Source organism: Coregonus clupeaformis, chromosome 35 (genome assembly GCF_020615455.1).
Source record: "Coregonus clupeaformis isolate EN_2021a chromosome 35, ASM2061545v1, whole genome shotgun sequence".
Classification (NCBI taxonomy): Eukaryota; Metazoa; Chordata; class Actinopteri; order Salmoniformes; family Salmonidae; genus Coregonus; species Coregonus clupeaformis.
In genome coordinates this window covers 29663397-29735485 of record NC_059226.1, presented here as the reverse complement: position 1 = coordinate 29735485, position 72089 = coordinate 29663397, and the positions used below count along the sequence as shown (strand labels likewise).

At 42.3% G+C, this 72089-nt stretch overlaps 2 pseudogenes; one reads left to right on the top strand and one right to left on the bottom strand.

The window, feature by feature from the left end:
- Positions 1 to 42134: 42134 nt before the first annotated feature.
- On the bottom strand, positions 42135 to 51120 carry LOC123482567 (annotated as a pseudogene).
- Positions 51121 to 61479: 10359 nt separating this feature from the next.
- Positions 61480 to 67653, top strand: LOC123482534 (annotated as a pseudogene).
- Positions 67654 to 72089: the final 4436 nt, after the last annotated feature.

Here is a 72089-nt window from a genome sequence, read left to right as displayed (position 1 = left end):
CGAGATTCTAAAATGCAGATGTACGTTCAGCCAGTGTAAAAGGTGATCGACCTTAGTGTTGCTGTCCACTAAGGCAGCACTAACCCAGGGCAGACATCAGACAGAGGATGACAGGCATCTTTGTGTTGTGTGCTGCCTGCCTGTGGCTCGCTGGGCCCACAGAGAGAATAATGGTGTTGTTGTGCCGGAGCAGCCTTAATGGCTTGTGATTAAGAGACACACCAGGTTGTGTTGCTAATGACAGGGTTCACTGACGACATCAGCCCTGCCCTGCCACTCAAACGGACCCACTATGAATGCCATCATTGTTCTTACTCAGACTCAGAGAGCAAAAGTTGCCATTGTGTGGTTTTCTAGGTCACAGGATACATATTTATGTGACTGAACATTTTTGTAAGAGAGCTGAGACAAAAAACAACTATAATTTACTCATTGTCTATTCTAGGGTTTTTATTTTGTCAGTGTGTTAGTTCTGCATTGATAAACTGACGCACAATGGGATCCCCCTTCCCTCAGTAGCCAATTATTTCATTATCAGTAGTAAAAGATGCTAGCTACTCATGCAAGCCACATTGTTGTATATTAATCATCACTTCCTTGTCATGTTAGACTGTTAGTTTCCACCCCACAACCTGCTGTTCATTATCCCAAGCTTTCACAATGGCATTTTTAATCAATTAATCAAATCTCCCTCATGGGATCTTGTTTTAACAAGTTACAGATGTACATTTACTATGCTACATCTAGTCTATGAGACCAGGCTGGTCAAACATAGCTACACTATGTGTCAACAGTGTGTGGCCAAAGCCTGGCCAGAGTTGTCATCTTCTATCCTGATCTTGTTTTCAGCGATGTAGTGCATGCGCACAGCCGTATGAAAAGGCAAAAGCGATACATACAGTGAAATCGGTAGCGTGAAGAAGAAGACATGAAGAAGACTCTGCAGGTGTTCTGAGCTCCCTAATTCCCACACCTGTGAGGGGCACATGGGCAGGGACACCCTACCCACCTTTTCACCAACACCTGTCAGCAGGCTGGGCTTTTCAAAAGGAACCTTCTATCCTCCCCACCGCCCTCCCAACGCCCCAACAACTGCCATTGTTACCACAGCCCACCTATTGAAAGCAGGGCGGGAGAGCCCATCATTAATAAAAGCTGCTGTCAGTGGCTGTGAGGCTCCGAGGTTCAGCTCTCTGTTTGCACCCCACAATCGCCTGACCACATCTCTTTCAGGTCCAGAGGAAGTAAGGGATAGGAGGCCATAAAGGAATTCAAACGATATTGACATTTTTACACAATGTCTTGTGAGCGGGGGCACAGATGGTCGGGGAGGGAGGGAGAAGCGGTGGTGAATATCCCGCCAGCGCGCTGAGGATGTGTTATAATTTTCCTAAAGCCCTGCTTGAATATGAGGCAACATGTTGCGCTCAGCAGGATGCCATGTCCGCGAGAAGCAATTTCATTTCCTCCCTATGCAGGACAGAAGCAGCAGCGGCATGACTGCGCTACCTTTTGTGTGAGCGGAGAGGAGTGCCACACTAAGCTACGCCCCTAAGTGCCACAATTCTCTGAATTCTCAATTTCTCCAAACGGCAAAGCCTGTCAAAAACCTACCATTTGGCATAAACTTCGCCCGTATTTGGAATTTGACTACAGGCCAAAGGAAGGGAAGGAGTGCTATGTTGTGCTGTGCTGTGAGAGCCTGTCTCTGCCTGTGCCTGTGTGCCATAATCAGATTCTGTTTATTGCCCGAAAGGTCAAGGAGATGAGATTTGGGGTTTACTGCTGCTTGAGTGCGTCAAGTTGTTCACTGCTGATGGTAATAGGAGCCCAGCAGGGGACCACCCAATGACGCGTGTTTGTTGGGCAACTGTCCTCAGTGCTGTAGGAGTGCATTAAAATGATGACCCAAAGAGCAAACAGACAATCAGCGGGCTATGCAGTGCATTCATTCTGCTCCCAGGAATACCGCTCTGGTCATGCAATGCTCTCCCTTTCACAGCATTCTATATATCGTCCGTATTTCAGCCAGAGTGGAGGACACTATGGGTTGCAATGGTGTACACTACACAGCTCTCCACACATTTCTGTAGTTTATGCCACTGGGCAAAAACGGTTGAATCAACGCTGTTTCCACATCATTTCGACCAAATAAATCTATGTGATGACGTTGAGTCATTTGCAAAGGTCATCAACGTAAGGGAATTTCATCTTTTTTTTCACCCAACTTTTAACCGCAATCCAATGATGGTGATATTTGTTGTGGATTTCACGCCGAATTCACGTTAGTTGACAACTGAACCAAATCTAAATCAAAACCAGACGTTGAAATGATGTCTGTGCCCAGTGGGATTGTTTAGAAAAATGTGTGCGTGTGTACATGTACAGTACATGTTGATTTTCTTCGCTATCCACACCATAGATAAGGCGCTTAGAGAGGTTGTTTGAGGTCACTGTCCTCAGACGGCCTCGCTTCTGGGCTCTCTGCTCTCTGCTTAGACTCAGAGTGTTCAGTAACTGCTCAGTAAGCACAGCAGTTGGTAGCTTGGTCCCATCCCATCCTCTTTGGCATCACTTCACCACATCATCCCTGAATTTACTCACAGCCACTCAGACAGTAGAACTGCTTTGTCACAGGAATGGCTTTCTGACTGGAAGCATCTTTTTTTACATTAGCTCTTTTTTTTGTGAGCTGGCTTCATATCTCTTTATCATTGGCCATCTGATAATCAGATTACGTATTAGAAATGTATTTGAATAGTGAGTGGTTCATGGTGATGGCCCTTTTCTTTTATCTGAAAAGTAAAATTGCTCTCTTTAGATGATGTTGAAAGAAGAAGTGAGCCCAATGGGAGCTTTAAACACACCTGCTCTCTCTCTCTCTCTCTCTCTCTCTCTTCTTCTCTCTCTTCTTCTCTCTCTCTCTCTCTCTCTCTTTCACTCACACACACACACTAGGCATGGCTTGATCATCCCTCCTGCCAAATCCCCCTCTTTCTCACTCTCACAGAACTGTCACCCCTGAGCCAATTTTCTGTAATAAATCGGCAGATAATAGGCCTGTCCAGTGGCCGTTGTTTTGTCGGGGTAAAGTGTTTAAAATGAATTTAACCGGTGAGGCTGAAGAATACATTTCTGATTACGCATGTCAGTGATGTACAACGGCCCATTAGCAAAAAAATGTATTGGGTATGATGCCAAACTCTGTAATCAAGGCCTCTCGCAGAGCCTGTGTGCCAGACAAAAGACTGCACACAATCCCAAGCGTTAGCTATGCATGCTTTTCAGTTGCCGTGGCTAAGGGGGGTGTGCCACGCAGGAACAACATGCATGCGCACTTTGTTTTATTGCTCCTCCACAGATGCTTTTTTGTTCACATTTTCAAGCTTTGTCAATTCTGCTCTTCTCTCTCTGAGCTGACTGCCTCCCAAAAACCAGAGAACGCACAGAGAGATGCCCTTCAAAAAAAGCTCTGTTAAACACAATTGTGACTTACTTTGGGGTTAGAGGAGAAGGAGAAGGTTGGCGAAAGAGCTGGCTGAGCTGTAGACCTGAACGGGTGAATATACTGTGGAAAATAGAATGTAAATAGGCAGCTGGTCAGTTGGCACTAAGGCCTTCTGTCCTTCTTGGGGCAACCTATGACCTCGGTGCACTGCCACGACAAGACACACACAGGGCTGGTTTCCTTGACCCAGATTAATCCTAGTCCTATATTTTACTCAGATGTTTTCCCTCTAAAATAAATCAGAGTTGTAGTATGTATGGTTTTGGCAGGTGCTATGTTGCTATTTGTTCTAGTAGGTTCAAGGCCAGAGGTTTGGGTCAGTGAGTTTGTTGCACATAGTGGCTCATCTATTTGCAACAGCTTTAAATGATTTGTAGTCACACTTATTTTGATCTGTGTGTGTGAAGTACAGATGTAGGATCTTAATTTGATTACTCTTTTGTTGTGAGACTTTTCCTCCACAGCAGGAAATGCAAACTTGTAGTTTATTCTAGGTTTAAAAAGGCTTAAAAGTTAGGAATTTCCACTTTAAAATGTCCGACTTGATTTGCTCTAACGAAAAATGTATCAACCCCCCACAAAAAACTCATTTAATTGTAATCTACATAAAAATTCACATTTCCTGTTACTGCAGGATTATTTTCCTGCTGTAGCAAACTGGCTCAAATTAAGATCCTACATCTGTAGCCATAGTATATGATAATGATGAGGTAATGCTGAATGGATAGAACAATACAGCTAATAATGTGTTAAATACTGAGGTCGTGGGAAAAGCGCAGTCTTGCCAATTAGTGGGATAGTGCTGATTAACCCTCCCTATGCCACATTGTGTAGACTCCTGGCCCTCTATAAGGGTTGGGATTCAACAGGCCACACAGACACCCTCAACACAAAAACAAACCTCTAGCTCATCTTTAGGGACGTGCGTGTGTGTTTGTGTGTTTGTGTGTGTTCGGAGGGAACTTACTCAGGCTGTATTGAGGTTAAGCTTTCAGTTATTATCGCAAGCCTTAACCAACTCTACAGCTAACTAGTATATTTATATGAATGTCGGGCACATTCATGAGAGACTACATATGAGTTGGTTAGAAGTTAGGTATAAAACATTACGAATTTCAAACAAGTTCAACCTAGCACATAAATGTCCTCTGAGTGTCTCAGAGGACAGGTGTCAGCCGGACGAGGGTCCTATAGAAGAGAGATGGATGATGTATTCAACGCTCCTCTATGTGTCTGGTGTTTGATTGGCCACATGAAAGCAGAGTCATCAACATGACTCATTATAATTCCAGAACCCCAACAATTAATGTTTGATGTTCTGTTTCCAGATCATTGGTTTCTGCACTACATTTAAACTTGGATGTGTTCTTGTCAAACGCTCTTGTAAAATGCAATAGTGCATATCTGTTTTATAGCAGGAAATGCACAGATTGTTTAGATTCAAATTGTCTGTTTAAAAATGTCGATTTTCATGCACTTCACGCTTAGTGGGATCTCACGCGGCATATTCCAGTTTGGACAAGAGAATAGATTATGTTGTTTTTACGTTGTTGTTGCGACTACAGTACAGAGATACCTGTATCTGTGTGTAACCTCAAGAGATTGAATTGGCCATCTGCAAATGTGTTTTGTCTTTCTGTCTATTTCTAATGCTCCGAATATTATTGTTTTTCAGAGCTGTACAAAGATAGGTTAATACGAACAACACATCACTGCAATTCTAGAGACATATATCTTTGTTAACCCTGACAACCTTTTCCTGAACATTGTGCTGCATTGTGTATCAGACTGAAGATATGACTAGGTCTATTCCCATGGGAAAGAGCACTTTAAATGGCCTTCTGTCGATTGATGTGTCTGAGAGTCAGTGTCAACAATATTGCTGAAATGCAGTTATTCACAGCTCCTACAGTGGGGAAAAAAAGTATTTAGTCAGCCACCAATTGTGCAAGTTCTCCCACTTAAAAAGATGAGAGAGGCCTGTAATTTTCATCATAGGTACACGTCAACTATGACAGACAAATTAAGAAAAAAACATCCAGAAAATCACATTGTAGGAGTTTTTATGAATTTATTTGCAAATTATGGTGGAAAATAAGTATTTGGTCACCTACAAACAAGCAAGATTTCTGGCTCTCACAGACCTGTAACTTCTTCTTTAAGAGGCTCCTCTGTCCTCCACTGCTACCTGTATTAATGGCACCTGTTTGAACTTGTTATCAGTATAAAAGACACCTGTCCACAACCTCAAACAGTCACACTCCAAACTCCACTATGGCCAAGACCAAAGAGCTGTCAAAGGACACCAGAAACAAAATTGTAGACCTGCACCAGGCTGGGAAGACTGAATCTGCAATAGGTACGCAGCTTAGTTTGAAGAAATCAACTGTGGGAACAATTATTAGGAAATGGAAGACATACAAGACCACTGATAATCTCCCTTGATCTGGGGCTCCACGCAAGATCTCACCCCGTGGGGTCAAAATGATCACAAGAACGGTGAGCAAAAATCCCAGAACCACACGGGGGGACCTAGTGAATGACCTGCAGAGAGCTGGGACCAAAGTAACAAAGCCTACCATCAGTAACACACTATGCCGCCAGGGACTCAAATCCTGCAGTGCCAGACGTGTCCCCCTGCTTAAGCCAGTACATGTCCAGGCCCGCCTGAAGTTTGCTAGAGTGCATTTGGATGATCCAGAAGAGGATTGGGAGAATGTCATATGGTCAGATGAAACCAAAATATAACTTTTTGGTAAAAACTCAACTCGTCGTGTTTGGAGGACAAAGAATGCTGAGTTGCATCCAAAGAACACCATACCTACTGTGAAGCATGGGGGGTGGAAACATCATGCTTTGGGGCTGTTTTTTCTGCAAAGGGACCAGGACGCTGATCTGTGTAAAGGTAAGAATGAATGGGGCCATGTATCGTGGAGATTTTGAGTGAAAACCTCCTTCCATCAGCAAGGGCATTGAAGATGAAACGTGGCTGGGTCTTCCAGCATGACAATGATCCCAAACACACCGCCCGGGCAACGAAGGAGTGGCTTCGAAGAAGCATTTCAAGGTCCTGGAGTGGCCTAGCCAGTCTCCAGATCTCAATCCCATAGAAAATCTTTGGAGGGAGTTGAAAGTCCGTGTTGCCCAGCGACAGCCCCAAAACATCACTGCTCTAGAGATCTGCATGGAGGAATGGGCCAAAATACCAGCAACAGTGTGTGAAAACCTTGTGAAGACTTACAGAAAACGCTTGACCTGTGTCATTGCTAACAAAGGGTACATAACAAAGTATTGAGAAACTTTTGTTATTGACCAAATACTTATTTTCCACCACAATTTGCAAATAAATTCATTAAAAATCCTACAATGTGATTTTCTGGAGAAAAAAATTCTCATTTTGTCTATCATAGTTGACGGGTACCTATGATGAAAATTACAGGCCTCTCTCATCTTTTTTAAGTGGGAGAACTTGCACAATTGGTGGCTGACTAAATACTTTTTTTTCCCCACTGTATAAAAAGAGATAGAGCTTTGAAAGTGTGAGGACTCAGCTGTCTCCTGCTCCCTACCATGACTGAAAGATCCCACTGGGCACACACTGGTTGAATCAACGCTGCTTCCACGTCATTTCAAAGAAATTACGCTGAACCAGTGTGGAACAGACGCTGAATTGACGCCTGTACCCAGTGGGATGCTTTTCCACTACAGAAAGAAGCGCAGTATTTGCACTATAAGTGTTCAGTGAGGGGACACAGAGACTTCAAAGCTACTCCGACGTGTAGAATACTTTGTAAATGTTTTGTAAATCATCCCCAAGTCTAGATAACTGCTGAGGATTTGGGTGAGAAGTTTGTTTTATAGTAAGGATGCCCATTGTCTGGAACCCCTTTACTGTGGCAATCCTTTTATCGTCTGTGAAGAGAGTACAAATAATTATTGCTCTAAGACAGCCTGGTCCCAACATACTGTAACAAGTGTGAACCTCATATAGCAGAACAATGAGAGCAAATCCCAACGCTTTCTGGAAGATTGCATGCATACATTGAACCCATTGCCACAAGTCACAGATGTGGTTCTATATAAGCTCTCTTGAGCCTGGGTAGATTTTCAGTCTGTAATGGTTTTGGACTCCATTGAGATCCAAGGGTTAAGCTGAAGGCCTAACGCCTTAGTGCTAGGGTCAATATTTCTTGACAAATGGTTGGAAGAGTACTTGAAACGCAAAGGTTGGGTCACAACCTTTTTGACCTTTCAACCAGTGGCCCTTAATACGTTTTACCTCTAGAGCGCCAACAGAATGGCCAAACATATGTCAAGGATAATTCAAGGTCAAATGGACCTGACCTGATAATCTACTTTGAAAGAGTCCAACTCCAGTCATTTACTGTGTTTAACCAGGCCTATATCTTCTGGAGGATCTTCTGCTGGTCAAAGGACTTTATTGGACCTTTTAAATAGTGAGCAAACTGTGAACCAAGAGCCAGAAAAGATCTGCAAATATGTCCAAATCAACAGGCCCCTAGTTACTGGTTCAACAAACATGCAAGAAAATATTGTCCACTTTAAACTTGACATAATGTTTCCTTCGCCTCTGAATTGATTGAAAATCCAATTGAATGCAATTCTTTGGGACAAAGGCACACAATAGAGAATTAATGCCTAACAAAAGGCCTTAGACTATATTTTAAAAAACATCGTAAATTGACCTTGTCGGCCTGTGCACCTACCCCCACACTATTCTGTACCTCCCACCCTCCCTACTCACAAGGTCGTCCCCCACTTGATGTCCAGAGCCAATGGGGACAGACCTCCTTTATATGTTCTTTAACGGTCCACTAAATGGGTTTGAGGTCAAGCGATTAGTGTCTCAGGTCAACCCTGGCACCTGCATGCTAACACTGATTACACAATAAGGGCAGTCTGTAAGGAGGCTGCACTTGCTAAGTGTAAATAGCTGTAGGAGATGAATTGATAGATTTGAGAAACAATCCTTGTTCTTAAAAGCTCCATTCAGCACTTCGATAAAAGGTTTTTGTGTAGAACCTTCCGTAAAAGGAGGGAGAGGCTATCAGATTCTTGAGGTCAGCCACCATGGCTGAAGAGAAGTGAAGTTATTTCAAAAGCCTCCTTATCCATGGTCTCTGTTTCGTCCCCTGTGAGAGAGAAACCACACAGCCTGACTGGGAGATGGCTTTTAACAGCCGAGATTACAGTAGAGTAGCGCAGGAAGAATACACATCCTTTTATTCTCGCTTGTCTCCGCTTCAATTGCATACAACTGCCTCCCTTCTCACCATGCTGAGCCCTTCATGCATGAGCTTGTCCGCATTTCAATAGCCTTTGTGTTAGTCGGGATTCAAACAAGATAGGTTGCCTGCCTTTGACTCCTCTGCTGTCTCTCCTAGGATAAATATTTCACCTGTCACACAAAGAAGAATGTTTGGGATGACTTGCTACTGTAAAAATCCACTTTGGGATTTAAATTGAGTGAATGATTTAAAAAAGTCTCATCCAAAAAGGCTGACGTTGGCTTTCATCAGGCGATGTATATTTGTTGATGCCGTGATTTGCATAGTCTTTCAGGGAGTTCGGGAGAGTGAAACCTTTGGCACTCACAGTAGGCTATTGTAAACCCATTGTCAACTTTAAACAGTGCTACAGTACACACAAAGCTGCCTTGAGAAGTACAGTCGCTTCCCTCATGTGTGGTGGAATTAGAATGTATTAGATTTATGATAGCTAAAACCTTATCATCATTATTTAGAAGGATGATAGGTCGCCAATTATCTGGAAGCATAGATAATTAGTGTGATGTGAACCGCCAAATAATAATGGACATTACATCATCACTGTGAGACATCTCTCTACAGGATACAACTCAAGGCACAGCCAAGATCTAGTACCCCTTGACTATGATTGATGAAACTGTATATTTACCGAGTCCATTCCCAAGCCTCCTGTACTGAGGATCCTTTCTCCTCTTTAGTCTTAAGGCAGAGGCCTGGGACGGAGGGGACTGTGTCCCTCTGGGTCCTGAGACCTAATTAATAATGTTTGTTAGACCCATTGTGAAGCGGGATAGTAAGGTCACTAACTCGAACAGCAAAAGGAGTTTTAAAAGCCTTGGAAATGCATAAATTATGTAAATATGTCTATTGCCTTTAATACGTATTGTTCCCCTCATTCAGAGGAATCTGTGAGAAACGAAGCACCCAGATCTCTATTGACTCCGCCTAATGGTATTAGCTGAAAACCATGAGCACCATACAGAAATGTTCTTATAGGCTATGTGGTACCGCATATTATATGTTAATTAATCTGTATATGGACTCAATTCTTGACATTATTCTTTGAACATAAAACTTAGGTGCATGCAGACAGTCATCCAACCACTACATAAAACTGTCTATAGTCATTTTGATATTCATGGCCATTTCGGATTTATAAGTAATGGAGAATAAAGCCAAAGCGGACATGTTTGTCCCCTCCTTGATCAGTGTTGTATGTATTGTTCCTGCTGGCTGGTTGGTTGGCAGGCCAGGCAGATATGGCAGTAGATCCATGGATTAATAAGGACCAGACTGCTGCGGGAAGCCAGGCCCGGGGCCCACCACACATGAAGTGAGGCCTCAGTCCCCCCTTACATACACAACCCCACCACAACAAAGCACCAGGCCATCTTATGGTTCACTACAACGCTCAAGAGAGGATTTTGGACCAGTAAGCACCAAAAACGAAAGAGGGGATTGAAAGGGGGGCGAGGGGGCGAGGAGCTGGAGGGTGTCCTGTGAGTTGTGATCTTTGTTCAGTTCCGAGGGGCTTATGTCCTGGGCTTCTCTCCTAACAACCGAGAGGGAGCGGCCTTCTACAAGCAGGGCCTCCCTCATCTCTCTGTCCACTCTCAAAGTTTCACCTCGTTCTGGGAAGAATGGCCGCCATTGTAGATAAAGCACCTCTTATAGATCCTGTACCAACCTATGAGCTTGTAATGGACTAAACTGGGCCTCCTCTCCCTTGGGAGTGAGGGAAATCCCAGAGGTTTAATTAAATGACTAGTTAATTGATTCCCCGTATTGATGTTCTTGTTAGGAGGTGAAAGTGAATACACAATGACGTGGCAACAGTCAGTTACAAAATGGAACAGAGAGGATGGTTGTCCCAATAAAACAAAGCACTAGGAAAGTCAACAATCAAAATATTTGCATTGACTGTAATTAGCTAAAACCGAATGTCAGTGATTTGGATTTTACACTACAAGTAGTTATAACAAATGCCAGGGAATCATTTTCATTTCAGACCGGTTAGACACTTTCTTGGACAAAGATCACATTTGTTCCACGTGTTTCCCTGAATTGAACCCAAATTTATTTGTAACTGCTAATTGTTGTGCTACGATGGGGCTACTACAGTAGGTTTTAGTTTCATTGGATTGTTGTTACTGTTTTTTTTATTATTATTACAGAGTGAGGCTAGCTTCAAAGCCAGTGTTCAATTACCAAGAAAACAGAGTGTTGTTTGTTATGACTAGCAGCTTTCATATTATCATTATTTATATATTTTCACAATTTCTAATTAGTTCTGCCTTCTTTATCAAACACATTCTCAAAGTTATGTGAAAACTTCTCAGGGTGCATTTCTTCTCTGTTTAGATCAGGTTTTCAACCCTGTTCCTGGAGAGCTACCCTCCTGTAGGTATTTGCTACAACCACAGCTTTAACTAACCTGTTCAGCTTATGAACCAGCTAATTATTATAATCAGGTGCGTTAGATTAGGGTTGGAGGGAAAAACCATACAGGGCGGTAGCTCTCCAGGAAACAGGGTTGGAGAGCCCAAGTTTAAATTACAGTCTGCCATGTTTTAACTATCGCCTGTTATTTCATAATTTTTGTTTGGATTTCATAGGGAGGGACACATCAATGACGAGTGCCTTTCGCCTCCTTGGGAAACCACAAGTGGAATTCAGAACTCAGTGGAATTTGACTCATTCTTTGATAGAAAAGATGAGTAGCTACATTATCACTGTTATTTCCCAGCCATTGTTAACTATTTCACCGAATGATTATTATTGAGTAATCTGATAAAAAAATCTCACCATTAGGGTTTCAAAATTTCCGGTAACCCCCCCCACACCTTGTTGACCTTGACTTTTCCAACCATCAAAAGTAAAACATTTCACTAAGAGCTCCCACCCCAAGGTCATTTACAAAGAGCTCCCACCTCAAGGTTATTTCATTAAGAGCTCCCACCCCAAGATCATTTCACAAAGAGCTCCCACCTCAAGGTCATTTCACAAAGAGCTCCCACCCGAAGGTCATTTCACCAAGAGCTCCCACCTCAAGGTAATTTCACAAAGAGCTCCCACCCGAAGGTCATTTCACTAAGAGCTCCCACCCCAAAGCTCGCTTCACTAAAATGGTGGATTGGTCGCTTTACTTGAGTTTTACTTCACCATATTTAAAAAGAAATGTTTTTGAGGTGTGGATGGGACCTCTTTTTGCTGAGACCACCACTTCTAATTTCACATTGACGTTTATTAAGAGTCACGTCGATGTTCATACACAAATGTGTAAATGAATAGCTTAGAAAAATCTATTCCTTTTGTTTATCTCCTCATAAGTTCAGAAGATCCACTCATTCAGCCGCTGAGAAGATAAGCTTGTCAATCGTAAACACGAGGGTTGAAAGAAAGAAACTCCCATTGAAAGACAGTGTTTACGCTCTGCAGTGTACCAAATCAATGGAAAGACAGGATCAAAGACATTCTTGACTTCCTGCACTAAGCTATGGCCTGTATTATTGCATGGGTCACCTGTGTAATAAAAGTATTGCATCTCAAATTGCACCCTATTCCCAATAGTGCACTACTTTGACCAGGGCTCATAGGGCTCTGTGCATAAGTAGTGTACTATTTAGGGAATAGGGTGCACTTTTTCGGACGCATTCAGTTAAGTGTGAGGGCCTTCCCTTTCCTCCTTCTGCCCTTCTATGAGCTGAGCTGTGCTGGGCATGCCATGCATGTGAACCCCAATGATCAAATATGGTCTTGTCAACACCCCAGGGCTTATAAATGGGAACTGGACCAGAAAGGCAAAAACATGGGGAGGGTAGAGTGGATTGCGGTGGGGAGGGGGCGTGTGTGGGGGTGGGTAGTTTGGGGAGGGGTTAGGGGGGGCTACTGGATGAACCCACCCAGGGATAATACAAGGATATAAAGGCACTCTGTTCCAAATACAGCACTGTGGGGAACACTCATGTTTTTGAGTTTAAAGGAACCAAAGGAGACTTTGTAACCTTGTCTACCTATTACAGAAATGATGTATGGAACCAGTTTTTTTTATCTGCAATACAAGGAATAGGACTTGACACAACATCATCTAATGATTTGTACCAATGCAGACCTTGCTGTCAGAAGTCCCAGAGAATATCAACCTCCATGGGGTGAACTCCCCCTCATTTCCAGGCTGGAAATATGTCAGCCAGACAGCATCTCTTACGCCTGGCAGTATAGTAGTTAACGTGGAACAGCCAGCCTAACCCAGAATGTGTATATGTGTTTTGGTACCGCAGCAGATGAGCGTTGTCGGAACAGAAGCATTAGCTAACAGGCGTGGAGAATGCATCTGATGTGTCCAGTCACATCCAGTCCCTTTCCTCTCTGCCCATCAGTCCAGTTGTGGTTAGTGGGACAGAGTGGGATTGACACAGATTGACTTGACATGGCAGGAGCCTGTGGCGAGGCTCGCCGCCGCCGACCCCCTGGGCAGCTCCTTAATCTGGGGACAGAGCCAGGGACAGGCACCAAGTGGCGATGTGTGTAAAGATCCTTCAGGGCCTGTCACCCTGCCCAAACCTCTTTCGCAGTGTACACATACACACACACACACACACACCACACACACACACACACACACACATACAATGCACGCACGCACACATGCGCGCACACAACCCCACCCTCATCCTTCTGGCACACTAGGGTCCTTGTCGTGTCCCATCACTCTCCACCATAGAGGAAGGTTCTAGAACTATTTATCAAATTAATTGAAATTCTATGCTCTCCACTGGCCTGCCCTGCTGCAGTGTGGAATGCAGAATGGTCATAAATCCTTATTTAGCCCCATTCAACCTTAGAATGGGACAAGAGGTGGACAGCACTGCAGATCTTCTCATTCACTAGTTTTCAGTGTATGCATGGGCCTGTCTGGTATGCATCAGTTCTCTTTCTGTTGATTTTCCCACCAGAATGATGCATTACCTTTTGATTAGACCACCTCTACCTGTCAACATCTTACACTACCGTCTACTCTTTACTAAACTGTAGAAATGAAACAAAATGGAAAAAATGAAACAAATGGCAAATTATCTTTGAAGAATTTGAGAGGTGGAGCTGGGTGGTATCTGTTCATTTATCTTAGTAGAGTCCTTCTTTTGTCTTGATGGCAGGTCCGTCTTATCCTACTGTCAGAGAGGCAGTAAAGCGAGAGATGCCGGCTGGGACAACCCATGCTAAGCTGAGCTGTGCTTTTGAAACACCCCATTAATGTGGGGTCTTTAGAAACGTGTTGTGATTTATGCTGGACATGCACTGTAGCACATTAATGCCTGATTGGTAAGTGTTTAATGGACAATTTGCGCTCACCACTGCGCCACTGGGGACCTTTGTAAAGGGATACCCTTTTACGTACTTTCACGACTTCCTCCGAAGCTGCCTCCTCCCTGTTCGGCAGGCTTCGGCGCTCGCCGCCACCGCCTTCTAGCCACTGCCGCTTCCTCTTTTCATCATTCGACTTGTTTTGTCTTGTTTTTCACACACACCTGGTTCATATCCCCTCATCAGTCTGTATAAGTATTCCCTCTGCTCCCATGTCTTTGTGTGTTATTGTTTCCATGTGGAGGTGTCGCAGCTCGGCTGAGCATTATGTACTTTTATCGCCGGGATATTCACCCGTGTTTTTTGTTTCCCAGTACGCATTGAAGGCGCACTATATTTTGTTTACGCATTGCTGCTAACTGCTGTATTGGACGAAAAAAACATATTCTGTGATTCACACCTCCTGCGCCTGACTCCCTAATCACCTGCTACAGAATCACACACCCAACAGAATGGAGTCAGCAGGAGTGAAGAGTATGCCTGGAGTTTTGAGCGGGTCCGGGAGCATTCCAACATGTTAGCCAGCTTGGGCGAGCGATGGATTGTCCAGCACCTGAAGAGGAGAGGACCCGACCCTGCGGAACCAGCTGAGCGACATATTCTTGAGTCCCCTGATTTCCCTGTTGTGTTGGGCCTTTGGCTTGCACTACACGACCCCACCTTTTCGTGGCTGCAGACGTTCTACGGGGTGGTCGCGAGACTGTCAGGGTAGGTGTCTAGCTGTTTCAGTGAATACTCGATTTGGCGCCCGCTTTTCCAAAACGCAGGCGACCAAATTACCACCCCCATCGGGCGGGGGATTGTGCGATAAACCTCCGGTTAGACGCGGCCCTAGGAGTCATGTATATCCCCTGTTGCAGGCTGGAAATGGAGGCTATGGAGACATACGCTCTCGAGTCCCCGCGTCAGGGGTTCATACGTCCCCTCCACTTCACCCGCCTTGAGTAAATTTTTTCGTGAAGAAGAAAGACAGGGGTCTGCGCCTTGCATTGATTACCGTGCACAAACTACCATTCGCTATAGTTACCCTCTACCCTCATTTCCTCTGTGATTGAATCAATGTATGGATCTCAGGAATGCGCACAACCTGGTGCGTGTCCGGGAGGGGGACGAATGGAAGACAGCATTTAGCACAACCACGGGGCATTAGAATACCCGGTGATGCCGCACGGGCTGATGAATGCTCCATCAGTCTTCCAGTCCTTTGTGAACGAGGTGTTTCGGGACATGCTTGGTCGCGTTGGTGGTCTCACATCGACGACATCCTGGGTGTATTGCGCCACGCGCGCCGAGCATGTGTCCCTGGTTCGCAGAGTGCTTGGCCAACTGTTGGAGCAGGACCTGTTTACCAAGGCAGAAAAATGTCTGTTCTTCCAACAATCCGCCTCCTTCCTCGGATACCACATCACCACCTCAGGTGTGGAGATGGAGGGAGACCGCATTTCAGCCGTGGCGTAATTGGCCGACTCCAACCACGGTAAAGGAGGTGCAGCGCTCATTGGCTTTGCCAATTACTATCTGGAGGTTTATCCGGTTCTTTGGCAAGGTCGCAGCCCCCATCACCTCTCTGTTGAAGGGTGGGCCGCCCTGGCTCCGCTGGTCTGCTGAGGCTGACAGGGCTTTCAGTAACCTGAGGGCTCTGTTCACCTCAGCCCCGGTATGGCCCATCCCGATCCATTGTGCGCTCATAGCAGAGGTGGACGCGTCCGGGGTAGGGTAGGCGCTGTCCTATCGCAATGCTCGGCACACCACCACTCCGCCCCTGTGCCTTCTCTCTAAGAAGCCCAGCCCAGCCGGAGCAGAACCATGACGTTGGTAATCGGGAGCTGCTGGCTGCTGCCAGAGCCCTGACAGCGTGGGAGGCACTGGCTCAAGGGGGGCTAAACACCCTTTCCTCGCCTGGACTGACCACTGTAACCTGGAGTACATCTGGGCAGCGAGGAGGCTGAACCGCAAGGCCAGGTGGGCCTTGTTCTTTACCCGGTTTGATTTCAAGCTGTCCTATATACCAGGTACTAAGAACGTGAAGGCAGACGCACTGTCACGGTTGCATGACACAGAGGAGAGGCCCATTGACAACACCCCCCATACTCCCGGCCTCCTGCATTGTGGCGCTCGGTGGTGTGGGCGGGGACGCGGGACACAGAGCGGGGCATTACGCACAGAGCCATCTCCACCTCAGCGCCCAGCTGGGCTTCAGCACAAGCCATCTAGTGTCCGTGATCGCCTTATCTATTGGGCACACACGTCCCCCTCCTCTGGTCACCCAGGCATCGGCCTTACAGTGCGCTGCCTGACCGGGAAGTACTGGTGGCCTACCTTGGCTAAGGACGTGAGGGTGTATGTCTCCTCCTGCTCAGTGTGCGCCCAGAGTAAGGCACCTAGGCGGGTAAGTTACATCCCTCACCAGTTCCACAGTGGCCATGGTCCCACTTATCGATCGATTTTCTAACTGATCTTCCCCTCTCTCAGGGTAACACCACCATCTGGTCATTGTGGACCGCTTTCAAAGCCTCCGCCTCCTCCCCCCCCCCTGCAAACGCGGAAGCCCTGTTTACTCACGCCTTCCCGCACCACGGGGTGCCAGAGGATCGAGTGACTGACCAGGGTCCCCGGTTTACGCCTAGGGTCTGGAACTCTCATGGAACGCCTGGGGGGTCTCGGCCAGCCTTACCTCTGGGTTTAACCCCGAATCTAATGGGCAGGTGGAATGGGTGAATCAGGATGTGGGTAGGTTCCGGCGGTCCTACTGCCAGGACCGGCCGGGGGAGTGATCAGGCCACTGGTTCCCAGGTAGAACCCTTTTGGTTCCACGGAACCCTCTGTGGAAAGGGTTCTACATTGAACCCAAAAGGGTTCTACCTGGAACCAAAAGGGTTGTACCTGGAACCAAAAAAGGTTATTCAAAGGGTTCTCCTATGGGGACAGCCGAAGAACCCTTTTAGGTTCTAGATAGCACTTTTTTTTCTAAGAGTGTAGGCTACACTATGATTTGTCCTTAATGTGATGACCCATCCATTGTCTGCATGGTTCGGGATGTGCCGCGAGGAATAAAGGGTTGAATTTGTTTCTGGTACTTTCCCTGTCATGTCCTCACAGAGCTCAGATAGTTGAAAGTAATCTCTTGCACCATTCCCAATGAATGGGAATTGATTCCCGGGGGTCTTAGCAATGACTTCTAAATTATTGTCCTGCCTAATTTGTTTGAATTGGGCTTTTATTATGAAAAGTACCAATATCTATGGGGTCAGAACAGAATAGCTGCATAGCTCAATAAAGAACCCTAGATTTAACATTTAACCCACTTAGTCATAGTGAGAAGTTTTCATGGTTTAACCTGATTCTGAGCTGATGGTTATAATAGAAAACTATTTTGGGGAGGAGTGTTGCTGCTTTTATTTTGGACTCCTGGTGGCCCTCCTGCCTGCCTGTTCAGCCTGAGGTGTCCAATAACCCAATTTGAGTTGACTTTGCTTGTCCAGGGAGAGAGGCGGCCTGGGGTTATGGAATGGGATAACTCAAGGAACACAATGAAGTCAAACATAGAGCGCACACTCACACCGAGCGCGCGCACATCCATGCACACACACAAACATGCACGCACACACGTACACACACACAAATGCACGCACGAACACACACTCACATGCAATGCTTGAGTGAGCTCATTTGGTTCATTTTAGGGGCTGCACTGCGATCACAATATCTATAGTAGTTCATGATCAATATGGAATGTATCTCTACCCCATTTCCCTCTACCTATATTTACATTCTCTCGTTGAATTTAGGCTATTATCTCAATACAGCTTCATAATATTCATTATTAAGAAAACTCTCATCTTAAATGAAAACCCTCAGAATATTTTCTGTGAAGTTTGAATACTTAACCTGAATAGTAAAGTGTAGTTGAGCATAGAACTACACTTTACTATTCAGTTTAATTATTCAACTTGAGCCTTGGTAATGTATGAGTCATTCTTCACTTATGGATAGAGCTCTTTGTTGACTATGAATCAGAGTATGGATAAAATGACAAATTAATTAAACCAGCTCCCCGCTGACTCCTGATTATCAGACCAAATGGTGCGTTAATTGCATTATGTTTGTTTAAACAGGGCAATTAGTGAAAACAGAGTGATGAGAAATGTATTCATCCCCCGCTCACAGCAAATTGAAACCCATTTCTTCACAGATCAACTAGTTTTTATGAAATAAACAAAACATGCTCAAACGAGTGAGAATGTTCAGAGGCTTGATGTATATTATATTGTGTCATTTCCCATCAAATGTTATGAACAATGATATTATTCATAAAAGTTGCATGAAAGAAATGACTAATGTCAGGAGTACCCTTTTACACCTGACGTGATTCATAAACTGAAAAAAAATCAAAGATCCACTTTAATACTACATTACAGCTATTCCACGCTCCATCCCTAAGTGATTTCGCCCCTATATATTTTTTGTCAATATTGATTGATATCTTCATTAATTGCCAGGCGAGGCGTCGGACCAGGTGCTGAGTGTGTGGAGCTCGGGGATACAGTGTGCTGTGAACGTCATGCCTTATTAAGAGCCGGGCCGACGGCCTCGGAGCGAGCCGTAAGCCATTGTTGGACTTGGCAACAGCTTATAGCTCCCTGGGGTTTGTACCATAAAAGGGCTTTCTGTTAGTGGCCCGAGTGCTTATTGTAGAAAAAATTGTCCCTCAAAATAATTAGCATAGAAGAATGCAAAATGCATAATGTTAGGCAATTGACAGCTGCTTAGCTGAAACAAAGGGCTGTAAAATGGCTTTTGGTTTGAGCAGCACTTCTCATGGAAATGAACCATTGCCTGCCTTTTGGGGGCAAAGGGATATATCTGTGTGGTTATGCTAATTGTGTATTCATTCATATATTTGATTAATTATTAGTGTATTTAGTTACGTATTCATTTGTATTCAAATTGGATGGGTAGGCTAGATTGTCCTCTCTCTCTTTGTCTCTTTCTCTTTGTCTCTCTCTCTCTCTCTCTCTCTCTCTCTCTCTCTCTCTCTCTCTCTCCCTCTTTGTTTCTCTCTCTATCTCTCTCCATCTCTCTCTTTATATCTCTCTCCGTCTTGTGTCAAGTGAATGTCATTAAGGGTGAAACTTTCAAAAATGTCACACAGAAAACTACTGTTTTATTTAAGAAAAGGTTTCAATCATTTATGATTATTTTAGGATCCACAAGATTCCTGGTGTCTACGCAGCAGGCTGGCAACTCACATCCCAGCGTAACCTTTGCAGAATAACATCCTCCAAAATAACTCCCTTGTTGAGATAACTAGAAACAAGTTATCACTTTCTTGCCTGAATACTTCTGGAATGGGGGTTGGTTGAGTCCTAGTGGTCCTCAAAAAGTTTGGAGTTGTGGGATAGAGCACATATTTAAGTAATGTAAAGTGCTAACAGCATGTGTTCATAGAGGGAGGATTCCAGAATGTTGTGTGATTCCTGAATGATGTAGGCTATGAAAAGGACTGACATTATCTCCAACATTCCAGACAGGGCCTGTGCCCTGTGTTTAGTATGCTAACGCTCCCTCTAATTCAGCTTTGGGCGCAGAAATAGAAAAGTGAGCAGTGCCAGAGGCATCATGCCCATAGGGGGCAAAAGCGGCACGTGCCCCCTCAGATTTGTCCCTTTTTTATGTATATAATAAAACAATTTAAAAAATGTTTCTCTGTAATACTACTAGCCGGTTAGGAATTTTATGACGTTGGCTTTAGCTAGCCCAGATAGGTACCTAATCTCCACACCTCATAACTAGGTACCAAGAAGCCATTTCAGGCTATCAATCAAGTTAGAGTAGCTAGCTCGTTTAACTATCTTAGCTGGCATGCCCGCTGGCAAGGTTGGTAGACTTTAGAAAAACAAGCAATTCCTAAATGTATTGAATAAGACTAACATTCCTTTCAATCTTTTACCCAGATTTTAGCAGAGAAGCATATTTAGTTTCTTTAAAAAATAACCACCAGTCAGGAGGATACAGACAGCTCAAGAGGTATGCTTAGATATGCAGAAAAATATACATATTTTTGACATAGAATCAAGCATTATGATTATGTCTCTAGATTGCAGGAAAAAGCTGTTTCAGGTGTTTGAAAAATGCACAATTCTACAACTTCCACCCCCCAGCCATCCTCATGTATTTTGTGCCCCCTCAGATTTTCAGGGTGCATGATGCCTCTGAGCAGTGCAGCTGTGATTGTGAGGAGATCAGGTTTCAGCGGCTGTATAGGGCTAGTTACTGGCAGATGAATCATCACAGAGGACACGTGGACTAACTGACTGACTGACCAACTGGCTGGCTGGCTGACTTGCTCACTGACTGACTGACTAGCTGACTGACGGACGTATGGACGGACTGATTGTCTGTCTGTCTGACTGGCTGATTGGCTGACTGACAGATTGACTGACTGACTAGCTGACTGACTGACTTACTGGTTGGCTGATTGGCTGACTGACTAGCTGACTGACTGACTGACTGGCTGGTTGACTGTCTTACTTACTGGCTGGCTGACTAACTGACTGGCTGACTAGCTGACTGACTGACTGACTGACTGACTGACTGACTGACTGACTGGCTGACTGGCAGGCTGACTGGCCGAGGTCAGAGGATAAAACATGGCCGAACTCAAAGCTGTCAACATGAGCTATCTTCAAGAAGACAGGTCCCACCTTCCCTTCCCTCCCCCTGGGGCTGTAGTGCTCTTTCCAGGTTCATATGTTTTAGTTTGGTTTCGAAAGTCACCAACTTGCAGAAGCATGTCAGAGAGATCCTATAAATTACACCTCTGGATTCTATATGTAATTCAATGGAAGCATGTACTGTATATAATACGATGCTTCATACTGTCTGCTTCTACATCATTTAGACGTGGTATGTAAAGCATAACTATACCCTGGGAAAGTGATTGTGTCATATGAAGTTCATAAAGGTTTGGAGAAATGACTGAGATTTACAGAAATAGATCTTATACGTTACTCCAGACCTTAACATGTATGGATGGCACTGTAGCCTCTAATTCCAGTCATACTGATGGCCTAAATAACCACATTGGAACCAATGCCGCATTTGGTGAGGAGACATACTGCTATCTCTCTTATCTTAAACAAATTCACATTAAACACTAACTTCCTAAAAATCATTATCTTTCAAATCCCAGTATGGTCTTCAATCATGGAAAATCACTGTTAATATTGAGCCAACATAGTAATTTCCATCACAATATCTCTTTCTGTGTACACTTCAGAGATGTCCGTCAGAGGGCTGTAGAGATGGGCAGCAGTGATTTCCTGCTCTCTGCTTCACGCTCTTGAAAGTTGAGCTGACGCAGCAGCAGCACGCCCATTCTCCCATTGTTCCCATTGCAGAGAGACCAGGCGCTTGGTATTCCCAGCACAGGCCGACCTCTCCAAACTTCAGCCTGGAGGAGGATAGTCAGTGCATTAGGAATCCAGCCTACTGCCACTCTGGTTCTCTCACTGAGCTTTCCAACTCAATCTTGGTCTGTTGTGTATGCCGTCCCTTCCTCCTTCCTCCTTCCCCTCCTTCCTCCTTCCTCCTTCCTCCTTCTTCCTCCCCAGCCCATTCCTTTGGACTATCATGTACATCATCACTAGAGGAGTATAGCTTGTTTTAGTTATTTTTGAGTTATGGCTGTGTAACTTATTTACTTATATTATTTCAACTGTTGTCCCTGTGTATACTGCAAGTCCACTCCACAGCAACAGGAAACCAGAAAGTATGTGTGTTGCAATGGCGACTCGATTCAGACTTCTTTTTGCCTCTGCCTCCTAAAACACTTGAATTATGGGCCGCGCAATGTAATATTTCATCCACTGTCACAGGACAGGAAAATAGTAAAACCATTTCTATTTTGTTTAGAAGTCACCCTGAATCATCAAAGACTTGAGAGAGGCCTCTCACCTGTTTTCTCATGAAATGATCCCTTTCATATCAGCAGTCCAGCTGGTTTCTGTACTCTCCTGGCTTGATTAGAAGGCATGAGAGAGAGAGAGCGAGAGAGCGAGAGACCGAGAGACCCAGACCCATTCTGATGGTGATTTATTTTCTTAACATGACATCTGTCTATAGTGTTTCTTGAGTCACTTCTGTACCCTTACCGACCAACCTCTCTCAGTTGTGCTTCATATGTTGAACTTCATGCTATTTGAAGGGGAATAAAGTCCTAATGTTGAATCAAAATACACCATTCCTCTTGTTTGTTTAATGTTGAAGGGATGGCCAGTGTCATTCAACGTTGTTCTTTCTCTTGGGCTTTTTTCCATGCTGGGCTGGTGGTAGTGTGATGGACATTATTTGGCTACACTAGCTTTAGTTTGATAGACAGTGTTTGGCTCCACTTGTGGTGCTACGGTAGTGAATGATGGACAGGGTCATAGTGGGGACAGTGGCTCAGTGTGCTGGGTCCTGCCCTTGGAGCACACAGACTGCAGACACTCTGTTCTGGCCCCATGGGGGTTGCGGGGCTCTAAGCCCTTACAAATCTCTCAATTGTGCTCCTCAACACACACACAACAGACACACACGCACTCACACACACACATACATACACAGGCCCCACAGATTGTTATCAGGCCTCTCTCACTAATAACACACACCCACCTTAAATCACCATCCATTTATTACATTCACCCACCATACACACACCATACATTCACCATACATCCAATAGATTTGACTCTGATGATCACATCTTAACGGTGGAATCCATCCAATATCTAATATGAGAAGTGTGAGTAGGAGAAGTAGGCGCTGGAGAGAAAAGCCCTGCTTGCGAACGGAAGAGACGTGTCCACCCTCAGTTCCTAGAGGCTCATTGCCAATATTTGTTCATGTTCCCTCAACTGAGATCTCAGCCCGGCTGAAATTTGTATGAACACAAGCTGCAGTGATGTCATTCATTGAGCCGGGGACCCGGGGTTTGAATCCCAGTAATGAATCGTGAATGGGAACAGATTAGTTGGAGGCAGTAACTCCTAGCTCCCTAGCGCCATAGCTGGCTTCTTGAACGGTTGCCATCTCTCCTGGGAATGGTGTGTGGAGCCGAGTGCTCTTTATTCTACACATGTTAGCACGTGCACGTTACCAGGTCAGTCAGCAGTCAGTCGGGCTGGTAACAAGGAAGGTTAATGAGTCCATGAGATGTTGGCTGAACTGTTTTGGGAGTCAAAACCACCATTGTGAGCGATTTAGTTGTGCAAATACATATAGGATAAGGCAGCTATGTGCTATTATCAGGTTAGATGTATTGCAAAAGCAATACATTCTGTACATTGTATTTAGATCTCGTCTATAATATGTGCATGTTTCTTCTGATCACAAGAAAGCTACTGTTTTAATGGCAAGCATTGTGTAATTTTCAAATATTTTCAAAATGGTCTGTTTCTGTCGAAGTGTTCTCTGAAGTTTCTGTACAAATAACTACTGAAAGTCAAGAATATACCTGTACATCTTTGATGCTTTATATGGTAAAAAAAACTACCTGATTTACACTGAGCATATAAAACATGCTCTTTCCCATGACATGGACTGACCAGGTGAATCCAGGTGAAAGCAATGATCCCTTATTAATGTCAGTTATTAGATCCACTTCAATCAGTGTAGATGAAGGGGAGGATACAGGTTAAAGAAGGATTTTTAAGCCTTGAGAGAATTTAGACATGGATTGTGTATGTGTGCCATTCAGAAGGTGAATGGGCAAGACAAAATATGCAAGTGCCTTTGAACGGGGTATGGTAGTAGGTGCCAGGCACAACACTGCTGGGTTTTTCATGCTCAACAATTTCCCGTGTGTATCAAGAATGGTCCACCACCCAAAGGACATCCAGCCAACTTGACACAATTGTGGAAGCATTGCGAGTCAACATGGGCCAGAATCCCTGTGTGGGGGTGCAACTCGTTATTAGGAAGGTGTTCTTAATGTTTTGTGTACTCAGTGTATAATTACAAGCAACATTTGATGTGTCTTTGATCTTTAAAGATGCACTGCAGAAATCGCTCCGCCACTTCCTGGTTGCTAAAATTCTAATAGTTCGCTAATTTCAGTTTATGTGAAGTGTAGAGAATCATTGTACCATCTAAACCGCTTTGAAATATCTTTACCATAACCAAAAATATTGTATTTTCAGCTGTTTGAAGCTGGTGTACAAAACCGAAAATAAAAGATGAAACTTAAGATAGGGAAGCACAGAAATAGCACACATAGAACAGATATACCGCAGACTTGCTTTCAATGAGAATGGCAGATCCACAACACACATTTCTATATGAATTTGGTCGTGTCGCCCAAAATGCAGCTTTAAGTCATTGTAGTAAACAATTTAGTGACTCAACTTAAAGAAATAAGGCATACTAAGTCTTCTTTCTTAAGGAACAAAAAGTGTGGCTTAGAAGCAAACATTCCAACATGAAATCCACCTAAGACCATAATAGCATTTTGGTATTCCCACACAAGTTTATTTAAGCCCCATTAATCATGCGCGTTGTACAATCTTTTTGGTGACAGCGTTCTTAACTGGTGAAGTCACTAATACCAGCAGATTAGTGGATTGCTTGTGAGGCTGTGACCCTAAATAGCATGGCTGCTCTGCAGCTGACCTATAATAAACACATCAGATTGGCCTATTGGTTGAGCTGCTTTACTATCCAGCATGAGTATGGATTTGTATAGAGGGCATGCAACCTCGAGACAGACAACGCGTCTTTATGTTTTTCACGTAACCATACGATTACCAATAATTAGGAATGTGGAGTTAGTTAATCATCAGGTGGTAGAGCCAAATTCCATTACTCTTCACACTGGCAGGTCTTCGTAGGTCCCTGGGCCCCCGGACCGGCACACAACAACGACCCTGTGTGTGTGTGTGTGTGTGTCTCCTATTCCCTATAGCCCCTTACAACATCAGCCAGACAGACTCTGCAAGACACAGTAATTGCTCCTAAACGTTCAGGCAATCAGCAGCTCAATCAGGCCCCAGCATTACTGTGAGTAAGCAATGGGAACCACTACTCAACACAGGAGGAGCACTCTGGGGGCCCCAAAAACTCTGGAACTAATGACTGTGAATATGTGGCCCAGAAGTATGTGCCCTAAAGAGATGCAGCTAGCTAAGCAGAAATACCGGGGACCCATAGGGAGGCAGGCAGGCAACACCCTATAGAAAATAAGAAAATCACCCAAAAATGCACTCGTTGAAATATTAACCACTTATGCCCGTCTAGCTACCCAGGACTCCAGGAGCGTGCTGAGACCTGCCTGGGCAGAAGCTTGTGTGTACGTGGAAAAGTGCAAATCTGTATCTCCTATAGGCCCTCTCAGTCAGTCAATGTTCTTCATTCTGTCAACGGAACACTGCAAAGGGTTCTGAGGGATTCAGAGCTTCTAAAGATACTGTATGTATGTGTACTTAAATCAAATGGATGTCATTGCAGACATGTCTGCTGTGACCTAATTTTGGAAAATGATAGGTTTTAGGCTGCTTTTGACACCTCTTTGGTCGATTACTAAAATGTTAGTCCTACATTTTGAGTCAAAACAAAACTTGACCAGAAGATACTGGAAAGGGAAATTAAGGCCCACTGTTATGTACTCAACCTACTGTATGTGCACTGACCTAGAGCTCCCCTATAAACAGTATAAAACAATGGAAACGTAAGAAAATATGTGTTGGTGATCTTCTAGTAAAACTATAGTATATGTGACTGTAATATATGTATTAATCTTTACTGACCAATTAAATGCAAGTCATCAGTCCAATCCTCGCAAAAAGGAAAGTTCTTAGTATGCTCTGCTCTCTTGTTTGCTGACCTAGAAAAGAGGATCTGCCCTGATCAGGGAGAAAAATATCCGACTACTTTACAGTATGTTTATATGACTGTCATTATTTAAGGTTACTGATCTACTGTGAGAGATGTGTCACAGCGTAACATACTGCGCTATCTAAATCTTCATAGGACCGTTCGCATGAATATTTATGAGCAGGACAGGCAGACGTCATTCTCATGAGCTCTGAGCAATAGCCAATATTCTAATGAGGCTGGGGATGGGAGGGATGGAGGGATGGAGGGGGAGGTTGTCTTTACTCCCGACAAGCAACAAACGTCCTGCATCAATATTCATGAGGGAAAGATGCTGCGATGTTGCGCCGTGTTTCCAATGGTACCCAGGCCATGTGTGTCTACGTGTGTGTGTGCGTGCATGCACGTGTGTGTGTGCATGTTTGTTGCAGGGCGTCAGTTATCCTCAGTGTTCCCACAGTAAAAGCAACACACCATCTGGAGCATTTAGCAGAACAATGTTGTAGCTACTCTAGTAGGTCTCAAAAGTAAAAAGGACATGCCACAAGCCTCCAGAGTGAACCACGTTTCTCTGCTTTTATTAGAACACATTATATGACTGTCCTAGTTGACCGCCATATCACCTGTTAGGATACTGTCTAGATCTGCACTTTCTAGGTCAATCATTTTGTATTCTTTCTCTATTCTTCATTCTTCAAGTGTTTGCCTGTTGTCATTCATTCCTATGCAACAGCGTTGTCTCTCTTCTGAGATGCCCTCTTCGTAAGGCTGTGGTTCAATAACAATGGTATCTGCAAAGGTCATCCATTGGTCCATCATCAGCGTAGCCCATGTGCTCTGAACAGACTAGTGCACACACCATGTTACCGTCCACTGGGATTGTAATGGGTAATGACCTACAGGTTATTTTCAGAGGTGAAGACATTAGCTATGCCTAGAGATCGTTCTGTTCTTATCGTACCAACTAGCAACCTTCTCCCAAAGTTATCCCACGTACAGCCAAGTGTTTGGGACGTGGTGGTTGAGCATCTGACTTATCCCTCATCTTGAGACCTGGGCTGAAGTGGGCTGAATGCCTGGAGCCTGACTGGAGAGGATAAGTATACAGGGCACTGATGCTGCATGGGGATGGATGGCTGTGGGAAAGAAGCTTTGACTAACAACTTGATCATTGTGTGTGAGTTCAGTGTGTGTGGGGGTGGTGGGGGGAGGCATGTGTGTGTGTTTGTGTGTGTGTGTGTCAGGTTTTAATGGATTGCAGTTCTTGTGTTGCTTTGATGAGGCTGTAAAAACACAGTCATTACAGGACACTTCATCTTGTGTGGCCTGACTGGCCTGTCCATGTCTCTCTTTAACAGACCGTTCACAAGTTAAACATTTTGTCTGAAAACATCACTGGGCTACGATGGTCAGACAAAGAGAGATCTGCCTAATGAAACTCAAGGAAGAGGGAACACTTTAGATTTAAGAACTATGAATCGTTGTGTGTTGATGCCTTGGGTAGAAAAATCTGAGATGTACATATTTCGATAACTGAAGTGGAACATTCCAGTCATTCCCTGTAATAAACTCATGAGAACGGGCCAGAAAAGTGGTGACGCCCTTTTCAAACAAGACACTTTACCTCTGCCTATAGCTACTATCGCTCTGTCTCTTTGAGATACAGTATGTCAATGGAGTTTGCTGGTATTTTCGGTTAATTTGCAAGATGGTATCATAGGACAATGTCATCTTGTCATGTTTTTGCCTAAAGTTATGCGTCAACCAATTCAAGCTTCTGTCAATTGGTCATGCTCCCAGCAGGCTTTGCAGTGCCAATGGGAAAAGATGAGCTTCAACCACTTGACGCTTATGTCAATACATTGCATTCAATTGGAAAAGATGAGTGTCACAGGGCTGACGCTAATGTCAATACATTAACAGTCAATGGAAAAAGAAGAGTGCCAACCAATTGATGCTTATGTCAATACATTGCATTCAACGGGAAAATATGAGTGTCAAAGGGTTGATGTTTATGTCAATACAATGTATTTAATGGGAAAAGAAGAGTGTCAACCAATTTAAGCTTATGTCAATACATTGCATTCAATGAGAAAAGAAGAGTGTCACAGGGTTGATGCCTATGTCGATACATTTCCAGCTACTGGGAAAAGATGAGTGTCAACCAATTGAGGTTTATGTCAACGTATTCCGGTCAATGGGAAAAGATGAGTGTCAACCAATTGATGCTTATGTCAATAATTTATTTTTGACATTATTAGCTCAGGTAATATTTTGTGTCTTTACAGCCGGGAAGAACTATTGGATATCAGAGCGGCGGTAACTCACCAGAACTACCAGCATTACGACCAGGAATACGACTTCCCAGAAGCAGATCCTTTATTCGCTCTCCCCAGAGCAATTGAACTGATTCCAGAGGCCGACCCAAAACATCGATGGCGGAGGAGAGGCACTCGAGGCGGCCTGCTGGTTCGATTTAGGAGGCGCGTACACCACCCACCGCTTCTAAGTATATTACTCGCTAATGTTCAGTCATTGGATAACAAAGTTGATGAGCTGAAGGCGAGGATTTCTTTCCAGAGAGACATCAGGGCCTGTAACATACTTTGTTTCACGGAAACATGGCTCTCTGGGATACTCTGTCGAATCGGGTCCAGCCAGAGGGATTCTCAGTTCATCGCGCAGATAGGAATAAATATCTATCCGGGAAGCAGAAGGGCGGAGGTGTGTTTCATGATTAACAACTTATGGTGTAATTGTAGTAACATACAGGAACTCAAGTCCTTTTGTTCACCCGACCTAGAATACCTTACAATCAAATGCCAACCGTATTATCTCCCAAGAGAATTTTCCTCCGTTATAGCCACGGCCGTTTATATACCCCCTCAAGCCGATACCATGACGGCCCTCAAAGAACTTCACTGGACTTTATACAAACTGGAAAGCACATATCCTGAGGCTGCATTTATTGTAGCTTGGGATTTTAACGAAGCAAATTTGAGGACTAGGTTGCCGAAGTTCTATCAACATATCGACTGTAGTACTCGCAGACTGCTAAAACTCTGAACCACTGTTATTCAAACTTCCGCAATGCCTACAAGGCCCTCCCCGCCCTCCTTTCGGGCAAATCTGACCATGACTCCATTTTGCTTCTCCCTTCCTATAGGCAGAAACTCAAACAGGAAGTACCCGTGCTAAGGACTATTCAACGCTGGTCTGACCAATCGGAATCCACGCTTCAGGATTGTTTTGATCACACGGACTGGGATATGTTCCGGGTAGCTTACGAAAATTATTTTAGACGAATAAACCGATACCGTAACTGAGTATATCAGGAAGTGTATAGGAGATGTCATACCCACTGTGACTATTAAAGCCTACCCTAACCAGAAACTGTGGATGGATGGCAGCATTCGCACGAATCTGAAAGCGCGAACCACCGCATTTATCCATGGCAAGGTGACTAGGAATATGGCAGAATACAAGCAATGTAGTTATTCACTCCGCAAGGCAATCAAACAAGCAAAAACGTCAGTATAGAGACAACGTGGAGTGCAATTCTACGGCTGAGACATGAGACGTATTTGGCAGGGTCTACAGACAATCACGGACTACAAAAGGAAAAACCAGCCACGTTGCCGAGACCGAAGTCTTGCTTCCGGACAAGGTAAACACCTTCTCGCCCGCTTTGAGGATAACACAGTGCCACTGACACGGCCCGCTACCAAGGACTGTGGGCTCTCCTTCTCCGTGGCCGACGTGAGTAAAACATTTAAACGTGTTAACCTCGCAAGGCTGCCCAGACGGCAGACTGCGTCCTCAGAGCATCGCGAGACCAGCTGGCTGGAGTGTTTACGGACATATTCAATCTCTCCCTATCCCAGTCTGCTGTCCTTACATGCTTCAAGATGGCCACCATTGTTCCTGTACCCAAGAAAGCAAGGTAAGTGAAATAACGTCTATCGCCCCGTAGCACTCACTTCTGTCATCATGAAGTGCTTTGAGAAAATAGTCAAGGATCATATCACCTCTACCTTACCTGCCACCCTAGACCCACTTCCAATTTGCTTAACGCCCCATTAGATCCACAGACGATGCAATCGCCATCACTCGCACTCTGCCCTATCCCACCTGGACAAGAGGAACCTGTGTAAGAATGCTGTTCATTGACTATAGCTCAGCATTCAACACCATAGTACCCTCCAAGTTCATCATTAAGCTCGAGGCCCTGGGTCTGAACCCTGCCCTGTGCAAGTGGGTCATGGACTTCCTGACGGGCCGCCCCAGGTGGTAAAGGTAGGAAACAACACCTCCACTTCGCTGATCCTCAACACTGGGCCCCCACAAGGGTGCGTGCTCAGCCCATTTCTGTACTCCCCTGTTCACCCATGACAGCATGGCCAAGCACGCCTCCAACTCAATCATCGAGTTTGCAGACGACACAACAGTAGTAGGCTTGATTACCAACAATGACGAGACAGCCTACAGGAGGAGGTGAGGGCTCTGGGAGTGTGGTGCCAGGAAAATAACCTCTCACTCAATGTCAACAAAACAAAGGAGATGATCGTGGACTTCCAGGAAACAGCAAAGGGTGCACCCCCTATCCACATCGACGGGACCGCAGTGGAGAAGGTGGAAAGCTTCAAGTTCCTTGGCGTACACATCACTGACAAACTGAATGGACCACCCACACTGACAGTGTGGTGAAGAAGGCGCAACAGAGCCTCTTCAACCTCAGGAGGCTGAAGAAATGTGGCTTATCACCTAAAACCCTCAGCAAACTTTTTGCACAATTGAGAGCATCCTGTCGGGCTGTATCACTGCCTGTACGGCAACTGCACCGCCTGCAACCGCAAGGCTCTCTGCACAACGCATTACCGGGGGCAAACTACCCGCCCTCCAGGACACCTACAGCACCCGATGTCACAGAAAGGCCAAAAAGATCATCAAGGACATCAACCACACGAGCCACTGCCTGTTCACCATGCTATCATCCAGAAGACGAGGTCAGTACAGGTGCATCAAAGCTGGGACAGAGAGACTGAAAAACTGCTTCTATCTCAAGTCCATCAGACAGTTAAACAGCCATCACTAGCACATTAGAAGCTGCGCCTATAGACATAGACTAGAAATTACTGGCCACTTTAATAATGGAACACTAGCCACTTTAATAGTGTTTACATATCTTGCATTACTCATCTCATATGTACAGTTGAAGTCGGAAGTTTACATACACCTTAGCCAAATACATTAAAACTCAGTTTTTCACAATTCCTGACATTTAATCCTAGTAAGAATTCCCTGTCTTAGGTCAGTTAGGATCACCACTTTTTTTAAGAATGTGAAATGTCAGAATAATAGTAGAGAGAATGATTTATTTAAGCTTTTATTTCTTTCATCACATTCCCAGTGGGTCAGAAGTTTACATACACTCAATTAGTATTTGGTAGCATTGTTTAACTTGGGGTCAAACGTTCCGGTAGCCTTCCACAAGCTTCCCCACAATAAGTTGGGTGAATTTTGGCCCATTCCTCCTGACAGAGCTGGTGTAACTGAATCAGGTTTGTAGGCCTCCTTGCTCACACCGCTTTTTCAGTTCTGCCCACACATTTTCTAGGATTGAGGTCAGGGCTTTGGTGATGGCCACTCCAATACCTTGACTTTGTCGTCCTTAAGCCATTTTTCCACAACTTTGGAAGGATGCTTGGGATCATTGTCCATTTGGAAGACCCATTTCAACTAGCTTTAACATCCTGACTGATGTCTTGAGATGTTGCTTCAATATATCCACATAATTTTCCTTCCTCATGATGCCATCTATTTTGTGAAGTGCACCAGTCCCTCCTGCAGCAAAGCACCCCACAGCATGATGCTGCCACCCCGTGCTTCACGGTTGGGATGGTGTTCTTCGGCTTGCAAGTACCCCCTTTTTCCTCCAAACATAACGATAGTAATTATGGCCAAACAGTTCTATTTTTGTTTCATCAGACCAGAGGACATTTCTCCAAAAAGTACGATCTTTTGTCCCAATGTGCAGTTGCAAACCGTAGTCTGGCTTTTAATGGCGGTTTTGGAGCAGTGGCTTCTTCCTTGCTGAGCGGCGATATATGTGTGGGGGAAAAAAGTATTTAGTCAGCCACCAATTGGCAAGTTCTCCCACTTAAAAAGATGAGAGAGGCCTGTAATTTTCATCATAGGTACACGTCAACTATGACAGACAAATTGAGAAAAAAATCCAGAAAATCACATTGTAGGATTTTTTAGATTTATTTGCAAATTATGGTGGAAAATAAGTATTTGGTCACCTACAAACAAGCAAGATTTCTGGCTCTCATAGACCTGTAACTTCTTCTTTAAGAGGCTCCTCTGTCCTCCACTCGTTACCTGTATTAATGGCACCTGTTTGAACTTGTTATCAGTATAAAAGACACCTGTCCAAACCTCAAACAGTCACACTCCAAACTCCACTATGGCCAAGACCAAAGATCTGTCAAAGGACACCAGAAACAAAATTGTAGACCTGCACCAGGCTGGAAAGACTGAATCTGCAATAGGTAAGCAGCTTGGTTTGAAGAAATCAACTGTGGGAGCAATTATTAGGAAATGGAAGACATACTAGACCACTGATAATCTCCCTCGATCTCGGGCTCCACGCAAGATCTCACCCCGTGGGGTCAAAATGATCACAAGAACGGTGACAAAACTCCCAGAACCACACGGGGGACCTAGTGAATGACCTGCAGAGAGCTGGGACCAAAGTAACAAAGCCTACCATCAGTAACACACTACGCCGCCAGGGACTCAAATCCTGCAGTGCCAGACGTGTCCCCCCTGCTTAAGCCAGTACATGTCCAGGCCCGTCTGAAGTTTCCATTTGGATGATCCAGAAGAGGATTGGGAGAATATCATATGGTCAGATGAAACCAAAATATAACTTTTTTGGTAAAAACTCAACTCGTCGTGTTTGGAGGACAAAGAATGCTGGAGTTGCATCCAAATAACACCATACCTACTGTGAAGCATGGGGGTGGAAACATCATGGTTTGGGGCTGTTTTTTCTGCAAAGGGACCAGGACGACTGATCCGTGTAAAGGAAAGAATGAATGGGGCCATGTACCGTGAGATTTTGAGGAAAACCTCCTTCCATCAGCAAGGGCATTGAAGATGAAACGTGGCTGGGTCTTTCAGCATGACAATGATCCCAAACACACCGCCCGGGCAACGAAGGAGTGGCTTCGTAAGAAGCATTTCAAGGTCCTGAAGTGGCCTAGCCAGTCTCCAGATCTCAACCCCATAGAAAATCTTTGGAGGGAGTTGAAAGTCTGTGTTGTCCAGCGACAGCCCCAAAACATCACTGCTCTAGAGGAGATCTGCATGGAGGAATGGGCCAAAATACCAGCAACAGTGTGTGAAAACCTTGTGAAGACTTACAGAAAACGTTTGTCCTGTGTCATTGCCAACAAAGGGTATATAACAAAGTATTGAGAAACTTTTGTTATTGACGAAATACTTATTTTCCACCATAATTTGCAAATAAATTCATTAAAAATCCTACAATGTGATTTTCTGGATTTTTTTTTCTCATTTTGTCTGTCATAGTTGACGTGTACCTATGATGAAAATTACAGGCCTCTCTCATCTTTTTAAGTGGGAGAACTTGCACAATTGGTGGCTGACTAAATACTTTTTTTTCCCCACTGTAGGACTCGTTTTACTGTGGATATAGATACTTTTGTACCTGTTTCCTCCAGCATATTCGCAAGGTCCTTTGCTGTTGTTCTGGGATTGATTTGCACTTTTCGCACCAAAGTACGTTAATCTCTAGGAGACAGAACGCGTCTCCTTCCTGAGCCGGAATGACGACTCGTGGTCCCATGGTGTTTATACTTGCGTACTATTGTTTGTACAGATGAACGTGGTACCTTCAGGCATTTGGAAATTGCTCCCAAGGATGAACCAGACTTGTGGAGGTCTACAATTTTTCTTCTGAGGTCTTGGCATATTTCTTTGATTTTCCCATGATGTCAAGCAAAGAGGCACTGAGTCTGAAGGTAGGCCTTGAAATACATCCACAGGTACACCTCCAATTGACTCAAATGATGTCAATTAGCCTATCATAAGCTTCTAAAGCCATGACATCATTTTCTGGAATTTTCCAAGCTGTTTAAAGGCACAGTCAACTTAGTGTATGTAAACTTCTGACCCACTGGACTTGTGATACAGTGAATTATAAGTTAAATAATCTGTCTGTAAACAATTGTTGTCATGCACAAAGTAGATGTCCTAACCGACTTGCCAAAACTATAGTTTGTTAACAAGAAATGTGGGAGTGGTTGAAAAACGAGTTTTAATGACTCCAACCTAAGTGTATGTAAACTTCCGACTTCAACTGTATATACTGTATTCTATACTATTCTATGGTATCTTAGTCACTTTAATAATGTTTACATACAGTATCTGCATTACTCATCTCATATGTATATACTGTATTCTATACTGTTCTACTGTATCTTAGTCCATGCCGCTATAACATCGCTCGTCCATATATGTATATATTCTTAATTCATTCCTTACTTAGATTTGTGTGTATTGGGTATATGTTCTGAAATTGTTAGATATTACTTGTTAGATATTACTGCACTGTCGGAGCTAGCAGCACAAGCATTTCGCTACACCCGCAATAACATCTGCCAAACACGTGTATGTGACCAATAACATTTTATTTTATTTTATTTGAATGGGAAAACATTAAAATATGAAAATATGAGACAGACAGACAGACACGCCTCTCTCTCTCAAGGCATTGTTAAAGAGTGTCAACAGGAGGCCATACATCGAATTTCAGCTTCTTACGATTACAGGAAGTGACTTGAGATAGAGAGGGAAAGAGAGAGAGATAGAGGAGGGAGAGAGAAGGGCAGGGAGTGAAAGAGGGGGAGGGAGCAAGAAGAGGAGGGGGGTTAAAGAGGAGGTAGAGAGAAAGAGACAGAGGGAGGCAAAGTGAAGGAGAGAGAAGGGGGAGGGAGAGAGAAGATGGAGAGGGAGAGAATGAGAGAGCGAGAGAGAGAAGGAAGAGATGGGAAAAGAGAGAAAGACTGTCTGCCTGTGAGTCTCATCTTTTCATCTTTTATTTTTTTCCCATTGACTGGAATGTATTGACATATTCATCAATTGGTTGACACATTTATCTTTTCCCATTGACTGGAAATGTACTAACATTACCGTCAACCCTGTGATGCTCATCTTTTCCCATTTAATGCAATGTATTGAGATAAGCATCAGTTGGTTGACGCCATCTTTTCCCATTGAGTGCAATGTATTTGCATAAGCTTAATTGGTTGACACTCATCTTTTTCAATTTAATGCAATATATTGATATAAGCATCAATTGGTTGATACTTATATTTTCCTATTGACTGTGATGTACTGACATAAGCGTCAACCTTGTGAGAACTCATCTTTTACCATTGAATGCAATGAATCGACATAAGCTTCAATCATGTGAAACATAAGAGCCAATTGGTTGACGCTCATCTTTTCCCATTGGCAACGCATAAAGCCTGATGGGAGCATGGCCAGTTGACATAAGCATAAATTAATTTACACAGAATTTTTTTGCAAAAATGTGACAGGATTATGTTTTAAGGCTGATAATGGGCTGGCATGTAATGTCCCATCTTGTTTGATCCTTTTCCCTCACTAGGAATTATGTTTATACCTTCAGAAAGTATTCATACCCCTTGACTTATAAATACTTTTGTTATGTTACTGCCTGAATTCAAAATTGATTAAATCGATTTTTTCTCACTCATCTACACACAATACCCCATAGTGACAAAGTGAAAACATGTTTTTAGAAATGTTTGCAAACGTATTGAAAATGAAATACAGAAATATCTCATTTACATAAGTATTCACACCCCTGAGTCAACACTTTGTAGAAGCACCTTTGGCAGCCATTACAGCTGTGAGTTTTCTTTTTTTTTTTTCTTTTTTTTTTTTTCCACCTTTTATTTAACCAGGTAAGTCAGTTGAGAACAAGTTCTCATTTACAACTGCGACCTGGCCAAGATAAAGCAAAGCAGTGCAATAAAAACAACAACACAGAGTTACATATGGGGTAAAACAAACCATAAAGTCAAAATACAACAGAAAATATATATACAGTGTGTGCAAATGTAGCAGTTATGGAGGTAAGGCAATAAATAGGCCATAGTGCAAAAATAATTACATTATTACTTTCTGGGTAAATCTCTAAAAGCTTTCCACACATGGATTGTGCAACATTTGCTTATTAATTATTTTAAATATTCTTCAAGCTCTGTTCAAGTTGGTTGTTGATCATTGCTAGACAACCATTTTTAGGTCTTGTCATAGATTGTCAAAGTAGATTTAAGTCAAAACTGTAACTCGACCACTAAGGAACATTCACTGTCTTCTTGGTAAGCAACTCCAATGTAGATTTGGCCTTGTGTTTTATGTTATTGTCCTGCTGAAAGGTGAATTAATCTCCCAGTGTCTGGTGGAAAGCACACTGAACCAGGTTTTCCACTATGATTTTTGCCTGTTCTTAGCTCCATTCCGTTTATTTTTCATCCTGAAAACTCCCAAGTCCTTGGTGATTACAAGCATACCCATAACATGATGCAGCCACCACTATGCTTCGAAAATATGGAGTGTGGTACTCAATAATGTGTTGAATTGGACTTTCTCAAACATAACACTTTGCATTCAGGCCAAAAAGCTAATTGCTTTGCTACATGTTTTGCAGTATTACTTGAGTGCCTTGTTGCAAACAGGATGCATGTGTTGGAATCTTTTATTCTGTACAGGCTTCCCTTCTTTTCACTCTGTCGTTTAGGTTAGTATTGTGGATTAACTACAATGTTGTTGATCCATCCCTCAGTTTTCTCCTATCACAGCCATTAAACTCTATAACTATTTTAAAGTCACCATTGTCCTCATGGTGAAATCCCTGAGCGGTTTCCTTCCTCTCAGGCAACTGAGTTAGGAAGGACGTCTGTGTCTTTGTAGTGAATGGGTGTATTGATACCCCATCCAAAATGTAATAATAACTTAATCATTGCTCAAAGGGGATATTTAATATCTGCTTTTTTATTTTTACCCATCTGCAAATAGATGCCCTTCTTTACAGAGAATTGCAAACATCCCTGGTCTTTGTGGTTGAATCTGTGTTTGAAATTCACTGCTCGACTGAGGGACCTTACAGATAATTGTATGTGTGGGGTACAGAGATGAGGTAGTCATTCAAAAATGTTCAACTGTATTATTGCACACAGAATGTGTAATGTATGTGACTTTTTAAGCAAATTTGTACTCCTGAACTTATTTAGGCTTGCCATAACAAAGGGGTTGAATACTTATTGACTCAAGACATTTCAGCTTTTCATTTTTAATTAATTTGTAAACATTTTGAAAAACATAATTCCATTTTGACATTATTGGGTATTGTATGTAGGCCAGTGACCCAAAATCTCAATTTAATTCATTTTAAATTCAGACTGTAACACAACAAAAGTCAAGGGGTGTGAATACTCTATGAAGGCACAGTATGTCTTCAGTATTCACATGGAATGGTGTTTTTCATTCTTACACTCTTATCCAAGAAGAAACTCTCAGGTGAAGCCTCGTAATTCAGTCACATTTTCTAGAACTTTTCAGATGAGAGAAAAGTCCCTACATAATGAGAAAAATTAAACGGAAAAGAAGAGAACTACAAGGGAAGGAGGAAGGCCAGAGTCCATAATCGACGGGTACCTGTGTTCACTGTAAAGTTGTCTAAGAGAGTCTATCTCATAATAATAGTATGGACTCCTCTTTTGTTCCTGTGTTCTGTCTTTGAAACAGAAATTATAGACATGTTTTATGTTACCGCATTCCATTGATGTGCACTCATAGAGTGTATAAGGTTCATTCATACATACACGCAATGATTTTCAATACCGCAGGCATCTCACTGGCGTTTACAAGAATGTGTCTGTTGTTATGTATAGATCAATCAAGTGTTTGGTTGAGAACTTGTTGTGAACTTTGACTGTCTGGCGAGAGCAACATTGACTTGTCCTGTCACCCTGTCAAGGCCACACCCAGCCATTGAGGTTGGAGTGAGGAGGGGTGATGTTGGAGTTAGGAGGGGTGAGGTTGGAGTTTGGAAGGGGGATAGGATGGGGTTAGTTTGGAGTGAGGAGGGTGAGTTTGGAGTTAGGAGGGGTGAGAAGGGGGAGAGGAGGGGTGAGGTTGGAGTTGGGTCAGGTCACTTGGGGTCGATGACAACATGTTATGGCTCTTCAGATGTTTCTTTGTGTCTCTTGTTTTAGCAAAAAAGCCCCTTGAGAGGGGAGCCGATTCAATTCCATGAAACCGAAGCGCATTCCTACTGTACAGAAGAGGCCATATTTGTGGATATTGGGGTAGTTTATAGTACTGGGTTTGAAGGGTCTTTGGGCATGCAAGGTTTTTCTGAGTGAAAATCAAATATTTGTCTTTAGTAGGTACGTTTTTCAATTTGGCATTCTGACAGTCAAAAACCAATACATCTAACAGTTCGATCTAACAGTGAGGGAGACATTCACACCTTTATGCAGGACAACCTTTCCAGGGTTGATGAGCATGTACATGTAATAAGATGATCTGTAGGTTATGACTGGTATAATAATATAATATAATATGCCACTTAGCAGACTTACAGTCATATGGTTTGATGGGTTCAGCTAAATGAAAACCAGCAGCTATTTGTTCAACCACGGCTGAATCTACAGTGCCTTTTCGTAAAGTATTCAGACCCCCTTTATTTTTTAATCCTCAGCGAAGGGTCTGAATACTTATGTAAATGTGATATTTCCTTTTTTTTATTTGATAAAATAGCAAAAATGTCTAAAAACCTGTTTTTGCTTTGTCAATATGGGGTATTGTGTGTAGATTGATGAGGTAAAAAAACAATTTAATCAATTTTAGAATAAGCTGTAACCTAACAAAATTTGGAAAAGGTCAAGGGGTCTGAATACTTTCCGAAGGCACTGTATAACCAACTCACGGAGTGCCCACAGATCAATTGCATAAGTTATGGATAATAACTTCTAACTAATATATCTTCAAAAGTTCTTGGAAAATGGAACACCTGACTTAAACAATAAATAAATCAAGTTTTCTTGACTGGTATGAGCTGGTGCGTACACTGTCATAGGAATTTATGCTCTTATGAATATATGATCTGAAAATGAGATTAGCAAATCACCCATACTATAAATCAATATATCTGTAGCAGCATATGCTTGGCTTTGCTGTATTCATGCCATGTGATTCTAATATGATCATGCTGTCAGTTAGTGCCAAAACACATAGCTGGCCTAGCTCAGCCTGCCTGTCCTCACTTCGCAACAAGATTTAGCTAAAAGCATGTGGCTGTTCAGTCAGTCAGTGTTGTGCAGCAAGCTATCGTAGCCTGAAGCTCTGTTGTGTCATTAACATTCCTGTAGCTGAGGAGAGGTGGCTCCTTTAATGTTCTGAATGTTCTGCTACATGATAAAACAGCTCGGCCTGTCACCTGGGATCTGAGCGGCACACTCCATACGCCCTCCTTGTCCCCTTCCCTCCTTGTTGAACTGTTCCTGTACCTGCACCTCTCAACACTCAACAATAACAACTAGCTTGTGCTGCCAGTAATTTAGGAAACATCTCTCTCTGTCTTTCTTTCTCTCTCTCTCTGTCTCTCTCTGTCTGTCTCTCTGTCTCTCTGTCTCTCTGTCTCTCTCTCTCTCTCTCTCTCTCTCTCTCTCTCTGTCTCTCTGTCTGGCTCTCTCTCTCTCTCTCTCTCTCTCTCTCTCTCTCTCTCTCTCTCTCTCTCTCTCTCTCTGTTATTTCCACCTTTTCTATCGCTGCCCCCCCCATCTCTCTCTCACACTCTCACAACACAAGATTACAACACTGACATCCCTTCACTGCCAGATTGAGAGACAGTCTGTTTTTATCTGAAACATATTATTTCACCCAGCTGACAAAAAACACTTCATTCCCTTGGCAGACAGTGATAGATATATTTAAAGTGATTATCTTGCTGATGGATGTGAGAGACACAGCATCCCCGTGTTTTCCGAGAGGCCTGGGCTGTCATGTGTGGTCTCTTGGCATGGGTGTGTATGTGTGCGCGTGCAGTCCTGCCCTGTCTGTCTCTCTCACTGATTCTGACGTGTGAGGTTTTTGTTCACCCTCAGGTTGACACTGAGTGGCGGTCTTTAAAATCACTACTGCCAAAACAAACAGGAGCCTATAGGTAACCAGATCTGCTATCAGCTAATGCTGTTGATTGCTTCTGTTTACCAATCACTGAGAGTGTGACCTAGGGCCAACCACTTGAGCCCTGGAGCCCTGCCCAGATTCACTCTGCACTAATTGTGTGTGTGTGTGTGTGTGTGTGTGTGTGTGTGTGTGTGTGTGTGTGTGTGTGTGTGTGTGTGTGTGTGTGTGTGTGTGTGATTTTGAGTGGTCACACGTTTAATGAGTAGATTAAAGTCGGCCACTCCTGCCATATCTTACATATTGAAGTAGCTTCCAGAAAGACTCAAGAGAGTTCCAACCTAATGCAGAATAAGACATTTATTTTTCAACAATTACAAAGAACAAAATATTTTAAAATCATATTTATATCTTACATCAGCTGTACAGAGATGACGTGTTCATTCTAAATGATTCTGGAACAAGAACTGAACTAGAAAACTAGAGTATTTAAGTCGATGAAAAATATTTGTCTATACAAAATAGAAAAAAAGACATTGAACTGAAAATGGAATCCATAATATTGTACCCTGATGCAGTGTTTAGGCCTCTTAACTGGTCCCAAAGCATTTTACAAAATATACGATGGCCTCTTATAATTGCTAAAAAAAAATTGGCCTCTTTGGTTCCATGATTAGGTATAATACATTTGAACAGAACTTAATTTGCTTTCTATAAAAATAACTTTTTTCCAATGGCAGTTTCTTTATTTTTTAACTAATCACGCAACTTTTCAGTGCAAATATTGTAACTATCATTCACTTTGAAGAAGAAGCAAAAGATTACATTTCAAGTACTGGTAATAGTTAATAACTATAACTAAAAGTTCAGTTTGTCTGGTGTCTGTGGGTCAATACTATACATTGCATAGCTCATGCGGCACTTATATTTAAAAGGATTGTGAGCAAAGGGTCAGTGCACCACATTGTACTCTTTAAAGGCATTTCAATCTGCAAGTGCTATTTAATGTGCATTAGGAAGTGCTATGCAGCACCAAGACTTTAACCGAGCAATATGGCAACTCATCGCTTTTGTTTCGCTGACTGAAATGAGAGGGAAACTTGTTGTGCTTCAGCTGTTGAAGAAATTAGACTCTTCCCGTTAAAAGTGTGAATGAAAGAAGGAAGGATTCAGAAGGAAGTAACAGAAGGTCAATGTTTTTCCCTATTGTCTCTGTTTCATATCACAGCCTAAACTCCCAAGTTTTGATGACAGCTTCAGCGTTCGCATGGTGTGTTGGATGTATTTTTATTTTCTGCTCACTCTTCCTTACAGGAAGCCATTTGAAAACAGATTAATTTTGATTTCTGGATGCTGGCCGTAAAATAAAAACGGTTTTATATAAAATGTTAATCTTATGACACATCAACAAGATGTATTTCTTGTTAGAAGTGCTGAAGTTGTACAAGAGGTGAGTTGTCAGTGCTTTCACTATAGGTTTTATACTTTCTTGAAGAGGCATGGTTTGGAATTGTCCTATCAGCAAGTGAACCTCCTTCATAATCTCAGGCTCTTTCCACCTTTGTCAGAGTATAGAAATAGAACTCTCCATTTTCAGAATAGAAATGGCAATCTTGGAAAATATATAATGCGATAAGTACCATTTAGTTCAAAATCCCTCTGATAATGACACCTACATGAATTGCAAACACGTTTACAAAATGGGATTGAATCATATATTCATATGTTGGCAAAAGAATATCAGAGAATATTATAACAAACATAAATATATATACAAGTGTTTGTTCAGGCATATGTGAGAATGAGTGTGTAGGATATGGTGGAATGAATTAAGTTGTGTGTGGCATGTGCGTATGCCTTATAATGTCCATAAATATCACTTTGATTTCTATAATTAATTTTGTAATATCCTTTTCTTCTTTACAAATGTCCATAAAAGTCCACTTGAAGTACATAGTCTCAACTCAAGCACATCCACACTCCTCCATGATCATATTGGGTACGTCTCTCTTGACGATGTTGTATTCATCGTCGAAGTAGAGCATTGACATGGTGCTGAGCTTGGTGGGGACGCAACAGGAGTTCACTGGAGCCAGGGCTCATGCCTCTCATCCGATACTGATTGACACTGCCGTGGTAGGAAGGACGACGCCGACCCTGGCACTCCCGCCATGTACGCCAGGACAGTTCCCCTCGCAGTAGTTCCCAAAGTACCCCGACGCGCGATATCCAGTCGTTCCAGCCGATGAGGCGGAAGTCTTGTAGAACTGCTGTCTGCAGCACAGACTACTACTCCGTCGCCACACTCCAGCCCCTCTTCCGATGCGGTGCTTGTTGTCCGCTTGCCGGGCCTGTACGATAGAAACCGGCCTGTGGGACTCTCGTTCTGGTTCATGAGGATCGGTAAGACCGCCAGGTCCTACCCCAGCCCCCGGTAGCGCACGTCCAGGTTTTGCCGGTCGCCTTTCTCGAACCCCCATCTGGATAGCATTGGTCAGGGGATGTGCCAGCCGCATCCTCTTCAGCTCCACACGCTCCTCCACCAGGTTCCACTTGCCTGCCCAGGCCAGGCTCTTGGTAGTACACCTTGACCTGTGACCTTCCTCCGTGACCCTTGTCCAGGGTGTTAGGAAGCAGCCTGGAAGTACAGCCACAGGGTGGCCTGGGTCACGATACAGGTGCTGGTTTCCCTGGTTGGAGATCAGGAAGAACAGGCTGGATTTGATGATACCAGCTCATCTGGGGAAAGACAGAACAGAATAGGGAAAGGTCAGTTTAATAGTAATTTTAAACCTTTAAAAGGTCAGTGTGGCAATGCTAAAAGAGGAGACAAACACACAGATTAATTGGCTATTAATTAACAAAATACCCATCTTTCAAAAACCATTACTGATATTGGACAAAGCTTCAAGAAGATACCACACTGGGTGGTCCCAAGCGTGGACTGTTGGATGAATAGCTGGACAAGAACTGGGCACATAGGGAACAGTTCAACAATTTGGGATTAAATTGAGATAGACGGTTACTATGGCCTCCCCTTGTTATGGCCTGTCTTACTGTCATCTCTATCTGGCCTGGGATGTAAAACAGAGTTTGGACTGGTACTAAAGGGATTTGGTGGATGGGTGTACACTGGTAGACAGCTCTAACAGAGACACCAGCCTCCCTCTTCGATCCAGGGCCCCGTATTCACAAAGCGTCTCACGGTGCTGATCCAGGATCGGTTTTGTATTTTAGATCATAATGAATAAGAGGGGGGACCTGATCCTAGATCAGCACTCCTACTCTGAGACGCTTTATGAATACAGGCCCTGGTCTCACGTAGGCTTACATGGGGACTGCAATGACAGTGCAGCATCAGCAGGTCTGGAATCAGTTCCATCTGGCCCTGCCTATAGAGAGCCTCGAGCAGTGACAATGACAGTACAGATCTGGGATCAGGCCCACTTGAAGGTTGCCTCTGGCCCCTGAGTCAGGCTGGGTATGGAGGAGGGCTTATCAGAGCCAAGTACAAAGGCTCAAAGGCTTTGCCTGTGAATACCTGCAGAAAAACAAGAGCTTACTGAGCCTAACTGCTTACACAATGCACAGTAATGTGATGTAAAGGAAGAAAATGCACAGTAAAGCCAGGCACATTGAGTGAAGAGGAGCACAGCTTCACAGTGGATTAATGATCAAGCAAAAAAGCAATTTACATGAAACTAGCTGGCCTTTCCAACAACCCAACTATCACCACAGAAACTGTGTCTGGCTGTACAGTGCGTGCCAATGTTTACTTATTTTTTGGTTTGTGCCATTTGTTGTCATGTGTGGGTAGGTTCAGGTTCGTTAGTAGGGTAAGCGTAGAGTCAGGGTCAAAAGTCAAATTCAAATTGAACTTGCACTTATCAGTGCCCAAAACATGACATGACCAAAACAACTCCTACTTTCTCTCACACACACTCACTGACTTTGCCTGGTGAGGCTCCCACCACTATGCAGTTTGTTGATCAAGACAAGACCTGAACCTTGACACTACCTAAAGAAACCTAAGAGACAGTAACATCTTCAGTAGCTAAGGCAGTAACTGAAATATATGGTTTCTTCCCAGTCCTCCAGTGAGAGTAAAAACGTCTAACCTGAGAGCCCATCAGCAACACTCTACAGAATACTCTGTCCAACTGACTGAGCAACATGCAGCTGTCAGGTGAAGGAAAGTGGGGAAAACACACACGTCAAGGGTCACCTCTCCAACCTGGAACACTGAGCTGTGCTGCCCGCCTTTCTATCTGCCTGCCCTGTTTGCTTGTCTGCCGCCCAAAGCGATGGGGACCCTCACCTGGGCGGCCTGGGCCCCCATCATCATGGATCAGCTACAATGGAGGCCGCCCTGGCCTGCCCAGCCAGTCTCCATCTGCACTGCCTCACACAACACAAGACAGGTAAATCTCCATGTTACTTCTCAACTCAAAGACTTAGTCAACAGACAGCTATAGACCACCTCTGACTGTCCCAGCACTAGGCCATGGGGTGGCAGCACAGCTGTCAAGACATTACATTTACATTTTAGTCATTTGTAGACGCTCTTCCAGAGCGACTTACAGTTAGTGAGTGCATACATTCTTTTTTTTCTTTTTTCCATACCCCCCGTGGGAATCGAACCCACAACCCTGGCGTTGCAACGCCACGCCTACCTCAACTGAGCTACATCCCTACGACCAACAATAAGCAAAAGCTAAGACCTAATGTCTCCTGGGTTGAAATGGATGTTCTATTCTATCTTCTGTTTATGGATGGATGACTTTGATATATTACTGTATCAGTTCTTATTCTTTCAACAGGGACAGGAAGAGGGGGGGGGGCTTTGTGAAACAAACCTAAGGGAGCCATTTTTCACTCTGTGAGTAAAGAGGGGAAATTATCTCAGATGGAACAGGATACTCAACAACAGAATACTCCCTAAAAAGACACATCCAATTAGAAAGTGATTTGTCAGGTGAACTTATGAGAGCACCAATGCAGTGTGTAGAGTCTTTTTTAAAAATCATTCTCAGGAACAGAAATAGAGTTGCAGAGAAAGTGTCTTTAGATGATATCACTACCGCTGACGTGGCATCTTTGTCAGGCAACTGCTTTAGTAACCGTACACAACAACGGCAAATACAAGGTCTAACATACAAGCATGATGAAGTCCATAAGTACTGTGCAGGCAGCAACCAAGTCCCACTCTAGGACTATACAAGGGAGATGGTCCCTCACACCATGCATTCTAATACGGAACAGTGAGTGGCAGTGAGTTCACCATTCCAGTTCACTCACATTCAGTGCATGGTCCTGACACAAAGCGCTGACCTTATGTAGATGTAGAGCCATTCTAAAGCAGCCCTGCTTTCCGGTCATCTTATAGCTGGTACCAGGATTCTCAACAGAAGATCACAGTAGAATCATTGTATATGGGTGGCATTCAGATGAAATACTCAGCATGGGTGAACATTAGATTTTCATCAGGTGTCTTAGATTGACTGTACACTCTTGAAAAAGGGTTAAAGGGTCTTCAGCTGTCCCTATAGGAGAACCCTTTTTGGTTCCCAGGTAGAACCCTTTGGTTTCAGGTAGAAGAACCCTTTAGGGTTCCATATAGAACCCTCTGTGAAAGGAGTTCTACATTTTACATTTTAGTCATTTAGCAGACGCCTTATCCAGAGCGACTTACAGTTAGTGAGTGCATACATTTTTCCATACTGGCCCCCCGTGGGAAAACGAACCTACAACCCTGGTTGACAAGTGCCACGTCTACCAACTGGCTACAGGGGGACTAGTCGGAACCCAAAAAGGGTTCTACATGGAACCAAAAGGGTTCTTACCTGGATCCAAAAAGGGTTCTCCTATGGGAACAGTCCGAATAACCCCTTTAGGTTCTAGATAGCCTTTTTTTTCTAAGTGTATTTGAGAAGCAGAACAGGGGTTGGTTTTGAAACATTTCTCTGATCAGCTAACCGAATCACCGACACTAATTGTGTTGGAGAGGATGCACAGCTGGTTAGAGAAAATCTGGGGTGACTTCAACTGCTATAAGAATAAGAGGCAATAAGAGGTTTGATCTGAATACATGTGGGCCTAAGCAGGTGGCATCATTGATCATTTCCAGTCCCCCTTTAAGCATCTCTAAGCAAATTGTTGTGTGAGCTCTTCTCAGTGCCACTGACCAGCTGGCTGTGCAGCTACCACCCTGGGTAATACTGCCAACTGGCAAGGAGGGCAATGAGGCACAAGGAAGGCAACCCAACTGAATCTACACAAATGTACAGTACAAAGTTACAGAGCTTTTTGTGAATAATGTGAAAATATTATGGGCTTTTCAAATCTTTTTGGGATTGCCCATATCATTCTTTTGAATGTGAATGTGATATTATACATACCCTTAATCTTTTCTATGCAAACTATGGATTTTGTGTGTTGTTTTGAAGATGAATGCTATGAGGCTGTTATAGTGACATTATTTATGAGTCTCTGGGGGTGTGAACCTCAGCCTGAGGACACACTTGTTCTATGCTCACACTAACAAATGCTTGGTTGTTTGGTTGACCCAACTGCTGGGTTGCAGGTGTTGGGTCAACCTAGTTGGTTGTTTTCTTTAAAAACTGCTGGTTATTGATGCTGGGTTACTGAGATATGACCTAGCAGGTCAGATCAGAAGACTGGAGGCATAGTTTAGTCGGGCGTGACATTCAGATAGTTATTTTTAGCCACCTGAGTAAATGCATTCCTGTTCATCTGTTCTGTTGAATAGTTTTAACATGCTATGGTTAAACATTTACTTCTTTGTAGTTTGTAATGATGCTTATAGAAGTGTATGAGTTCCCTAAAAGCCTCTTGTAAATCCCATTGTTGGGATAGAATAAGGTGGTATACCTTATTATAATATGTAATAAATAATCTTAATATTATAGAGGAATGTGAAGAGAAAAAAAGGACAAATGTTATTTGTAGTATGTAAACTTAACATGATGAACAGGAACGACATTTATGATGTTAGATAAGGTCTCTGATACTAACAGTTGTCCTCTCAAGATGAAGCTTCTTCATGTGAATAATACCTGTAGCATGACTCGGGTCCAACCAACTAGAGTGTTTACCAATAGTGTTGGATCCGGTGACATCCACTTGTATTGATCATATCTTCACTAATGCTACAGAGCTTGTGCTCCAAAGCAATATCAGTTCCCATTGGCTGTAGTGACCATAACATTGTGGCAATAACAGAAAGCCAAAGTACCAAAGGCAGGGCCTAAAGTTATTTATAAGAGATCATACAAAATGTTTTCTGAGGACTCTTTTGTTGAAGATGTAAAAATGTATGTTGGTCTGATGTGTATAGAGGAGAACGCAGATGCAACACCTGGAGGATTATTCTTGTCAATTTTTGCTAAACATGCACCTGTTAAGAAACTAATTGTGAGAACTGTTAGAGCCCTGGATCGATGGATGAAATTAAAGAATTGTATGGTTCAAAGAAATTATGCAAATAAAGTGGCAAAAAGCCAGGCAGCTCAGCTGATTGGTCGACATACTGTAAATTGAGAGATTTTGAACAGTGAACCATCATATTTGTGTATTGAAGATCTAATAATGAAAAAGAGAGGATTACAATGTTAAATTTGGTCACAATGTGTGTGGAAGAGATTGAAAAACGATTGTTATCCATCAATAATGATAAGCCACCGGGTACAGAACAACCTAGATGGGAAACTATCTGAGAATGTTAGCAGACCTGTTTGCCGCCCCTATTTGCCATGTCTTTAATGAGCCTAAAGGAGTGTGTCCACAGGCGTTGAAGGAAGTAAAGCAATTCCACTACCTAAAAATAGTAAAGATCCCTTTGCTGGTTCTAACAGCCGCCAATCAGTTTGCTGCCTGTTCTAGTAAACTGATGGAGAGAATTGTGTTTGAACAAATACAAAAGTTCTTTTCTAAAGCACAAGTTAACTACTGACTTTCAGAATGCATATAGAGAAGGGGCACTCAACTTGTGCTGGACCGACTCAGATGACTGATGATTAGCTAAAATAAATGGATAATAATAGATAGTTGGAGCTGTATTATTAGATTTCAGTGCAGCCTTGATGTTATTGATCATAAATTGTTATTGAAAAAACTCAATCTGTTATGGCTTTACATCACCTGCCATCACATGGTTGGAGAGTTACTTATTCAATAGAACTCAGAGAGGGATTCTTTCAATGGAAGCTTCTCTAACATCAGATATGTACAGTGTGTGTATCCCTCAGGGCAGTTGCCTTGGGTTGTTACTCTTCTCTATTTTTACAAATGATTTGCCACTTGTCTTACAAGAAACTAAAATGACTATGTATGCTGATGATTGCACACTCTACACATCAGCACCTACAGCCCAGGGGAGGTCACGCTGAGACTCTTAGCAAGGAGTTACAGTCAGTGCTAAAAGAATGGGTAATTAACAACAAACTGGTTCTTAAATAATCTAAAACCAAAAGCATTGTATTGGGTTCAAAGTATTATCTTAGATCTAAACCTCAACTGGAGTTCATGCATGAAGGGTGTGACCATTGAACAAAGTTGAAGAAGCTGAACTCCTAGGGAGTAACATTGGATGGTCAGTTATCATGGTCAAGTCCTATTGACAAAGTTGTTGTTTGGGGGAGAGGTATGTCTGTTATGAAAATATGTTCTGTGTTTTTTTAAACAAAAAGATCAACTGTACTAGTTGTTCAGGGCTTTGATCTTGTCCCATCTTGATTATTGTCCGGTAATATGGTCAGGTGCAGCAAAGAAGGACCTAGAAAAACTGCAGCTGGCTCTAAACAAAGCAGACACCTTGCCTTAACTGCACAAGAACTAACATCAACAACATGCATGATAGTCTTTCAATGGTTGAAGGTTGAGGAGAAATTACTACTTCTTCTAGTCTTTTAAGAAACATTTGTGTGTTGGAAATGCCTAACCACTTGTATAATCTATTTGCATACACTTCAAACAGACATACCGCACCGGACATGCCACTATAAGTCTCTTCACGGTACCCAAACCAAAAACAGATTGAATACGTCGCTCAGTTATGTATAGAGCCATGTCATCGTGGAATGCTCTTCCCACCAGAGGTTACTCAGGCAAAATGCAAGTCTAGCTTTAAAACACAGATTTAAAAAAATATATTGTATCACAGCACCTCTCCTATTTCTAAAGATCTAATTTAACTGTACGTATACAAGAAAATCGAATATGTATATGTGATTAGTGTGTAAATAGTATTTTTGTTGAATCTTGGTGTCTTTCCTATATATACAACTATTTTTATTTTGAATGTAATATAATATTTTATGTTGTTCTTGTCTATAACTGTTCTGTACTTTGTCATGTATTTGTAGGTTTTATGGGACCACATGAGGTTGGTGGTACTATAATTGGGGAGGATGGGCTCGTGGGTAATGGCTGGAGCGGTATTGGTGGGATGGTATCAAATACAACAAACACATGGTTTCCATGTGCTTGATGCCATTCCATTTACTCTGTTCCAGCCATTGTGTGACCGTCCTCTCAGCAGCCTCCACTGATGTGGACCCCAGGAAGAGTAGCTGCTGCATGTGCAGTAGCTAATGGTCATGGCAGAAGGGACCCAGCTTTTGTCTGATTAAAGTCAGATTTGACTTTTCGTAGGAAGTCTAGGAGAATTTACGCAGCTGGTTAGAGAATTTATGTAGGATTAAGACAATTAGGTTAAGTTAGGAAAAGGGTTATGGTTAGCAAAAACGCCAAAAAAGGCAACTGTTAATTTGACAAAACCTTGATCCCTTCTAGCCATGACTATAGCTAATGGGGATCCTAATAAACTAAACTCATGGGTGGCCAACAAGATCTAGCTGAAAGCCACGCCTAATAACAGGCCTCCTGAAAATAACCTGAGGATTACATAAGGCACTGCTAGGTCCACTCAGCATGAGTGTAAAAAATACCCAATGATTGTTAAATTAACCCATGTTTGTGTAATCCCAACAAACCAACATGTTGGGTTATTCACCCAAACCAACTGGCTGGGTCAAAACAACCCAACATGTGTTCTGTCCACTAGTTAACCAGCAATGGGTTACCAACAACCAAAAGTGTTTGCAGAACAGTTGGGGGAAATAATCATGTAAAACATCTATAAATGATAAACACAAGCAACATTTGGTTTTGTTTAGTTTTATATTCAATAATAATAATAATTATTATATTTCAAGCTATTTGAATGACTTTTTCCTGTATGCATTGAACCCGCATCAGTTGATTTGGGTTCATGCTCCCTACCCTTTAAATACAAATACACAATATAAAAAAACTGTGCCTACTTTAAGGAATTTGTGAATGTATTGTTTTGAAATCGCAGACACTTTCTGCTCTTAGCGGGGCGGGGATGACGCGCTGCATCACCTTGATCAACTGTGTAGTCCAAACTTACGACCGGACCCAGCTTGGTCTGTGCGTAAAAGTGGTTTTATTTTTGTTTTTTCTAATACAATAGAGTAAACGGTGCCGCCTACAAGATACAATAATTACACACCTGTCTCTGCGAAACTGATTATCTCCGAGCTCCTCCAGCACTTCGTTGCATTGCTGGTCGCGTGTCCATCCAGATTCGGGATTTCTACTCTCCCATCCTCGCGCACTTTCCGGCGTGGAGTTTCCAGCAGTCACCATCGCCGCCTTCGGGATAGAATGGGTGATGTTGGGTCTTACCTCATCTGTAACCTGCTCAGGATACTCACCACCTCAGAAAGTCAATGTCCACCCGTCCCGATTCTCGGGCTGACCGATGCCACACGAAGTGCAAGTTTCCTGAGCTACGGTGTGCGTCTCCGTTCCCGAAAGGGTTCAAGATCCCGGCGCCGCTTCTTTCCAGAGGATAGATGCACGCAAGCCATAAATAATGCCACTTTGATTAACAGTTAATCATTTTCTTTATGAAGAAAAAAATTGGCTGATATTTGAAGCCATATGCCTACTAATTCGTTTTCTACTATAAAAGGTATGCAGAATATTGCTGCCAAATGTAGGCTATTCACTTGGCGTTATTAAGAAAATACGATTTCGAACGAAAAGAAAGATAAAAGTTGAAAATCCCGTTAGTCGTATAAAGTTGCAAGGAGTCCATGCAAGAAGAAATATTCACTCAATTCAGACGTTTTGATTAAATATTCAATTCACCCGTAACTGAAATATTCCCCTTATTTCGTGTCTGTGATTCATTTCCCGATGTCTGTCACTCAGCTGACTTCACTTCAGGGGTACAGTGGGGAGTCAAGTCCGGTTCTCCGTCCAAAGACTTTGCTTCACCATTTCGAAGGTAACACAATTTAAAAACCAGTAGGCTACCATTTATCCGTCAATTGAGTTTCAGTTCAATGCCTGACGTATCGCTATGGTTTAATTGATCTGCAATCCGCAATAATCATTATTTAGAAACTAATAGAAGAGGACAAACTAAACGAATAGAAAATCACCCATTGGTTGATAAACACAAGTCAGGATATTCCATAGAAGGGAAAAAGCTGAAGGGTCGGTCAAATAATAACTTATCGCATATTGTAGCATCCAGTTTTTCATTTGCTTTGACTTACCTTCAGTTTTTGTTCCTGTATATCCTTATTGAAATGCACCTTAATTGGATTTGAATTCCCGATATGAAATTGCCCTGATGTACTTGAGCACAAAGAGGTCTAATGATCGGACGAACCTTTCCCTTGCTATGTCGATTTAGGAGTCCTCCATAGACTGAAAGTTTTTATACAAGGAAACCACGTGGGACGTCCCACCAACTAAACAGACTCCTAGTATTTGGTAGGAGATTATGCATAGGCTTAAGGTAAACTATCCTCCTTAGCTGTCCTGTCCAGAGAAAATACTTATAACCTAGGAAAACGAATTAGGAGAGATAAAAAATGACTTAAGAATTCGAGTAACCAATTATTTACCAGACTGACTGGTGACTTGTGCATAATGCGCTGATTTGCGCGCAATATGGCATCATTAGCATAGACCATCTTCCCAGCGGAAACTATCTACTTTAGAAATAAGAACGAGGATTACATCAATAAACTTCCATTATATAATTAATTAACATTTAATATGTTCCGTATAAAGTGTAGGTTAATAGCCTAGACAAGGCCTGGCCGTTTTTAATATAAAACATTTTCATCAACACGTGCTATCCAGAATGTTTTTTTGTTGTTGTTGCATTTTCATGCTTCAAACAAACAGAAAACGTGTCCATATAGATGTCCAAAGAAAAATGAATAAAATAGAAAATAAATGGTACCGACAGATTCTTGACAGGCCTTTCTTATTGCGGCCAACCATGACTGCATGGTGATCATAAGCATCTCCTAAACCAGACTGATGTACTGGAAACAACACCAAGGTAATACAGATTTAAGCGCCAAAGGTGTGACACTGTAGGTGCGTGGCACCACTTTTGTATATTTGAAGTGACACAAAAACAGTGACCAATTCGAGCCAGAGCTCTGTTTTGTCGTCACTCAAATATGAGTGAAATATAGCTAAAAAAATATCACATAATACATTTGACCTAACATTGGCAAAACAGTACTAGGTGAATGCCAACATATTGTAATGCTATGTTTTTAATGTGCGCTCTCCCAATACTGTAACAGATCAGATCACGTTGAAAGTTGCTAAATGCTGCCACCTTCTTCTAAATATTGCAACTACACATTGCATGAACCGCACACATTTTTTACAATCTGCAGCCAGGCAATAAACCGATAGGTCGTAGCCATACAGCCTATAAAGGCATATATATCTAACAGTTGAAAAATAAATGTTTTATTTACAGCATAAATCATGAAATATGCTGGAAAATATTGAGGGATAACATGGCACATATGCAATGACTGTGTAGGCTACTATAGATAATTAGATGTGATAAATTAAAACTTTTGCACTGTTACTATAGCTGATGTATTTGTCAAAACGCAGGGCTGTTCAATTCCTTGTCCTGGAGGGCAGAAACAATTCTAGATTTGGTTTCTACCTTTAGTAAATTGCAATCACCCATTGGGCCTCATTTATAAACGTTGCGTAGGCCTACATACAAAATAGAGGCTACGCAAAAACACGCTTGCACCAGTTTGGCATTTATAAAAATGAATGACATGAGAATGTGCTTAGTCCGTTTCTAGTGGTTGAAGTATTACATTGCAAGCAGGCAAGCAGCCCAGTATTTTGTTCAAATGGCGCATATAATGACACGCTTATTTCTAAAAAAAATATATAAAAAATATATATATAATATATATGATTAAATTATTTGCTGTTAGTGAGAAGAGGAATTTGTATATTTGCATTCTAAAATAGTTAGGAAATAATAGTTAGAAACAGGCTCATCACTAAGCTAAGGACCCTGGGACTAAAACACTCCTCTGCAACTGGATCTGGACTTCCTGACGGGCCAGACCCCAGGTGGTAAGGGTAGGTAACAACACATCGAACCACACTGATCCTCAACACGGGGGCCCCTCAGGGGTGCGTGCTCACCCCCCTGTACTCCCTGTTCACCCATGACTGCATGGCCAGGCACGACTCCAACACCATCATTAAGTTTGCTGACGACACAACAGTGGTAGGCTCACCACACGATGAGAGCCTATAGGAGGAGTCAGAGACTGGCCGTGTGGTGCCAGGATAACAACCTCTCCTTCAACGTGACCAAGACAAAGGAGATGATTGTGGGACTACAGGAAAAAAAGAGGACTGAGCACGCCCCCTATTCTCATCGACGGGCCTGTAGTGGAACAGGTTGAGAGCGTCAGTTCCTTGGTGTCCACATCACCAACAAACTATCATGGTCCAAACACACCAAGACAGAAGTCGTGAACAGGGCACGACAAAGCCTATTCCCTCTCAGGAGACGAAAAGATTTGGCATGGGTCCTCAGATCCTCAAAAAAATTCTACAGCTGCACCATCGAGAGCATCCTGACTGGCTGCATCACCGCCTGGTATGGCAACTGCTTGGCCTCCGACCGCAAGGCACTACAGAGGGTAGTGCGGATGGCCCAGTACATCACTGGGGCCAAGCTTCCTGCTATCCAGGACCCCTATACCAGGCGGTGTCAGAGGAAGGCCCTCAAAATTGTCAAAGACTCCAGCCACCTAGTCATAGACTGTTCTCTTGCTACCGCACGGCAAGCGGTACCGGAGTGCCAAGTCTAGGTCCAAAAGACTTCTCAACAGCTTCTACCCCAAAGCCATAAGACTCGAACAGCTAATCATGGCTACCCAGACTATTTGCACTGCCCCCCCCACCCCATCTTTTTACGCTGCTGCTACTCTGTTAATGATTTATGCATAGTCACTTTAACTTTAACTCTACCCACATTATTTCAACTACCTCAACTAGCCGGGTGCCCTCGCACATTGACTCTGCACCGGTACCCCCTGTATACAGTGAGGGAAAAAGTATTTGATCCCCTGCTGATTTGGACGCTTGCCTACTGACAAAGACATGATCAGTCTATAATTTTAATGGTAGGTTTATTTGAATCAGTGATAGAGCAGAATAACAACAACAAAAAATCCAGAAAAACGCATGTCAAAAATGTTATAAATTGATTTGCATTTTAATGAGGGAAATAAGTATTTGACCTCTGCAAAACATGACGTAGTACTTGGTGGCAAAACCCTTGTTGGCAATCACAGAGGTCATACGTTTCTTGTAGCTGGCCACCAGGTTTGCACACATCTCAGAGGATTTTGTCCCACACTGACGCTTGGCAACTCGAACCTTCAGCTCCCACCACAGATTTTCTATGGGATTAAGGTCTGGGAGACTGGCTAGCCCCCAGGACCTTAATGTGCTTCTTCTGAGCCACCCTTTGTTGCTTGGCCGTGTGTTTTGGGTCATTGTATGCTGGAATACCTATCCACGACACATTTCAATGCCCTGGCTGAGGGAAGGAGGTTCTCACCCAAGATTTGACGGTACATGGCCCGGCCCCATCGTCTCCTTTGATGCGGTGAAGTTGTCCTGTCCCCTTAGCAGAAAAACACCCCCAAAAATGTCACCTCCGTGTTTGACGGTGGGGATGGTGTTCTTGGGGTCAGAGGCAGCATTCCTCCTCCTCCAAACACGTCGTGAGTTGATGCCAAAGAGCTCGATTTGGGTCTCATCTGACCACAACACTTTCACCCAGCTCCCTCTTGAATCATTCAGATGTTCATTGGCAAACTTCAGACGGGCTTGTATATGTGCTTTCTTGAGCAGGGGGACCTTGGGGGCTGCAGGATTCAGTCTTCACGGCATAGTGTTACCAATTGTTTTCTTGGTGACTATGGTCGGCTGCTGAGATATTGACACGATCCTCCCGAGCTGAGCGATTCTCACCGCCTCTCATGATCACTGCAACTCTACGAGGTGAGATCTTGCATGGAGCCTCGGGCCGAGGGAGATTGGGACAGTTCTTTTGTGTTTCTTCCATTTGCGAACAACCGCACCACCTGTTGTCACCTTTCACCGTGCTTGTGATGGTCATGTAGCCTGTTCCAGCTTGTGTAGGTCTACAATCTTGTCCCTGACATCCTTGTAGAGCTTTTGGTCTTGGCCATGGTGGAGAGTTTGGAATCGGATTTATTTATTGCTTTTTTGGATAGGTGTTTTTATACAGGTAACAAACTGAGATTAGGAGCACTCCCTTTTAAGAGTGTGCTCCTAATCTCAGCTCTACCTGTATAAAAGACACCTGGGAGCCAGAAATCTTTCTGATTGAGAGGGGGTCACAACTTATTTCCCTCATTAAAATGCAAATCAATGTATACATTTTTGACATGCTTTTTTCTGGATTTTTTTGATGTATTCTTCTCTCACTGTCAAATAAACCTACCATTAAAATTATAGACTGATTATTTCTTTGTCAGTGGGCAAACGTCCAAACCAGCAGGGGATAAACACTTTTTTTCCCCTCACTGTATATAGCCTCCCTATTGTTATTTTATTTTACTTGTGCTCTTTTTTTCTCAACACTTTTTTGTTGTTTTATTGTACTTTTTTATTAAAAATTAATGCACTGTTGGTTAAGGGCTGTAACTAAGCATTTCACTGTCATGTCTGCACCTGTTGTAGTCGTTCGCATGTGGCCAATAAAATTTGATTTGATTTGATTTCCTATGATCATTTCAGAATAAATTCTCACCTTTTCTGACTGTGATGGTTTCATGCTCGAAGTATCCCATAGGCCTATTTGGTCTACAACGCTCCATATCTCATTTAATTGGACCCACTTTACAGTAGTAAATAGATTTCAAGTAGCCAACTTTGCTCCATGCGATCTGATCCGGAGCGCAGTTTAATGGTAGAACAGGCGTTCACCTTTTCCATTTACGCTTTTTTAAGGCTAGGCTACTGCATGTACTGTAATTCCAAATGTCTCAAGTAAACAATATTTCATTTATAAACATAATAAATACAGTAATACATATTTTCATAGCCATTGTAGAATAAATTCTCACCACCTTCTGGCCAACATAGGTTCATATTACAGAAGAAGCTTTAACCCAACAACAAATTACCATGCACATCTCTTATTTAATAGGGCCCATTAGATAAGCTATTATTTCAAGTATTTTGCTCTATGCATCCAAAAGGGAGAGAGCTGTTTATAATAAAGTTACGGTAGAATTTAACGATGAACAGACAGTTGATATTTTTTTTTGAAGTGTGTAGGCTACCACTGTAAGTAGGCTACTAGGGTTTTACATTGTCAACATACCAGACAACGTGAGAATTTCCGCGCAGTGCAGCATGTTTAAGTTTGGGAAAAAGTAAATGAAAAACATTATTGAATTCAAACGATCTGTTTACAGGTCCACAACAATTTCAATAGTTTTTTTTCTTTTGAAACTGTCAGATACAGCAAATGTCACTGTAAACGTTTTAAACATTCTCCAACACCCAGAGAATTTGATGAAGTTCGCCATTGCTATTTCCTTTAGAAACTGCCTGGCATAATCAACAGAGAGAAATAGTAGCCTAATGGAGTTTTTTGTAGGCACTAACTCCGCCATGGTTCGTTGGACATAACCTATGAGGAAAATGAATGGTGTTTTAGGAGGGTTTTTGGATAAACCCCGAAAATACGGTATGTGGAAAACACAGGCTTATGAGATCTTATACATTTTGTCTATGAGAAATCTTTATCAGATAACTTCACTTTTAGTGAATTTTTAAGAATTGATGTTATAAAAAAAGCACATAAAGGTTTAATTCACAAAGGTCATGATAACTGATTGCAGATCTCACAGAACAAAACGTATAAGATCTCCTAAGCCTGTGCTAACATCAGACCTTATTTTCATAATTTATTTAAAACCCTATTCATTTACATTTACATCTTTCCCTATTCATCTTTCCCCAGGGATGGCTGAACGAACCAGAGCTAACTCATTTCTGGGTTTTAGGACTACAAGCTGGCAAGCTCTATAGTGGAGGTGTCATACTGCCCATAAAACCGAAGTGGTCAACGGGGAAATGGTTCCAATCGTTTTTCCACCATTTATTCCTATAGCGGATTTTAGAAACACTAACATAAGGGCTGTAAAGGTCGCGTAGGCTTACCCTGGTGTGACGCTTGTTGATAACCATGTAAATCTTTCTTGGACAAGGTGACTTTTATCAATATATTCGGCTATTTACTTTCAGATTTGAAAATGCTAATTAGTATCAACGTAGACATGCAAGACTACAAATCCCCGCAAGGTCCTGCACGCCATTTCAGCTGACACTTTGATAACAGGTATTGTGTCAATTTAAAACGTGCACAAGACACGTTCACAGAATTGTCAATTTAAAGAGATTTAGCCAATTTATTAATTACTACATTTAGCTAACTACATTAGATAGTTAATCCAGAGATTATTTCATTTGCCTCGATTCGGCACGCCCGTCCAGATCATCATGGCATTTGTAGTTCTTTATGATAGCCACATTAGCAGTTAAACTAGTTGGAACCATTTCCCTGTTTGATCGCTAGGTTTTATGGGTATTATGACTTATACTGTGGTACTGGCTATACATCCAAAGCACATTGGCACAGGTTCAGGCCGGGTCTGATTTATAAAGGAAACATGCAAATGTATAGCATGCACCGGAAGTTTCTAAATCTCAATATTTTTTGTACATTTGAATGGTCATTCAACTCGGAACTCCAACTCGGGAATTTAGGCCTCTTTCTAGAGCTCTGACTTTCAGACCTGAAGATCACTGACACCACGATTTGACCGCATATTTTCTCAACTTCCCAGTTGTATTAGTTATCCTTTTTCTTCTTTTCTTCTTCTTCTTCTTCGACGAGGTTTAACACGTGTTGGCATCCAATATGTTACAGTACACGCCACCTACTAGACTGGAGTACAACTCCCGTATATTTTGCTTGAAAAAATAAATAAATAAATACCCTACCATCTAACACTACACTCACAATTATAATATAATAATATATATATATATATATATATATATATATATATATATATATATACAGTGGGGAGAATAAGTATTTGATACACTGCCGATTTTGCAGGTTTTCCTACTTACAAAGCATGGAGAGGTCTGTAATTTTTATCATAGGTACACTTCAACTGTGAGAGACGAATTTAAAACAAAAAATCCAGAAAATCTGCTTGCCTATTGTCCTGTAGCCCATCCCAGCCTTGTGCAGGTCTACAATGTTATCCCCTGATGTCCTTACACAGCTCTCTGGTTTGGCCATTGTGGGAGAGGTTGGAGTCTGTTTGATTGAGTGTGTGGTCACAGGTGTCTTTTATACAGGTAACGCAGTGTCAAACGGTGGTGCAGTTAACACAGGTAATGAGTGGAGAACAGGAGGGCTTCTTAAAGAAAAACAGTGAGAGACGGAATTCTTACTGGGTTGGTAGGCGATCAAATACTTATGTCATGCAATAAAATGCAAATTAATTACTTAAAAATCATACAATGTGATTTTCTGGATTTTTTGTTTTAGATTCCGTCTCTCACAGTGAAGTGCACCAGGAATTACAAAAATTACAGACTCATGCTTGTAAGTAGGAAAACCTGCAAAATCGGCAGTGTATCAAATACTTGTTCTCCCCACTGTATATAAGAATTATTAACACCAACCTAAATCTATTTATTCCTACCTCATGCCCTCAACCTATTATCCAACGTCACCATGACATCGCCTACAAGTGTGTGTGTGATCGGGGGAGAAGCAGTCTCAGCCTATTTGTTCTTATTGTACTATCTTTGGCGGCACAATTCCATATGACATCACATTCTGTTAATATTTTTTTTTTCACACGACGTCCGGGAGTGGTCAAAGTATCGTCTTTGCGGCTGATAAGTGGAACTTGCCCTTATTTTAGCGTTCCCATGCTGTATACCGGATAACAGCCAAGAAAGACACCAACTCATTAACGAGGTGAGACGTTTGCTATCTCTATGCACTTTTGTAGAAGTATTCAAGTGGAAATCGATATCAGAAGCGGGTTTTGATTGATCTTTTATCTTGGTCAAACATACCGCTGTTTGCGCGCACGTCTGTTGATTGACAGATTATCAGCCAATAGTCGGCTGCCGACAGCTTTCTAATTTGTATCTATCCGAATCGAGAGCTGCTCCTGAAAGAACGCTGGCGGGTCTAGAAAAGTAGCAGGAAGAAAGTATCAGAAGTGCTCAAATATATTTTTTGGATCTGTTTTGATTTTTGGGGAGTAGTTAGGCACTAAAAGGACATACACGTTTAGCTGCATAGTTTTTAAAATAGCCAAAAGCTATGGGGAAGTTATGGTCTTAGTTCCTGAGAACAGTGTTTGTTAGGGTTTTAGTCCCTGTTTTGGAACCGACAATAAGGCCTATTACATTGTGGGAATGTTTCTCGAGTCTTGCTATCATACCATGTTGCAATACGTTATGTTTTTTTTGTTGTTGTTTTTTTTGGGATTCCCATTAGCTTTTGCAGAAGCAGCAGCCACACTAGACATGATGTCTACATTCAGTTGATGACACTTACAAGAGGTTCTCTCATACTTTCTTCTTCTGCTTTCTCCTTTTTCTTGTTGTATGCCTCATTGATTATAATTTAATTGCATGATCTACTGATATCATTCCTTCAGATTATTTTAACTAGGATCATTGCTATACGGTATCCTTGGGACGTCTCTACTCATTGAAATGTAAAATGGTTAAGGCTAGGATTAGGTAAGGGTTATTGTTAAGGTTAGGGGTTAGGGACCTCTCAAGGATCCCGGATCTTTAAACTAGGCTCAGTTAGCCATACCCAACTCCTCCACGGAGTTGAGCGCACACTGAGTTTTTGAAATGAACGCCTGACTCTTCATGATATGCAGTCGATACTAAAAAATGTAAATTCTACCCTTTGACCATGTACTATTTTGTCCTCTAGGTTGGCTGTGTGCCTTTCGTTGTTTGCTGAAATCCATTGTTTTTTAAAATAAAATGTGAATCAAATACAATCCACCGCCTGTTTGCTCATTGCTGTTTTAAGATGACAACGCAACAAGAATGCTAATTGGATCTCAATGAGGAAATAGTCGGTAGTTGTATTTGTATGGATTTCAGCAAACAAAGAAAGGCACGCTTCAACAGAGGACATAGGTACACGGTACGGGTTTAAGAATTTACATTTAATACGTATCGACTGCATAGCTAGTCGGAGGTTCATAAAAAAAAACTGTTGTCCGCACTCAACTCCGTGGAGGATGTACTTGGCTAGGCACAGGTTTGCATTGTTTCCCAACCTATTGGCTGTGAAGGTGGGTACTGAAAGTGCAGAGGCTAGGCCTACAACATTCTGTTTTATCATTGTAACCCACATCATTTTGTCCTTGAAGGCTGCTACAGCACTGCTGCCCTTATGAATTAAATTATAAGGGTCGGTCGAATAGGTATTTCCACAGCCTATGTTTCAGACAGCTGGCATTTTGAGATTGACAAAACAGCAAATCTTTTAGGTCCATGTGGATCTGTTTTAACATTAGACGTACATACGATACAAAAACCTGCCTTCTTTCTCAGAACACTTTAGTCATGTTTGAGTGTGTTATTTGTAGGCTAATTTACATGTTTGTTGGGTCCAACTGTAGGAGTTCTGGTGCTAGGTGGAGCGGTTTCCGTTAGTGTAGTAGCTGGCGACAGTGTCCAAATCCAAAGATGGCTACTGGAAAGAGTAAGAACCAGAGCTCTCTGGTCCAAGGTGATCATGGTGGGAAGTGGAGGTGTTGAAGCGCTCACTTTGCAGTTCATGTATGACGAGGTAAGAGCGAAAAGTTTGGTCCTTACCAGACTCCGTACATTTCTCCCTTTGTAGCATGTGGTCTGGACACCCAGGCTAAAGAGAGACTTGGGCAAGCTGCCACTCAAACCTCCATTACTGCTTTACCAATGAAAAGAGTTTAAGATTCTGTAAATAAAATACTTCCCTCCTTCACTCCCTCCCTCCTCCTAGTTTGTAGGAGGATTACGAGCCCACCAAGGCAGACAGCTACAGGAAGAAGGTGGTGCTGGATGGAGAGGAGGTCCAGATCGGCATCTGGACACACTGGACAGAGGACTATGCTGCCATCAGAGACAACTACTTCAGGAGCGGAGAGGGTTCCGCTAGTCTTCTCCATCACCGAACACGAGTCGCTCACCGCCACCTCAGAGTTCAGGTATGTCCACTGTTGGCCGATTATAGCACATCAAACACATGATCAACTGACCAATGACAGGCTATGCCTTACCCATGTACAGTATATGGCACAGGACCACATGACCTGACCAGGAAATATTCTGGCTATATACATGTATTTAGTTAGAACATTTAGTGCTTTATATATGTTAGCAGTGAGTGATCCACATTTCACAAGAGATGTGTGTATTGTATGTAGAAGGGCAATTCCATGGTAACGGAATTAGCTTTGACTAAGTTTTTTCACTTAAAAAATGTATGCCAAACAAAAAACATTAAAAAGTTTAAGAAACCATAGAACTTATGCAGAAGGACTATTTTGAAACACACTTCCACTGAAACATGTACAAAAACGAGGGGAAGAACTGCGCAGATGCAAACTTTGAATGGAATTATGGTAAAATCTCCCTCAGGTTTTAATGCACTGCGCTTTCCAAAAACAGTTGAATATCTGCTCCAATTAAGATTCAAAGAAGTCTGCAGAAAGAATGTGGGTAGCATGACATGGCACCTTGCTTTCAATAAATCTCTTTTTGTTATTAAACTACAGTAAGTGAAGTGGATTTACACCCGCACCGGATTTACGGTAAAGGAATTACATCATGGGTCCTTGATCTGTACACACAGAAAGCATAATTAACGTCATTCTTATGCTGCAAGTTTGGACACACAGTGCAGCACAGTAGAGGACAGTAGAGTATAGCACAGATGCAGTTAACACAGTAGGGTAGAGTGCAGTAGAGCCCATTACAGTAGAGTTCAGCAACAGCACAATATACTCTACCTGCACTGTACCTACTTTTCTTTACTGTATTGTACTGTACTGCAGGGGGTCGCTAACGCAGGATTCTGCATTTTTCACACAGAAAAGGAAATCTAAAACGCAGGAAAAATATCTTGCTGCGTTTTTGTAAATGCAGATCTGCTTTTTATTGTAAATTCTGCTCGGCTTCAGTCAGGGTTCTCTCCAAATCATGAATGTAAAATGACAAACTCTGTGCTTCAGTTGCACTTCTCCACTCGATGAATATTGCTCTCGCACTGGATCACCAGAAGCGCTCTGACGATGGGTAGGCTACTTTTCTACAGTACTTTCTTTACGGGTAGTTTTATACAATGGTACCAAGTTAAAATGCAAGATTAACTTCAAGCAAAATATTAGGAAATGTAGCTGGCTACATTCTTCTATGATAAACATTAGAAACGTTTATGCAAAAAAGCTGATTTACTGATTGATTTACTTGTGTGGCTGCAGCCAAATAGCGTTGCAATTCTGTTGTCATCTGAGGAAAAAGATTTTCTGCGAATGTAGTTGCACTTAATGTATTTTGTGTGAATAAAAAATAGAGTTGCAAGCCTTTATCACTTTATTGAAGCAAAAGAACATTGACTTTCAATATGAAATGCAGGTGAAATGGTTTAAAACACAGATTTATTTTGATGGTCTGTGTTTTGAAAATGCTGATTTCGAAAGCTAATGTGACCCCGGTATTGTACTACAACTGTACTTTCTGTACAGTCACTGTACTGTACGCTCTACTCATTGTACTTTACCACTGTACTATGCTATCCAAACTTGTGAAACATACAACTATGATAGGTTCAGATTTGGTCCGCCGTCTTGGACGTGAACATACAGTGCCTTCAAAAAGTATTAATACCTTGACTTATTCCACTTTTTGTTGTGTTACTGCCTGAATTCAAAATTGATTAAATATTTTTTTTTCTCACCCATCTACACACAATACCCATAATGACAAAGTGAAAATATGTTTTTATAATTTGAAATATCAAATTTATTCACACCCCTGAGTCAATACTTTGTAGAAGCACATTTGGCAGTGATTACAGCTGTGAGTCTTTCTGCGTAAGTCTAAGAGCTTTCCACAGCTGGATTGTGCCCAAAATTCTTAATTTTCAAATTGGTTGCTGAATGCTAGACAACCATTTTAGTTCAACCATTTAAGAACTGTAACCCACTAGGAATGTGGTCCTCTGTAGCTCAGCTGGTGGCACGGCGCTTGTAACGCCAATTTACCACAAAAAAAATGTATGCACGCATGACTGGTCGCTTTAAAAGCGCTGCAAATGGCATAAAAATATTATTTCCACTGTCTTCTTGATGAGCAACCCAGTGTAGCTTTGACCTTGTGTTTGAGGTTATTGTCCTGCTGAAAGGTGAATTAATCTCCCAGTGTCTGGTGAAAGCAGACTGAGACCGCTTTTCCTCTAGGATTTTGCCTGTGTTAGCTCCATTGCGTTTTTAAAAAGTCCTGAACAACTCCCCCAGTCCTTAACACAAAGCAAACCCATAACATGATGCAGCCACCACTATGCTTGAAAATATGGAGAGTGGTACTCAGTAATGTGTTGTATTGGATTTTCCCCAAATACAGTGCCTTGCAAAAGTATTCATCCCCTTTGGCATTTTTCCTATTTTGTTGCATTACAACCTGTAATTTAAATTGATTTTTATTTGGATTTCATGTAATGGACATACACAAAATAGTAAAAATTGGTGAAGTGGAATGAAAAAATAACGTGCTTCAAAACAAAAAAGTCTAAAATATAAATAACGGAAAAGTGGTGACGTGTATATGTATTCACCCCCTTTGCTATGAAGCCCCTAACAAGATCTGAGCAACCAATACCTCTGAAGTACATAATTAGTTAAATAAAGTCCACTTGTGTGCAATCTAAGTGTCACATGATCTGTCACATGATCAGATATATACACCTGTTTTGAAAGGCTCCCAGAGTCTGCAACACCACTAAGCAAGGGGCAGCACCATGAAGACCAAGGAGCCCTCCAAACAGGTCAGGACAAAGTTGTGGAGAGGCACAGATCAGGGTTGGGTTATAAAAAAATATACGACATTTTGAACATCCCACGGAGCACCATTAAATCCATTATTAAAAAATTGAAAGAATATGGCACCACAACAAACCTGCAGCAAGAGAGGGCCCCCCACCAAAACTCACAAACCAGGCAAGGAGGACATTAATCAGAGAGGCAACAAAGACACCAAAGATAACCCTGAAGGAGCTGCAAAGCTCCACAGCGGAGATTGGAGTATCTGTCCATAGGACCACTTTAATGCCGTACACTCCACAGAGCTGGGCTTTACGGAAGAGTGGCCAGAAAAAGCCATTGCTTAAAGAAAAAATAGCAAACACGCTTGGTGCTCGCCAAAAGGCATGGGGAGACTCCAAACATATGGAAGAAGGTACTCTGGTCAGATGAGACTAAACTTGAGCTTTTTGGCCATCAAGGAAAATGCTATGTCTGGCGCAAACCCAACACCTCTCATCACCCTGAGAACACCATCCCCACAGTGAAGCATGGGGGGTGAATAGTTATGCACGCTCAAGTTCTTGCTCTTGTTTCTCACAAGAAAAAATATTTTGCATCTTCAAAGTGGTAGGTATGTTGTAAATCAAATGATACAACCCCCCAAAATCTATTTTATTTCCTGGTTGTAAGGCAACAAAATAGGAAAAATGCGAAGGGGGTAATACTTTCACAAGCCACTATATTCAGGACAAAAAGTGAATTGCTTTGCCAAAAATTTTTCAGTATTATTTAGTGCTTGTTGCAAACAAGCATTTTATTTTGTATAGGCTTCCTCCTTTTCACTCTGCCAATTAGGTTAGTATTGTGGAGTAACTACAATGTTGTTGATCCATCCAGCTTTGCCTATCACAGCCATTAACGCCACTATTGGCCTCATGGTGAAATCCTTCAGCAGTTTCCTTCCTCTCTGGCAAACTGAGTTAGGGAAGGACGCCTGTATCTTTAGTGACTGGGTGTATTGATACACCATCCAAAGTATAATTATAACTTCACCATGCTCAAAGGTAGTCAATGTCTGCTCCCCCACACACTTATTTATGCTCGCCATAACAAAGGGTTGAATACTTCTTGACTCAAGACATTTCAGCTTTTCATTTTTAATTAATTAGTTAAAATTTTGAAAAATATAATTCCACTTTCACATTTATGGGGTATTGTGTGTAGGCCAGTGACATTAAATCTCACTTTAATAAATGTTCAATTCAGGCTGTAAATCAAGGGGTGTGAATACTTTCTGAAGTCACGAAGGCCAGTGTGGACTAACTAAATTTAAATACTCAACGTCCATGGACATCCCGTGTCAGTTGGTTCTCAGTGGGTGAGGATGCTGATTAGATTAAATGGAAAGAGAGGTGGCTCAAGGGTAGGTGTCAGTAAGAGCTGGGAGAGGTTACTTTAACTGGAGAGTGAGAGAGAGGCAGGGGAGGGATTGTCCAGAATGACTGTTTTAGACTCTGGTTTGACCACCAGACAACATAGAAAACAGTTATGAGCTGAACATTCTGTAACAGCATGCCAGTGTAGTGGAGGATAGTAGCAGGTTACCCAACTGTGGCTGGTGACTATTATGATTTCCCATTGCAGCCAACTGCAGTAGTTCAAATACTGATAATGTTTTTTGTGGTAATTTGCTAACAATTTGGTAACGAACTTATGAGTTTTAATCACTTAATAATTTAAACAAAATGTATATCAGTAAAATCACTAACTAATTGGTTACTTGTTACTTCTGTGAACGTTTCATTCTCCTCCCTCCTTATGAGGGAGGGAAATTAGAAAATACCTTAAAGATAATCGCTTTTGGTAACGTATTCACAAGGCAATAAATGTATTGATATTAATTGGCAAGGGTCTTTACGTCAACATTGTGTTTTGATGTATTTCTGAAACTTTTTAAAATACTTTTTCCATCTGTTTATCCAGAAATCAAAGCCTTTACTTATGCCATAAAAAAAGGAAAATTGTTTAAAAAATATGTATATATGCCTTCATTTCCAAAAAATATAGACCTTAGCTTTCATTTGACACCTCATTTGATGTGCTCCTAAGAACTTCATGATGGTGCTCATGGGTCCTTTTTTCAATGGAAATGCCCAGAACAAAAAATACATCTGCACACCCCAGTGCTAAGTTTATTAGGACAGTGTTTAGATCAACTGGGTCTTCACCAGGACCAATGTATTGTCTTCCCAGGGAGCAGATTATGCGGGTGAAAGCAGAAAACGATACCATCCCTCTGTTGGTGGGGGGGAACAAACCGGACCTGGAGGACCGCAGGCAGGTTCGCTGGACGAGGCCAGGGCCAAGGCAGAGGAGTGGGGGGTGCAGCACGTGGAGACCCCAGCCAAGACACGAGCCAACGCGACAAGGTATGTTACCAACCCTAAACATACTGTGCATTTTGCTACAGTAGGACTAGGAACAACACACCTTCATGTAATTTCTTACTTATGATTTCTACATTTAGATGGGGGGATTAGGTTATAGAAATATGTTTTAAGACATGAGATATCAGAAGCAACAAGCAAGCATGATTTAAAAACAACCTTTACAGTAAATCAACTTCCATTGTCAATGTAACTAAAGGGTTGAAATAATAACCGTCTTTTCTTTTCAGGTATTCTTTGATCTCAAGAGGGAGGTGCGAAAAAAGAAAATGTCAGAGAGCAAGGATAAGGGGTGGAAAAGAAGGCAAGATCAAGAAGGCTTTCAAATGCTGTCTGCTTTGAACTAGACCAGACCTTTCAGTCGGACACACGAGCCAAACCAGACAAGAGCCTCCACAGCACAGTGGAATTAGACCGGACATGTTCATTAGGACATACTGTAGCAAAATATTTCAAACTTTTGCAAACGGAAAACAAAAATGAGCGTTTCTTATTGGACAATATATTATTTCTTCCTTTGGAGAATTTTTCTTCAGTTTCTTGCCTACTGAACACAACCTAGATCTACAGCTCCTTCCCACTGAACTGAGACTTTAGCCTTAACACGCATATCTTATCCATATACAGTAACCCCACATTGTGGCAGCCAGAGGGGTGACCTACCACCAACCGATCTTAGTTATGCAAACCATCCTTTATCCACTGTTGGGGACAGGTCCAGAGGGTATTTTAGATGAAGTGCTGAACATTGATCATGAATATATAGATTATGATCGCAGACAATCACCCACCCGCACACTACTAAATATGGCCTTGGTTTGTTACTTGTGGGAATAAGTATCCTATGCTGTTTGATGTCTTACTGTTTGCACTGCAATCAATTTTATATTCCTACTTCCACTACACTATTTTTACTTTTTTATTTATGGTGCACTGCATGAAAATCTGTCATAATTAAGTCACTTTATTCATAATCCAACATTATCCACATGTACAATCCAACATGTACTATATCCATATCATGTTTTTTTTTTTTTTTACAATTTGGCTGACAGCACTTTTTCTCCGCAAAAATGTCAACGTTTCAGTGTTGTCTTTCTAATTCTAAACTTGAAACTGAAGCATTAAACTAAATTACTGTTTGTATGTACACTTATTACGGGTTATATACAAACTGTTTCTGCGCTGCCAAATAAACTTATTCTCCTCTTTGTAATGAATTTGCAGTGTCTCAGTATTTAAAAGACGCCCCGACATCCTTAATTGAAATGGAATTGACCCCAACCCTGCTGTCCAGCTTCTGGGTCTGTCAACTCCTGAGAGTCTGTCTATCAGTTGCCAGTCATTCAAGGTCAAAGGTGCTGTTCAAAATTTGTATGAAAGTGCGCTAAAGAATTGCGGCCTTGTCGGATGTGCTGGACTATTTGTTGCTGGTGTGGTTTGACTAGTGCCTTTGATGCGTTTGAGGGCAGCAGAGCACCAAAAGGTTTTATGTTTATGAGTGTTACAAAACACCATTCTGGTGCTGTTCAACTTGACTGAATGAATGGACGAAAGAGGCCTTATGTGGCCTTCAGTCTGTTAACACTCTGGTGTAAAGCGGCAGACAGGGTCATATTCATTAGGGGCACATTGTAGCAAAACATTTTTGCTGTATAAAACTAAACCAAACTAAAGTGTTTTTTATTGGACAAATCCAGGTAGTTCCTCCCTGTTTTAGCCTGTTTTCTTCCATTTGCTGCTTAATGAATACGACCAGGTCAGCTAGATCCAGTAGCACACAGATGGCATGTCCCATTGGCAGCTGGTTAACCTCTTCCCACGCCCGAGCACATCCTATCTCACTGACACTACAACACCTATGGCCTGGAGAAACTTCAAGTTCTGAAGACCCTTTTAGCTTGGCAAGACAGCCCTCTACTGGCCCAAGTCGCCCAGTCACTAAACACAGAATAAGAGACTAGCCACAGCTTCATCAATTTTTACATTTTAGTCATTTAGCAGACGCTCTTATCCAGAGCGACTTACAGGAGCAATTAGGTTAATGCCTTGCTCAAGGCACATCGACAGATTTTTCACCTAGTCGGATCGGGATTAGAACCAGCAACCTTCGGCTACTGGCACAACGCTTTAACCACCAAGCTACCTGCCACCATCTGACCTATAGCCTCTGTAGACGGCAGGATTTTGCAATATCACGTCCTCCCGCAGTCAGAATATAATACAACATCTTTGCTGTAACATAGTTGAGTTGTTTGCCTCGGGTTCATCAGCCACAGCAGTCTGAAATTGAACACTAGGTGGAGGCAGAGAATCTTGAAAGGTAAGAGAGAATTATTTAGTTTCCTTCTGCTGAACATGCACAACTAGGCCTGTCTTTGTCAGCAGTAGAGGGAGGTGCTGAGCGTGTGACTTATACAGCCTGACTCCACTCCTCCAGCTGACTGCCCTTACCTGACCTGGTTATTAGTGTTACTGTATACATACTGTATTCACAGTCATGTCACAGAAAATACTGTGTATACAGTAGAAATAGAATGGCTAGGAATTCTGATTCTATGGTGGTTGTAGAAATTAAAATGACTAGAATTTTGATTCAATGGCTGTTGATTCTAGAATGGTGAATGTGGAAAGGCAAATTAGGCTCAGTGTTGTTGCTGTGTTCATATTCACAGTCAAGGCATAGAAAAAAAGGACCATGTCAACAAAATCATACCACATTAAATCAAATGTTTCAGCAGAAATTAGACTTTACTTACAGAACATTGGCACTTTAATGACATGATATTGTTCCTATTTACAACAAACACAGCATGTCACAGACCAGGCAGAGCCCATTGAGACAATTGAGAATCTGATATTTACCTGCATTTACAAGTACAGTAGTATGAAAATATTTCCTCAAAAGTCAAATGGCACATCCCTTTAAGTTTTTCGAACAACTAAAAGATTGAGATCGATACATTCAATTTCTGTACAGCTTCACATCAACAAACTTTACATTTGTACATCATCTGATTGAACTTAAACATATTTTACTAGTTCACAGATGAAGCATATATTTACATCACAGTTGTGGAGAATGTCTGATACTATTACTAAGTGATGATGATGATAAGGTAGAAATGCACTGTGCAATAAAAACAAAAAACACACAATCCAGGTCTCCCTTGAAAAATAGGTGCTTGACCTTAAAGGGATAACCTGGTAAAATAAAAATAAAAATTCCAGCGTTTTCAGTCTATTTCATGGTGAAGATATATACTGTCTAAGTCCCAAATCGCTTCCCTTATTTAGTGCACTACTTTTGGCCAGAGCCTGGTCAAAGGTAGTGCACTATATAAGGAATAGGGTGCCATTTGGGACACAGCAGTGAGTGATCTGATTGGACCAAAGTTCCCCATTGCATAACAGCTTTTGTAAACACACCGACTTTCAGTAGATACACATCCTTTAAAAATCACAAAACTAACTCATGAAACATTGTAAACATTGTCAGCATAGTACTGCACAAACCCACAGCAGAAGTCTCAGCAAAATCAAGTTTGACCAAGCCAACCAAGCCAGCTTTCTGATTTCAAAAGAACAATCACATCTATTGATTCAACCTGAAATCATGGGAATAAAATCACTATGTGGGTTTCAATTGTAAAAAAGAACAGTTTGATGGTGATTAATTAATTATTTGTCAGTGTACAGAGCTTCATGTTGCTCGTCCCAATTATTTGCATTGCCACTGACTTATGGAGAGCACTTTTATACAGCATATATCTATTGCAATGCTTTCCCATAACAATAATTTCAAATTCCAGCAGGACTTTACACAAGGGGAAACGCTTTCTTGAACTTTTCTGCTCTTATAAAAATAACTTATTTAAATTTCATTAAACCTTAATTTACGACATAGTAAATGTACACTAGTTAAATTACACAAATCTAGATGACACCATAAGCTTAAATTTCCCATAGTGGTGTCTATAGGGGGTCGAATCACACATAGCAGCTAATAGGCTACATGTTCAGCTGAAAAGTGCTGTCCATTCCCAAGAAGCAAAAAGGGTCTCTTATAAAAATATCTTAAGCAAATCTATAGCTTGAGCCTTTATAGCTTTTCAACACTTGGTTAATTTGAAAACATTTTGTTTTACCCACAAGGCTAAAAACCTATTGGTCCTGAAAGCTCAGTCTTTTTATGTAATGTATGTACCGCATCAAGTATATTTTAGTATGTACCGCATACCAACCCCTAAAATCCTAATGTACAGTACCATGGTACTGTTTATGCACCATTTGCCAAAAACCCAGATGCTCTTATTCAGAGAGATCTGAGTACCTCATATTCAATTTCAAAATCTGGGCAATGACACTTGATCAACCACTATGTACTGTACCAACAAAATCCTGCATGACAAGGTCATTTTATGTGACTAGCGATAACAAAACCTGCATAAAAATACTACCCTTTTTGGGATAGTGGTTTAGCATCTTCGAGAGACTGATGTACCATCTGAATCAAAGCTGAATAGCTGCCATCAAAAATAACAACAACCCCCACCAATGCCGAAGCCAACGACAGGTCATCAGCTAATGAGATGATGGTAAAGAAGGAGGGAGGAGGAGGACGCTCATAATAACGGCTGGAATGGAGTCAATGGAATGGCATCAAACACATCAAAGACGCGGTTTCGGCAGTTGCTGGTACCATTCCAATGACTCCATTCCAGCCATTATTATGAGCCGCTCCTCCCTCAGCAGCCTCCACTGCTCCTAACCCACCCTGCCTTACCCTGGTTTGGGAACACCTTCAAAGGACTTTGAGCTGTAAGAACTTGCACTGGAGATGACTCTA